This window comes from Budorcas taxicolor, chromosome 9 (assembly GCF_023091745.1).
Source record: "Budorcas taxicolor isolate Tak-1 chromosome 9, Takin1.1, whole genome shotgun sequence".
NCBI lineage: Eukaryota > Metazoa > Chordata > Mammalia > Artiodactyla > Bovidae > Budorcas > Budorcas taxicolor.
Window position 1 is genome coordinate 27,240,594 of NC_068918.1, and position 72,089 is coordinate 27,312,682.

Consider the following 72,089-nt stretch of genomic DNA (forward strand, 5'->3'; position numbering starts at 1 on the left):
CCCAATTATAAATGGTGATGAGAAAGATCATATGATACTCAGATGCTCAAAAAATATTTTTTGTTTGAATGATCAGTAGATACATGCCAAATGAAGCAGAACTGAGGTGTCAATAACTGAGATACCACATTTCTCTGTGGATTAAAAATCAAATTCAATTGCTTTTGCTAGAAACCCTTTAAAAGATTTTCAAGTTTTGTAAGGATCCCAAATAAGAGTATCAGATGAAGTTTTCAGATGAGGTTAAGGTCTGAAGGCTAAATAAGATTTAGCTACATAAAGTTAGAGGAGAAGGTATTTACAAGCATAGGAAAAGGTTGACCAGAGGGTTTGAAAAAGGGTCAAGAAACTCTTGATGCCACAGCAGTGTTTACCTCTTGGTGGAAGAGCTGCCCTGGTATTTTATTTTTATTGTTACTATTATTATTGTACGTGTTTCTTCGATTTTCATGTAAGATTTGTGAGTCAGACACAAGAAGAAACAATTTTTAAGGGTGGCATGACTTTCTATTTTGCTTTAAAGAAAAACTTAAACAAATACACAGAAGAACTTAGCTAAATCAACAATTTGCTATCCCTTACTACCAAAAAGGAACCACTTGAAAAACCAAATTAAAAAAAAAAAAAAAACCTTTATAGGCCTTCTGGTGATTGCCCATTACTCTAATATGATTTGATGCCTATTTTTGATCTACTAATTTATCTCTTGACTTCTGTCTACTCATACACCCTTAAAATCATATCACTGTTCTAATGTCTCTACTGATCTGTGCAGCCACAAATGATGGCGCTAAATCTTCATTAGGTGTCACATCAAGCACAGGCAGAATCTTTTGACCTCAGCTTTAAAAAAGGAGCCATTAACTTGCACAGTCCCCGTTTTCTTTTTCATATCCATCTCTAACCATTATCAGACAGATGAAAAAAGTGAAGATAGAAAAAGTATTATTAATATACTTAATGTTTTAGTGAAAGGTTTATATTATAATTCTTATTTCCTATAAAAAGCAAACATACTTTCTTTGCTAGTGCCCATTGACTGCCTTTTTTTAAAAATCGGTTTTCAGACAATAGATAAACATCAGTAAACACAAGAAAACTTAATTTTGCAGGCTATGTCATTTAACACATTAAATGTTTTAAAGCTAGAAGTTGACAATAAAACTTTATTTTTAATGCTTGAATGGCAAGGGAAAAAAATCATACTCTTCAAAACAATTCCACTGCCTATGAAGAAATTGAAATTGACATTTACAAAGATTAAGATGATATTTTTAAACACTACCATCAGTAGTGATGGCATATAGTGAAAGCAAATTTATAGTTTTTAAAATTTTACTTAATAGAGAAGAATAAAATGTAAATCAATTGAACATTCAACTTAAATTACAAAGAAAACAATAAAACAAAATATAATATCAGAAATAATTAGGAGATAAAATCAGAAATCAATAAATGAGACAACATTTTATCAATAATTAAACCTAAGACCAGGTTCTATAAAAATTACCAGCTGAGCCACAAGAGAAGCCCAAGAATACTGGAGTGGGTAGCCTATCCTTTCTTCAGCGGATATTACTGACCGAGGAATCAAACCAGGGTCTCCTGCATTCCAAGTAGATTCTTTATCAACTGAACTATGCAGAAAGCCCTGTATAAAAATTACAGATATATCAATTTTGGCAAATCTAGTTAAGAAAAATAGAGAGAAAATAAAATATATATATAAATGACTGCTTATGTATAGACGTGGCAGATATTTCCAAAAGTATGACAGTGCTTTTATAACTATGCTATGCTAGTGTTCATACAACTATGTTAATAACTTTGAAAAGTATGAAGTGGATAAATACCAGAGAAAATATTTTAAAAGTTCAAATTGACTCAAGAATTGATAGAAAACTTAAATAGCTTTAGAATAAGATCAGTTCAGTTCGTTCAGTCGCTCAGTCATGTCCAACTCTTTGCGACCCCATGAATCGCAGCACGCCAGGCCTCCCTGTTCATCAACAACTCCCGGAGTTCACTCAGACTCACGTCCATCGAGTCCGTGATGCCATCCAGCCATCTCATCCTGGGTCGTCCCCTTCTCCTCCTGCCCCCAACCCCTCCCAGCATCAGAGTCTTTTCCAATGAGTCCACTCTTCGCATGAGGTGGCCAAAGTACTGGAGCTTCAGCTTCAGCATCATTCCTTCCAAAGAAATCCCAGGGTTGATCTCCTTCCGAATGGACTGGTTGGATCTCCTTGCAGTCCAAGGGACTCTCAAGAGTCTTCTCCAACACCACACTTCAAAAACATCAATACTTCAGTGCTCAGCCTTCTTCACAGTCCAACTCTCACATCCATACATGACCACTGGAAAAACCATAGCCTTGACTAGACGGACCTTAGTCGGCAAAGTAATGTCTCTGCTTTGGAATATACTATCTAGGTTGCTCATAACATTTCTTCCAAAGAGTAAGCGTCTTTTAATTTCATGGCTGCAGTCACCATCTCCAGTGATTTTGGAGCCCCCAAAATAAAGTCTGACACTTTTTCCACTGTTTCCCCAACTATTTCCCATGAAGTGATGGGGCTGGATGCCATGATATTCGTTTTCTGAATGTTGAGCTTTAAGCCAACTTTTTCACTCTCCTCTTTCACTTTCATCAAGAGGCTTTTGAGCTCCTCTTCACTTTCTGCCATAAGGGTGGTGTCATCTGCATATCTGAGGTTATTGATATTTCTCATGGCAATCTTGATTCCAGCTTGTGTTTCTTCCATTCCAGCGTTTCTCATGATGTACTCTGCAGAGAAGTTAAATAAGTAGGGTGACAATATACAGCCTTGATGTACCCCTTTTCCTATTTGGAACCAGTCTGTTGTTCCATGTCCAGTTCTAACTGTTGCTTCCTGACCTGCATACAGATTTCTCAAGAGGCAGGTTAGGTGGTCAGCTAATCCCATCTCTTTCAGAATTTTCCACAGTTTATTGTGATCCACACAGTCAAAGGCTTTGGCATAGTCAATAAAGCAGAAATAGATGTTTTTCTGGAACTCTCCTGCTTTTTCCATGATACAGCAGATGTTGGCAATTTGATCTCTGGTTCCTCTGCCTTTTCTAAAACCAGCTTGAACATCAGGAAGTTCACGGTTCACGTATTGCTGAAGCCTGGCTTGGAGAATTTTGAGCATTACTTTACTAGCGTGTGAGATGAGTGCAATTGTGCGGTAGTTTGAGCATTCTTTGGCATTGCCTTTCTTTGGGATTGGAATGAAAACGGACCTTTTCCAGTCCTGTGGCCACTGCTGAGTTTTCCAAATTTGCTGGCCTATTGAGTGCAGCACTTTCACAGCATCATCTTTCAGGATTTGAAATAGCTCCACTGGAATTCCATCACCTCCACTAGCTTTGTTCATAGTGATGCTTTCTAAGGCCCACTTGACTTCACATTCCAAGATGTCTGGCTCTAGATTAGTGATCACATCATCATAATTATCTGGGTCGTGAAGATCTTTTTTGTACAGTTCTTCTGTGTATTCTTGCCACCTCGTCTTAATATCTTCTGCTACTGTTAGGTCCATACCATTTCTGTCCTTTATCAAGCCCATCTTTGCATGAAATGTTCCCTTGGTATCTCTAATTTTCTTGAAGCACACTCTAGTCTTTCCCATTCTGTTGTTTTCCTCTATTTCTTTGCATTGATCGCTGAAGAAGCCTTTCTTATCTCTTCTTTCTATTCTTTGGAACTCTGCATTCAGATGCTTATAGCTTTCCTTTTCTCCTTTGCTTTTTGCCTTTCTTCTTTTCACAGCTATTTGTAAGGCCTCCCCAGACAGCCATTTTGCTTTTTTGCATTTCTTTTCCATGGAGATGATCTTGATCCCTGTCTCCTGTACAATGTCACAAACCTCATTCCATAGTTCATCGGGCACTCTATCAGATCTAGTCCCTTAAATTTCTCACTTCCATTGTATAATCATAAGGGATTTGATTTAGGTCATACCTGAATGGTCTAGCGGTTATCCCTATTTTCTTCAATTTGAGTCTGAATTTGGCAATAAGGAGTTCATGATCTGAGCCACAGTCAGCTCCTGGTCTTGTTTTTGTTGACTGTATAGAGCTTCTCCATCTTTGGCTGCATAGAATATAATCAATCTGATTTCGGTGTTGACCATCTGGTGATATCCATGTGTAGAGTTTTCTCTTGTGTTTTTTTTTTCTGCACTAAGCACAGGCAGCAGGAGCTACCCCAGGTCCGAGGTCAGGGGCAGCGGCCTAGAGTGCCAGGCTGTGACTGTGCAGGAACGGCCGAGAGGACCTACCCTGCGTCTGAGGTCAGTGGCGGCCAGGAGGGGGTATCCCACATCCGAGGTCAGTGGCGGCCGGGAGGAGACACCCCGCGTCTGAAGTCAGGGCGGTGGCCGAGAGGAGCTACCCTGCATCCGAGGTCAGGGACGGCCGGGGGGAGACACCTGCGTCCAAGGTCAGGGGTGGCGGCCGGGAGGAGCTATCCTGTGTCCGAGGTCAGGGGCGGCCGGGGGGAGACACCCCATGTCTGAAGTCAGGGGTGGCTGGGAGAAGCCACCTCACACCCCAGGCTAGGGGCGGTGACCCTGAGGAGCCACCCCGAGCCTGAGGCCAGGGCCGGCGGCCAGGAGGAGCATCCAGAGGAGCGGTGGCTGCGCAGGCACAGGAGGGCCTAGAGGAGCTATCCCACTTTGAAGGTCAGGAACCGCGGCAGTAAGGAGATACCACTTGTGCAAGGTAATGAGCAGCGGCTGTGCCTTTGTTGGAGCTGTGAAGAGATACCCCACGCCCACCATAAGAGAAACCCAAGTAAGATGGTAGGTGTTGCAAGAGGGAATCAGAGGGCAGACACACTGAAACCATACTCACAGAAAACTAGTCAATCTAATCACACTAGGACCACAGCCTTGTCTAACTCAATGAAACCAAGCCATGCCAGCGGGGCAACCCAAGATGGGCGGGTCATGGTGGAGACGTCTGACAGAGCATGGTCCACTGGAGAAGGGAATGCCAAGCCACTTCAGTACTCTTGCCTTGAGAACCCCATGAACAGTATGAAAAGGCAAAATGATAGGATACTGAAAGAGGAACTCCCCAGGTCATTAGGTGCCCAATATGCTACTGGAGATCAGTGGAGAAATAACTCCAGAAAGAATGAAGGGATGGAGCCAAAGCAAAAACAGTACCCAGTTGTAGATGTGACTGGTGATAGAAGCAAGATCCGATGCTGTAAAGAGCACTATTGCATAGGAACCTGGAATGTCAGGTCCATGAATCAAGGCAAATTGGAAGTGGTCAAACAAGAGATGGCAGGGGTGAACGTCAACATTCTAGGAATCAGCCAACTAAAATGGACTGGAATGGGTGAATTTAACTCAGATGACCATTATATCTACTACTGCGGGCAGGAATCCCTCAGAAGAAATGGAGTAGCCATCGTGGTCAACAAAAGAGTCTGAAATGCAGTACTTGGATGCAATCTCAAAAATGACGGAATGGTCTCTGTTCATCTCCAAGGCAAACCATTCAATATCACAGTTATCCAAGTCTATGCCCCAACCAGTAACACTGAAGAAACTAAAGTTGAACGGTTTTATGAAGACCTACAAGACCTTTTGGAACTAACACCCAAAAAAGGTGTCCTTTTCATTATAGGGGACTGCAATGCAAAAGTAGGAAGTCAAGAAACACCTGGAGTAACAGGTAAATTTGGCCTTGGAATGCAGAATGAAGCAGGGCAAAGACTAATAGAGTTTGCCAAGAAAATGCACTGGTCATAGCAAACACCCTCTTCCAACAACACAAGAGAAGACTCTACACATGGACATCACCAGATGGTCAACAGCGAAATCAGATTGATTATATTCTCTGCAGCCAAAGATGGAGAAGCTCTATACAGTCAACAAAAACAAGACCAGGAGCTGACTGTGGCTCAGATCATGAACTCCTTAGAGTAAAGAACACATAAAATTTTAGAAAAATTTCTAAGGATCTACCTCCAAAAATAACACCTGGCCCAGACTTTTTTGCATAATCTCTAAGATGGTTATAAATAATTCCTTTCCTATTAATACTGTTTCAGATAATAAAAAATCCTTGTTTTCAAAACTAGCCAAACTCAGCTCAAAAGCTTGACAGATCTAATAAATGCAGAGATTAACTATAATACAATCTCAGTTATATCAGGCTAAACTGTATAAAACTGCTGATATGATAGCTATACTTTACCTACAATCATTACAAATTAATAAAGTTAAACATAATTAACTACCAATTCAAAAATCCTAACTAATTTACTAACAAATAAATCTAGCAGCATATACAAAGTATAATACATGGTATTCCTTTTTTCATAGAAATATATTCAAATTTAAATGATCTTAAGATACCTTGAATATACACAGAATTTATTTTGTTATGCCAACCAATTTCTTTTTCTTTTTTCAGGTTTTAAACTTTGTATTTTACATGGGAGCATAGCCAATTAACAATGTTGTGATAGTTTCAAGTGGACAGCTAAAGGACTCAGCCGAACTTATATCCATTCCCCCCTCAAACTCCCCTCCCATCCAGGTTGCCACATAACATTGAGCAGTTTCCTGTGCTATATAATCTTTTTATTTTTAGAAGTGAATTTAACATATTAGTTTACTAACACGACAGATATGTCTAGTTTTAATTTTATCACATTGTACATGATCTTTCAATTTATGGTCTGTATTTTCTTCATCTTGTTTTATTTTGTATTCCTTACAACAGTTTTACAGTGTTTCCTTTTTGTCCTAAAGCCTAATCTTATAAATACAATATTTTAAGATGCCCAGTTGTTTAATTATTAAGAGTATCTGTTTAATCCTTACAATTAACAATGATAAAATTTAAATATTTTCATTTCAAATCTCTCATAATTTATACTATTCAATATTTTTTGATTAGTATATTTGTATATTCTTATAGGTCTATATCATATTTTATATTTAAACTATATATTTCAAACTTCAGGAGTAAAAGCTAATCTCAGCATGTTTATATTTCTCCCACACTTTCCTCTTACCCCTAACTACAAATATATATATATATGTGTGTGTGTGTGTGTGTGTGTGTGTGTGTGTAATATATTCATAGTGTATTAGTATATAGCATATATTCATATTTCAGGTTATATACCGTAAAGTCTATTTCATAACCAAATTTATCAGATTTATTTTTATTTAGTAGTTAAAAGAGTTCATTGTCTACCACTAGTTTTTTGACCATAGTTTTTATCATAATCATCTCCTGCTGCTGCTGCTGCTAAGTCGAGTCAGTCGTGTCCGACTCTGTGCGACCCCATAGACGGCAGCCCACCAGGCTTCCCCATCCCTGGGATTCTCTAGGCAAGAATACTGGAGTGGGCTGCCATTTCCTTCTCCAATGCATGAAAATTAAAAGTCAAAGTGAAGTCACTCAGTCGTGTCCGACTCTTCGCGACCCCATGGACTGCAGCCTACCAGGCTCCTCCGTCCATGGGATTTTCCAGGCAAGAGTACTGGAGTGGGGTGCCATTGCCTCCTCCAGTCATCTCCTATTTAGTTATATTTAATTCCCTCATAGTTTTATGAAGGAGAAAAATAAAATGTTATTCAAATGTGTAAACTGCTTACATTCAAAGGGAAAAAATCAAATTCTATCTTCATGTGATACACTAAAATGAATTTTAGGCCATTTATACTGAAGAGATAACTATAAAAATAATTTATTTTAAATCATAAAAGAAAATATATCTCAATATTTATTAGATCCATAGATTTCACAGATTTCATAAAATCTATGACAATATCACAATGGTAAAACCTGAAAGATACCATTATATAAAATGTTATGAAATTTTCCATGTCAAGATATTCCTTAAACAACTTCAAAATAGAGAAAACTGAAATTAAAATATTTATAACAAATATAACATTTTAAAATAAATATCCAGAACCTTATAAATAATTAGTTCTTATGTTGAGATGTCATTTGTTGAGATCTTCAATTAAGAGGTCATTAATTCAAGATTTTAAATCTCTTAGCTAAAGAAATACATTTCAGGCATTAGATATAGAAGGTATAGTTTGAAAAAAGAAAATTACAGTTGGAATATTGGAAGAATTTGGAAGGAGATAAGAGACTATAAAAGACTGCCATTAAAAATGGTACAATTTAGATATAAATATGAATATACTAATTAGTTGATTAAAGAATCACTAGATAGTAAGGAGTTTGTTTTGACTTTCAAACCTTAGTTAATTCTTATTTATTTATCTAAATTTTATTTTTCCATATGCAAGGTCTGAATGTGTGCATCTGCAATGCTAAGTCACTTCAGTTGTGTCTGACTCTTCGCGACTCTATGGACTGTAACCTTGCAGGCTCCTTCCCCATAGGATTCTCCAGGCAAGAATACTGTCGTGGTTTGCCTGGCCCTGCTCCATAGGGTCTTCTTGACCCAAGGATGGAACTTGCATCTCTTAAGTCTTCTGCACTGGCAGGCAGGTTCTTTACCACTAGCACCAACAGGGAAGAACCAAGACTTGAATATTGCCTTGTAAATCTCCCTGATTCTCAAAACCAAGCTCATCTAGTTTCTTACAGACCTTCTCTTAGAAGCCATCCATAAAGCTGAATAATATCTTCATTTCAGCTCAGTTCAGTTGCTCAGTCGTGTCCAACTCTTTGCAACCCCATGGACTGTGGCACGCCAGGCTTCCCTGTCCATCACCAACTCCTGAAGCTTATTCAAACTCATGTCTATCATGTCAGAGATGCCATACAGTCATCTCATCCACTGTGATCCCCTTCTCCTCTTGCCTTCCATCTTTCCTACCATCAGGGTCTTTTCCAATGAGTCAGTTCTTCACATCAGGTGGCCAAAGTATTGGAATTACAGCTTCAGCATCAGTCCTTCCAATGAATATTCAGGACTGATTTCCTTTAGGATTGACAGGTTGGGTCTCCTTACTGTCCAAGGGACTCTCAAGAGTCTTCTCCAACACCACAATTCAAAAGCATCAATTTTTCAGTGCTCAGCTTTCTTTATAGTCCACTCTCACATCCATACATGACTACTGGAAAAAACACAGCTTTGACTAGATGGATCTTTATTGGCAAATATCCTCATTTACTAAACAGCTAAGCCTAAATTAAAAATACATGCTAGGATATTCTCCCTACAATCTTTTCACCTGTATAAGCACTGGAGGAGAGCTTTTTCCAAATAATTATCTTGATAAGATAAACAGTAGTGACATAGATTTTCATTCTATTAAAAAAGAGAATGATGCTCTTCAGGTTCAGAATCCATTGCCCCAATCATCAAAACACCAGGCAGTTTTCACACAAATGAAAGAAAAGTAAGAAAAGAAACAGAGCTTGAAATGTTTCATTACACAGATGCTGATCATTCGAGAATGCCCAGGGTCAACAGAACCTACTGGCCTGAAACAGCTGAAGACAGAGTGGTTTAATTTGTGGAAAACTATTACACTGTCCATATTGCAAAGGCAAAAGCGACTTCTAACAATAGAAAATTCTGCAGGCCATCACCCTAGCTACCGTTCAGAATACAGTCTGTCACCTAATCAGTGTATGACCTTGGGTCACCCATCCATCTTCCTAACCAGGCGAGTGGCCCCACTATGAAAAGTCAAATCCTAAAAAAAAAAAAAAAAAAAGGATGATGTATTTTATCTGTAGGCAGAAGCTGACACCAAATATCTAACTTTACAACTCTAACATCTATAGCTAACATCTAATATCTACCAAGTGCTTTCCACGTTGGCTTCCTTTGTTATAATAAAAGAACATTACCTCAAAACTGCAAAATCTTTCAAAGCTTATCCTCTTCTGGGAAGCAATCAGTCTAATTTCCTTACAATGAATTTAATGTTCATAATAAAGAATCTTTAATTATAGCAGAAGTAACCCATTTGAAATAGAAGTTTGATATCTACTTCTTTTTTTATGACAAGCTAGAGCTTTCTGAAGATGTATATATATATTTTTCCAGAAGATTCAAGCAATTTCTCAAATTAGCTTGAATCTTCAATTAGGAATAAGGCACTTGTGTAGGCTTGGAAAAAATGGCACTTATATAGTGGTTTCAATTTTGCTTTGTCAGATAATGATATAAGCCACAACACATCAGAGAGAATAATGAGCTTCTAGAGCTTTCACCAAAGCCTCATGAGCTGAAATCAGATCTCACTGTCTCTAACCCACAGCTGAACATTTCACTGGACGTGCAGAAAATTGCTTAATGACAAAGATATATGGTTCTGAGGCTTTAAAATCCTTATAATACAAACACATATCACACAGATTTTTGACAAGTCTCCCTGGATACCAAAAATAATCTGTCACTCCCACAGAAAACAAGCACCAATTATCAATTTCACCAGTAATGTATCTAGTTTATGAAAACATTAACCCAGTTCTGTGTACAGCAGTTGAATTTCCATCCCAGCCCCCTCCCAGGTGACTAAAAACTCTGAGAAATGGAAGTTTCTTGTGAAAAGCAAAGTAATACTTTTTAATAGCACATTATTTCAAAATTTCTAAGTTTTACTTTTGTGTGTGATCTCAATGACTCCTTTTTTCACTCATCTGTTCCCCTGATCAAAAAAAATTTAATCATATCAGCTTCCAAAACAAAGTTTTATAGTAAAATAAGCAACAGAAAACAAACCAGAAGTAAGTAAAACCAATCAAACACACACATTAGAAAATGGCAAGAGAGATCACTAACATGAAACCATCACTATTATACATTTTCAGGAACAAAATATAGATACTATCATTCTGACCAACCAGCTGAGAAAACACTAAGAGTGAGATATTTTGTTACTGTATAGTCCCCCTCCCCGCCATACTCTTTCAAAAGGAGAAATAAAAAGAGAACTAAGACACTTTTCAAATGTACTCTGATTTAAGAAAACTAAGGTAAATCAAAAGTCAGTTATTGACTTTTGCTTCAGGAGACAGCATTAGCAGCACTGAACTTCTAGGAATTAAAGCAGTATTGCATAGTAAAAAGAGGTGAAAAGTGAAAGTGAAAGTCACTCAGTCATGTCCAACTCTTTGCGACCCCATAGACTATACAGCTCATGGAATTCTCCAGGCCAGAATACTGGAGATGCTCAAAGACAGTTTCAAAGAACATAGCTCAGACTATCCAGGATCTCTTGGCTTCCCAGGTGGCACTAGTGGTAAAGAATCCATCTACCAATGCAGGAGACACAATAGCTGTGGGTTTGATCCCTGGGTCAGTTAGATTCCCTGGAGAAGAAAATGGCAACCAGTCCCAATATTCTTTCCTGGAAAATTCCATGGGCAGATGAGCCTGGCAAGTGACAGGCCATGGGGCTGTAAAGAGTTGGATGTGACTGAGCAACTGAGCACACACACACACATCTAGGATCTCTTGAGAAACCTGTATGTGGGTCAGGAGGCAACAGTTAGAACTGCACATGGAACAACAGACTGGTTCCAAACAGGAAAAGGAGGATGTCAAGGCTGTATATTGTCACCCAGCTTATTTAACTTCTATGCAGAGTACATCATGAGAAATGCTGGAATGGAAGAAGCACAAGCTGGAATCAAGATTGCCGGGAGAAATATCAATAACCTCAGATATGCAGATGACACCACCCTTATGGCAGAAAGTGAAGAGGAGCTCAAAAGCCTCTTGATGAAAGTGAAAGAGGAGAGTGAAAAAGTTGGCTTAAAGCTCAACATTCAGAAAACTAAGATCATGGTATCTTGTCCCATCACTTCAAGGCAAATACATGGGGAAACAGTGGAAATAGTGTCAGACTTTATCTTTTGGGGCTCCAAAATCACTGCAGATGGTGACTGTAGCCATGAAATTAAAAGACGCTTACTCCTTGGAAGGAAAGTTATGACCAACCTAGATAGCATATTCAAAAGCAGAGACATTACTTTGCCAACAAAGGTCTGTCTAGTCAAGGCTATGGTTTTTCCTGTGGTCATGTATGGATGTGAGAGCTGGACTGTGAAGAAAGCTGAGCACTGAAGAATTGATGCTTTTGAACTGTGGTGTTGGAGAAGACTCTTGAGGGTCCCTTGGACTGCAAGGAGATCCAACCAGTCCATTCTGAAGGAGATCAGCCCTGGGTGTTCATTGGAAGGAATGATGCTAAAGCTGAAACTCCAGTACTTTGGCCACCTCATGGGAAGAGCTGACTCATTGGAAAAGACTCTGATGCTGGGAGGGATTGGGGGCAGGAGGAGAAGGGGACGACCGAGGATGAGATGGCTGGATTGCATCACTGACTCGATGGACGTGGGTCTGAGTGAACTCCGGGAGTTGGTGATGGACAGGGAGGCCTGGCGTTCTGCGATTCATGGGGTCGCAAAGAGTCGGACATGACTGAGCAACTGAACTGAACTGACTGACTGAAGCAGCATCTTTACCATCTTAACTCTTTTTCAATATCTTGCCAGCTCCCATTGCTCTCCTCCCTACCTTCATCCCTGCCTTCCAGCCCTCCCAGAGACCCTCTCCATTTCTCAGTTTCAGCATCTCTTCCTCTTTCAGGAGCAAATTAGCTCCTGTTACCTGAAGAGGGGCAGGGGGCTGTTAAGGGGAGCAAGTACAACAAATTCAGCTAAACTTCTTCTGGTCCTGGTCCTGCCATTTTCCTAGAAAAGCTGACAGCTGACAAGGATGTACTCAGTATCATATATTTCACTCTGTCTATTCAATTCTGCATATTGAAAAGTAGAGACATTACTTTGCCAACAAAGGTCTGTTTAGTCAAGGCTATGGTTTTTCCAGTAGTCATGTATGGATGTGAGAGTTGGACTGTGAAGAAAGCTGAGCACCAAAGAATTGATGTGTCTGAACTGTGGTGTTGGAGAAGACTCTTGAGAGTCCCTTGGATGGCAAGGAGATCCAACCAGTCCCTTCTGAAGGAGATCAGCCCTGGGATTTCTTTGGAAGGAATGATGCTGAAGCTGAAACTCCAGTACTTTGGCCACCTCATGGGAAGAGTTGACTCATTGGAAAAGACTCTGATGCTGGGAGGGATTTGGGGCAGGAGGAGAAGGGGACGACAGAGGATGAGATGGCTGGATGGCATCACCGACTCGATGGATGTGACTTTGAGTGAACTCCAGGAGTTGGTGAAGGACAGGGAGGCCTGGTGTGCTGATTCATGAGGCCGCAAAGAGTCGGACAAGACTGAGCGACTGAACTGAACTGACCTGATTCTTTCTCCATGTCATGTGCATGCCAACTGCTTGGACTTCTCTCATTCATACAGATCCAATGTAGCTTCCTCTCTGAACCTTCTCTGGCCATTCCATTCCTCAATAAGCACAGGCTTCCTCAATTTCATTAACATATATTGTCTGTACAGTATATGAGGCATACTGTCTGGCACATAGCAATCAGTCAATTACCGTACTTATTTTAAAAATTTGCCTCACATGTTAAGAGGGTATTACATGTTCCAACAAATTTTTTTCATTTTTTCCAACCATATTATAACTCTGAAACCAGAAGCCATCTTCCTACAACTGAATGAAGAATGGATAAATTAATATATAATTAGTCACTGCTAGAACTCTATTTCCTTTATCTGTTTCCTTCTCAAATTGAAGCAGTTATTACCAAGAAGGTTTTAGTCTCTGTTTTATATTCTATACTGGTCCCTGAATCCAGCTCTTCCCATGTTCTCTAAGTTATTTCCCCCAAAGAAGAAATTGAGAGTACTGACATTTTCTCACTGCTTCCTGCCAAACTACTATCAACTTTCAGACTATGTTATATAGGCAAAATAACCATCCTACTGGGGGCTATTTCTCTAAGTTTAATTGTCTAAAGAGCACCTGACAGGCAGTGAATATTGTGGTTATTATTGTAACAAAGCATTAGTCACTCAGTTGTGTCCAAATCTTTGTGACCCCCATGGACTGTAGCCCACCAGGCTACTCTGTCCATAGGATTCTCCAGGCAAGAATACTGGTGTGGGTTGTCATGCCCTTCTCCAGGCGATCTCCCTTACCCAGGGATTGAGCCCAGGTCTCCTTCACTGCCGGCAGATTCTTTACCATCTAAGCCACCAGCGAAGTCCAAAACAGGTACAGTTCCTTATGCTCTTATCAGAAAATTAACATGTATAAAAATTATTTGTTTCCATCTAGAAGCCGACTGAGAATTTTTTGTCATAGGTATTCAGGTAAATCTGAATACTTCAGTGATTAATAAAAATACTTGATTTTGGTTAATGCATTTTCCCCTGTATCATAAGAAGATAAGTGCTTAGTAGAAACATGTCTAAAAAAGTATGCATAGGAAAAGTTTATGATCTAATGGTAATTATAAAAGAATTAAATATTGATGGAGATGTGATTTAAACTATATAAACATGGGAGAACAATTATTTCTGATTGAGGGACATGCCAGTGCGGTTTTCTTTTTCTGTTCTTTTATGCCTTTCTATATTTTCTGAAGTTTTATTCAATAATGATTTGTTTTGTTATCAGAAAAAAATAAGCATATATAACACATTTGAAAAATCATGACTAACAGAAGATGGAATGAGAATTTTCTTCTGGTCTCAAAAATAGTCTTAAGTACCCAAATCTAAGGACTGTAAATGCTAAGGACTCCTGTATAAGCAGATTACCAGGCACATTTTTAGGAATTGCTCAGAGTGAGCAAAACAGTTCTGCTAGTGAGCAAACATCACCACCACACAAATCACCACTACCTGTGCCCAGCTTAGGAAAGATGACTAGGGTAGTTGTTCAGTGTTTTGGATATGTCTGCTCAGGAGTTCAGCGCTGTGACTTCCTCCTACCCTTACCTAAATCAAGCAAAATAACAGCTCCCAGAGAACACAGGTGCTGACAAAGAAGAGGGGAATGGGAGCTCAATTTTCAGTCAGATATCTACTTACACATGGATTGCTACTTTCTTTTCTACGCATCTAAGAAAAAACAAGACGCAGGGATGGCAAGAAGAATGAAGAGAACAGCTGCTGATTTGCCTGAATTCCTACTCTTTGGCCAAACAAAATTAGGCAAGATCCCCACAGTTCAAAGGGATGCTGCAAAAAACCTTAAGCTGCTTGCCAGGTGACAACCCCAGTTACAAAACATGCTACAGGTGTACCCGGATTTCTCACTGAAACAAGTTGGGGTCACATCAGTACACAGTAGACATTCCCATGTGAAGATTTAGGAGGGACTTTTATGTTAACTATTCAAAAGAATTACCCACAGTAGCAGTTAATTAACCACAGCTCAGGTAAAGAATTTCCCATTTCCTCATCCATCTCCCGGCCCTAATTCTGTGACGGAAAAGTGGAGACCCAGAATGGTCTGTTAAATGCATCATCTTTAGATGTCTGTGCTCAGTGGCTCAGTCGTGTCCAACTCTTTGCAACCCTTTGGACTGTAGCCCACCAGGCTCCTCTCTCCATGGGATTTTTCAGGCAAGAATACTGGAGTGGGCTGCCATTTCCTCCTCTAGGGGATCTTCCTGATCCAGGGATTGAACCTGTGTCTCCTATGTCTTCTGCATTGCAAGCAGATTATTCACCCACTAAGTCATTGGGGAAACTGTTTAAATACATAAAAGCTGTGTACATATATACATTAGTGGTTATTACATGCAGAGAAACAGCATTCTACATAAACTTGGGGGTTTAAAAAGCAGCCATGGTGTCCTCTCTCACTTTTCTAAATTCTAAAATTCTATATTTTAAATTCTATATATAAAGGTCTATATTCTTAAATCCAAAATATCCTAAATTTCCAAATATATCTGGCTTCAAGAGTTGTTGATCAGAAATTATGGACCAGATTCAATGCAATCCCTAACAAACCACTATTGGTATTTTTAACTGAACTAGAAAAAATAATTTCACAGTCTATATGGAAACACAAAAGACCCCAAATTACCAAAGCAATCTTGAGAAAGAAGAATGGAGCTGGAGGACTTCAGACTAAACTTGTAATACAGTATGCTTGTAGTACAGTCTGTGTATAGCAGTATAGACTGTTGTACAGCTAGACATCAAGACAGTATGTCACAGGCACAAAATCGGAAATGTAGAACAATGGATCGAGATAGAAAACCCAGAGATAAGCCTACATACCTATGAGCAACTTCTTTGACAAAGGAGGCAGATATACAGTGGAGAAAAGATAGACTCTTCAAGAAGTGATGCTGGGAAAACTGGTCAGCTACATGTAAAAGAATGAAATTAGAACACTTCCTAACAACATAGACCAAAAAAAACTAAAACAAAGACAACAACAACAAAAAACTTGAAATGAATTAAAGACCTAAATGTAAGACTAGAAAATATAAAACTCTTAGAGGAAAATATAGGCAGAACACTCTTTAATATAAATCACAGCAAGATCCTCTATGACCTTACCTCCTAGACTAATGGAAATAAAAACAAAAATAAACAAATGGTGTCTAAGCTTTCGCACAGTGAAGGAAACTACAAGCAAGGTGAAAAGAAAACCCTCAGAATGGCAGAAAGTGCAAATGGAACAACTGACAAAGGATTAATCTCCAAAATATACAAGTAGTTCATGCAGCTCAATACCAGAAAAACAAATAACCCAAACAAAAGTGGGCAGAAGACCTAAACAGACATTTATCCAAAGAAGACATAAAGATAGCTAATAAACACATGAAAAGATGCTCAAAATCACTCTTATTGTGTGTACTTAGTCGTTCAGTCATATCCAACTCCTTGTGACCCCATGGATGGTAGCCCACCAGGTTCCTTTGTCCACGGGGATTTTCCAGGCAAGAATACTGGAGTGGGTTGCCATGCCCTCCTCCAGGGGTTCTTCCCAATCTAGGGACTGAACCCAGAACTGCCTCCTGCAGGCAGATTCTTTACCGTCTGAGCAACCAGGGAAGCCCCATTCATCATTAGAGAAATGCAAATCAAAACTACAATGAGGTAGCCTCTCACACTGACCAGAATGGCCATTATCAAAAAGTCTACAAACAATAAATGCTGAAGAGGGTGTGGAGAAAAGAGAACACTCTTGCACTGTTGGTGGGAATGCAATTTGATAAAGCCACTAGGGAGAACAGTATGGAGCGTCCTTAAAAAACTAAACTATATGACCTAGGAATCCACTACTGGGCATATACCCTGTGCGTGTATGTGCTAAGTTGCTTCAGTCATGTCCTACTCTTTGCAAGCCTATGAACTATAGCCCATTAGTCTCCTCTGTCCTTGGGACTCTCCAGGCAAGATTACTGGAGTGGGTTGCCTTGTCATGTCCTTCTCCAGGGGATCTCTTAAGTCTTCTCAATTGGTAGGAGGGTTCTTTAGCATTAGCACTACCTGAGAAGACCATATACCCTGAGGAAACCATTACTGAAAAAGACACATTAAGCACTATTTACAATAGTCAAGATATGGAAGCAACCTAGATATCCAAAGACAGATGAATGGATAAAAAAATTGTGATACATATACACAATGTAATATTCAGATTCAGTTTAGTCACTCAGTCGTGTCCGACTCTTTGTGACCCCATGAATCGCAGCACCCCAGGCCTCCCTGTCCATCACCAACACCTGGAGTTCACTCAGACTCACGTCCATCGAGTCCGTGATGCCATCCAGCCATCTCATCCTCGGTCGTCCCCTTCTCCTCCTGCCCCCAATCCCTCCCAGCATCAGAGTCTTTTCCAATGAGTCAACTCTTCGCATGAGGTGGCCAAAGTACTGGAGTTTCAGCTTTAGCATCATTCCTTCCAAAGAAATCCCAGGGCTGATCTCCTGCAGAATGGACTGGTTGGATCGCCTTGCAGTCCAAGAGACCCTCAAGAGTCTTCTCCAACACCACAGTTCAAAAGCATCAATTCTTCGGCGCTCAGCCTTCTTCACAGTCCAACTCTCACATCCATACATGACCACACCCTTGACTAGACGGATCTTAGTTGGCAAAGTAATGTCTCTGTTTTTGAATATGCTATCTAGGTTGGTCATAACTTTCCTTCCAAGGAGTAAGCATCTTTTAATTTCATGGTTGCAGTCACCATCTACAGTGATTTTGGAGCCCCCCAAAATAAAGTCTGACACTGTTTCCACTGTTTCCCCATGTATTTGCCATGAAGTGATGGGACCAGATGCCATGATCTTCGTTTTCTGAATGTTGAGCTTTAAGCCAACTTTTTCACTCTCCTCTTTCACTGTCATCAAGAGGCTTTTTAGCTCCTCTTCACTTTCTGCCATAAGGGTGGTGTCATCTGCATATCTGAGGTTATTGATATTGCTTCCTGCAATCTTGATTCCAGCTTGTGTTTCTTCCAGTCCAGCGTTTCTCATGATGTACTCTGCATAGAAGTTAAAAAAGCAGGGTGACAATACACAGCCTTGACGTACTCCTTTTCCTATTTGGAACCAGTCTGTTGTTCCATGTCCAGTTCTAACTGTTGCTTCCTGACCTGCTTACAGGTTTCTCAAGAGGCAGGTCAGGTGGTCTGGTATTCCCATCTCTCTCAGAATTTTCCACACTTTATTGTGATCCACACAGTCAAAGGCTTTGGCATAGCCAATAAAGCAGAAATAGATGTTTTTCTGGAATTCTCCTGCTTTTTCCATGATCCAGCGGATGTTGGCAATTTGATCTCTGGTTCCTCTGCCTTTTCTAAAACCAACTTGAACATCTGGAAGTTCATGGTTCATGTATTTCTGAAGCCTGGCTTGGAGAATTTTGAGCATTACTTTACTAGCGTGTGAGATGAGTGCAATTGTGTGGTAGTTTGAGCATTCTTTGGCATTGCCTTTCTTTGGGATTGGAATGAAAACTGACCTTTTCCAGCTCTGTGACCACTATTGAGTTTTCCAAATTTGCTGACATATTGAGTGCAGCACTTTCACAGCATCATCTTTCAGGATTTGAAATAGCTCCACTGGAATTCCATCACTTCCACTAGCTTTGTTCATAGTGACGCTTTCTAGGGCCCACTTGACTTCACATTCCAGGATGTCTGGCTCTAAATGAGTGATCACACCATTGTAATTATGTGGATCATGAAGATCTTTTTGGTACAGTTCTTCTGTGTATTCTTGCCACCTCTTCTTAATATCTTCTGCTTCTGTTAGGTCCATACCATTTCTGTCCTTTATCGAGCCCATCTTTGCATGAAATGTTCCCTTTGTATCTCTAATTTTCTTGAAGAGATCTCTAGTCTTTCCCATTCTGTTGTTTTCCTCTATTTCTTTGCATTGATCGCTGAAGAAGGCTTTCTTATCTCTTCTTGCATTGTAATATTACTCACCTTTAAACAGGACTGTATTTGAATCTGTTCTAAATGAGGTGGATGACCACTAGAGCCTCTGTTATATATACAGAGTGAAGTAAGTCAGAAGAAGAAATATCAATATTAATGTATATAAATGGAATCGAGAAAGCTGGTACCGATGATCCTATTCACAAGGCTGCAAAGGGAGATGCAGACATAAAGGAAGTTCTCTGGACACAGTAGGGAAAGGAGAGGGTGGGATGAATTGAGAGAGTAGCAGTGAAACAAATACGTTCAGTTCAGTTCAGTCGCTCAGTTGTGTCTTACTCTTTGCGACCCCAAGGACTGCAGCATGCCAAGCCTCCCTGTTCATCATCAACTCCTGGAGCTTACTCAAACTCATGTCCGTGTCGGTGATGCCATCCAACCATCTCACCCTCTGTCGTTCCTTTACCTCCTGCCTTCAGTCTTTCCCAGAATCAGAGTCTTTCCAAATGAGTTTCTTCTTTGCATCAGGTGGCCAAAGTATTGGAGTTTCAGCTTCAGCATCAGTCCTTCCAATGAACACCCAGATCTGATTGGATCTCCTTGCAGTCCAAGAAACTCTCAAGAGTCTTCTCCAACACCACAGTTCAAAAGCATCAATTCTTCAGTGCTCAGTTTTCTTTATAGTCCAACTTTCACATCCATACATGACTACTGGAAAAACCATAGATTTGACTAGACAGACCTTTGTTGACAAAGTAATGTCTCTGCTTTTTAATATTCTGTCTAGGTTGGTCATAACTTTCCTTCTAAAGACTAAGCATATTTAATTTCATGGCTGCAATCACCATCTGCAGTGATTTTGGAGCCCCCCAAAATAAAGTCTGTCACTGTTTCCATTGTTTCCCCATCTATTTGCCATGAAGTGATGGGGCCAGATGTCATGATCTTAGTTTTCTGAATGTTGAGTTTTAACCCAACTTTTTCACTCTCCTCTTTCACTTTCATCAAGAGGCTTTTTAGTTCCTCTTCACTTTCTGCCATAAGGGTGATGTCATCTGCATTCTTGAGGTTATTAATATTTCTCCCAGCAATCTTGATTCCAGCTTGTGCTTCATCCAGCCCAGCGTTTCTTGTGATGCACTCTGCATCTAAGTTAAATAAGCAGGGTGACAATATACAGCCTGATGTACTCCTTTCCCTATTTGGAACCAGTCTGTTGTTCCATGTCCAGTTCTGACCTGCATATAGGTTTCTCAAGAGGCAGGTCATGTGGTCTGGTATTTCCATCTCTTTCAGAATTTTTCAGTTTGTTGTGACCCACACAATATGTTAAGATAAGAACATTCCAGAGAAAAATCCTTCCTTTATCATTCTTTAGGCAGATGCTTTTCAATTAGTTTTTTTTGTAATTGATGTCTTTAAGCACACATTTTGGGCTTCCCTGGAGGCTCAGATGGTTAAAGAATCCACCTGCAATATGCGAGAACTGGGTTTGACCCCTGGGTTGGGAAGAGCCCCTGGAGGAGGGCATGGCAACCCACTCCAGCATTCTTGCCTGGAGAATCCCCATGGACAGAGGAGCCTGCTGGGCTACAGCCTATGGGGTCACAAAGAATCAGACACGACTGAGCAACTAAGCACAGCACAACACAAGCACCCATTTTATATGTTATCAGGCATAAAGACAATTAAGAAATATTCTGTTGTTGGTAACCTCACAGGTCAAGAGCTAAAAAACAAAGCCAGTAGACAAAATATGCCTCCTCAAAAAGCCCTGCATAAAAGAAGCATAGTTTTTTTTTTCAATCACAGCAGTCTTCGTTATGTGACTCTCTTATGATCTAACAAAATCATGAATATATTGGACATTTGTGGCCTTAGAGAATAAAAACTGTCTCTTTACACTGAAGGTAGAACAATATAAGATGAATCATCTGAGCTAGTAAAAAGTAAAATAATAGAGTGACCCAAAAAATTGAACAGTTATGGTTCAAGACTGACAAAATAGTGAGGGAAGAGTCAACCTTGGTTGTGCTAATTAAAATCCTTATTTTACTGGAGTATTTGTCATCTCTGCACATCAAAGAAAAAGTTATATCTCAAAGGAATTGTTCAACAGATATGGTCTAACTTGGCCAGAGGGAAGAGGATATTACTAGAGTTAATCTAGGCCAGCTTTAATTATGAATATATTTTGATTCTTGCAACACTTGTTGACATATCTTTAATCACTCTAAAAGAAGGATAAGATATGATAGATATGCATTTATCAACTATTTACATATAGGGTATGATTCTGCCTTTTTGCTTTGTCTGTCCCAAGGATTAATGGAATATCACCCAGTCTCTTACATTAAGACTAAACATACAAAACACATATTTTCAATCAAAGTGGTTTTTTATATAACTGAGTCCTACTAAATGAGACTGAACATACTGGGAAGGAAGGCCTTGCTGTGCTTATTTATTTATTTTTCTCTTAGTGATAATAATTTAGAGTCTCGGATTTTAAAAAGTATCAATATATTAAACATATAATTATCTTAGTAAAGTGGATATTTCAATTGGGGAAAATTAGAGAAAAGAAGAAATGAGGCATGCAGGAAAAGTGGCCAAATAGCAGGGATCTTTATGTATCAATGAAAGACAAGACAGGCTGAAAAAAGAGCAGTCATGACAGATTCTATCCAGAACAGATGGACCATGGACAGTCCACCTGCACCAGCAGCTTCAGTGGAAACTGATACTCCACTGGATTTTGAAGATAATGTGTTTTAAGCTTCCAATCTTATAAGCACTCAGCAGGAAAAAATTGCTGTCAATTCATTCCAATCGGTGTCACATTTTGCCATAGCTGAGAGCTGCCCAACATGCAGGTCCAAAATCTGTACATAAATGCTTTCAAGATTATACAGGGGTAATGGCTGGTGTGAGAAATAGGGATTTTTCAGAAATTCCTTGAACATTACATTAGGCTTGAAAAAGCTAAATGTCATAGGGAAGTATCCATGAACAGTATACATTTCCAATCCTGAAACAGATACTTCTTCCTTCCTGCTTTGGCTCCCATGTCCAAGAAAGAATGTGCATAAAGGTTCTTGGCAAAGTTTCTACTTTAATGAATGCAGAGTAGCTAGGCTTGAAAAGGACTTTCTGGATGTATTTCTGGAAGCTTAGTTTGTCCCTCTGATCACATGAGTGGCAGCCGGAAACTTTGGATTTATTCTCTCTTTTGACAAGAACTAGTCAATGTGCCTGATGTTTTGCCACCCTAACTTAATGTCTATCAGTGAAAATACTGTAGTAGACACTATTAACACAAAATTATCATATGCATAATAAATTCATGTCAGGATTTCCAAGTAACTAGGAACAACTACTTTTTAGATTGAAAATTTTCCTATCACATCTTGGGGACAAATTACAAATGCAAAGATATGACCTCTCTTGAAACTTTTGGCATATTACCCAGGGTATGCTTAGTCTTTCCTCCTTCAGCCTGCTATGGGAACCAAACTACAGTCAAGGCAACTCAAGTAAGTGGCACTTACTCACCCACCCAAACATGACTGTTTGACAAATGACAGAATCAGTGTTATTCCAACATAGGAAAAATGTGAAAAATGTTTAATATGATTGACAGGCAATTTATTCTCTCTCTGTTTTTCAGTAATCAATAATTTCCATATAATATAAACATCAATATTGGCTGCTCCTAAAGTGAATACATTATTTTATATTTCTTAAAACTGTACATCAAGAAAAAATGTTCTTTACGTAGTTTTCTTCTATTACATTCAAATAGTTCTATATTCTTAAATATTGGTATATTATCATAATCAATCACAAACATAATGCTCTAATAAAATGCTGCTGTATTATTATGTTATTTTAAAATACAGTTTATTTCAGATAATACAGAAAACCCATAACAATGGTTGTATTTCAGTGAGTTAAAACAATGTTCTCTATAGCAAATAAATACAAGATAAAAAAAGATACAATAAACCTTTTTATGTCATCAAGTGGAAATACGATAAAAATCACCTTTTTAGAATTTTCAAGAAGTAGACTACCAAAATTAACCCAGAGGCTTTTTTTTTTAAACATATATAGGATCTCTCTTCTCCACTTTTTTAAAATATTTATTTATTTGGCAGCACTAAGGTCCTAGCTGCATATGGGATCTCTTAGGTGCAGCATGCAGGATCTGGTTCCCTGATCAGGGGTCGAACACCGGCCCCCCACATTGGGAACATGGACCAGAGAAGTCCCTAACCCAAAGGTTTTAAGAAGGAAATTTCTGATTGCCTGGCTCTTGAGGGATATGGATGATCCCCAGGTGGACAATGTTTCCAGTGTACCATTAGCAACCTTTCAACAACCCTTCTTTTTGATATAGTAACCCTGAGAGTTGTATTTTATAACCATCACTGATACCAAATTGTTTAGACTAGACTAAGTGTTTCCCAGGTGGCAATAGTGGTAAAGAGCTCACCTGCCACTACAGGAGACATAAGAGACATAGGTTCAACTCCTGGGTCAGGAAGATCCCTTGAAGGAGGGCATGGCAACTCACTCCAGTATTCTTGCCAGGAGAATCCCATGGGCAGAGGAGCCTGGCAGGCAGCAGTCCATGGGTTCCCAGAGAGTCAGACACGACTGAAGAGACTTAGCATGCATACAGGACAAATGAAATGTTACCAAATATCCTTACCAATTCACCACCTAAAACAAGCAACACAGAAGACTCATATATTGCTAAAATTTTGGCCCCTGAATGGTGGAAAATACAAATAAGCATCTACTTACAAGAAGCAACGTTCATGAGGAATGGAGTTCAAATGGAAAGCTTTGTTTAAAGTATTTATAAATACCCTAATTCCATGTATGAATATTTGATTGATGAAATTTAGTATTTTTAGATTACAGATAAATAAGAGTATAAAAGAAGTATATGTTCATTTTCTATAAAAATCAGTAGGTATAAATCCGCCTTTCTTCATGTGAATGTTTCCAGGCTACATGAATTAGGGTCTATAATCTTTTCAAAATGTTTCACAGTCTATATACTTCTCTGAAAGTGAAATTCATCAAAAATATTGAGTGGACAAATTCTAGAGTCATTGAGCTTTGACACTCAAGTCCTAGCATTCGGTTTCATTCTGATTGCAAGCATCAGGGTCCTGGCAGAAAACATCTGACACACTTATATAGGTTAATTGTGAACAGTTTGAGGAGATTTTTATATCTGTGGGTAGGTTTCAGGCAAATGGACAGGCAGGGGTGTGCCATATCTGCTGCTGTAGAGGTCCCCACACTTAAGTCCCTTGTGTCTAGTGTAATGTTCTATTGCTGCCATCTTGAAATTCTTTAAAAAATTTTTTTTCACAAGGGCCCCGGCATTTTCATCTGCACTGGGGCCCAGGAATTACGTAGTCATTCCTGCCAATAGGAAATAGCGGGGGATCTAAAGGATTCTGTTGCAGGCTTCCTTCAGACTCAAAACAACAATACTAACTCCTCCCTGGGTCTCTTCCCTCTGACCTGTCTTGTGGGTTTTGGACTTGCCAGTTTTCACAATCATGTGAGAAATTCCTTTAATAAAAATTTAGGTAAATAGATGTAGGAATATATATGGATGAATAGACAGGTAGGTGTAGACAGAAAAAGATACATAGATTTATCTGGTAAAAACATCTCTATCATCTATCTATCTCCATGACAGTTTACTTTCTCTAGTTTCCTACTCCTTCTTCTTGTTCCTTTAGGTTTAGAAAAGAAACAGTTTCTTCTTTAGATAGTAAGAGAGAGAGAGACCAGGGAAATAAACACACCATGGCTAAATGTCCTCCACTCTGAAATTTCCCTCTTAGGGTCTCTCTTTGCCCTAAGCTGATTGAAAAATCAAAGGATAAGAGAATTTGTTTATGTGGCTCACAGACGTCAGCCTGTTGAAACACAAAGTAAGATGGAGAAAAAGTAGGAATGAATCTAGAGGGCAAAATAATAACACTCATCATCCTAATATAGCTATATGGTAAATCCAAATGTAGCTTCCAGTTGATGTCATACGTAGCTTCAGTACAATGGCTGACTTATCCTACTGACCTTCTCTTAACTTCATGAGATACAGTTGCATTCCCTCTTCACATATAAGAAAACAGAGACTTATAAAATATAAGTAATGTGTCCAAAATCAGACAGCTAGTAAATGACAGAGCTGGGATTCAAATATTAGTCTGTCTGATCCCAGAGACAGTGGTCTTGGTGACTTTCCAAACATGTGGGAATTTTTCTTTGATGAATTTCTGTCTTTAATACACTCCACACAAAATATTCAAATTATTCCCAATAACTCCCTTGTATCTTATGATCAGCAAATATCCTACCCTTATAATCTTATTTCCCTAGATTATTCTTTTAGGAAAAAATGATCTCTGCTAAGATGTTACCTAACAACATTCCCTGGAAAGCATGGGGATGTTTTCTCAAATACCAGACATCTATAGAATCTGCAGCTGACTGCGTGAAAGGTATATTTCATATTTGTGCTTTTGTGAATATTCAATTTGTTTACTCTACCATCTCTTTTGAGTATTCTTTAGAAGGGAAGAAGAATTAGGATTGTTTTCTCCTGTTTCTAACACCTTTCACACATCTCTCAGTTCAGTTCAGTTCAGTCACTCAGTCGTGTCCGACTCTTTGCGACCCCATGAATCGCAGCACGCCAGGCCTTCCTGTCCATCACCATCTCCCGGAGTTCACTCACACTCCCGTCCATCGAGTCAGTGATGCCATCCAACCATCTCATCCTCGGTCGTCCCCTTCTCCTCCTGCCCTCAATCCCTCCCAGCATCAGAGTCTCTTCCAGGGAGTCAACTCTTCCCATTAGGTGGCCAAAGTATTGGAGTTTCAGCTTTAGCATCATTCCTTCCAAAGAAATCCCAGGGTTGATCTCATTCAGAATGGACTGGTTGGGTCTCCTTGCAGTCCAAGGGACTCTCAAGAGTCTTCTCCAACACCACGGTTCAGACACATCAATTCTTCAGCACCCAGCCTTCCTCACAGTCCAACTCTCACATCCATACATGACCACAGGAAAAACCATAGCCTTGACTAGACAGACCTTAGTCGGCAAAGTAATGTCTCTGCTTTTGAATATGCTATCTAGGTTGCTCATAAATTTTCTTCCAAGGAGTAAGCATCTTTTAATTTCATGGCTGCAGTCACCATCTGCAGTGGTTTTGGAGCCCAGAAAAATAAAGTCTGACATTGTTTCCACTGTTTCCCCATGTATTTGCCATGAAGTGATGGGACCAGATGCCATGATCTTCGTTTTCTGAATGTTGAGCTTTAAGCCAACTTTTTCACTCTCCTCTTTCACTGTCATCAAGAGGCTTTTTAGCTCCTCTTCACCTTCTGCCATAAGGGTGGTGTCATCTGCATATCTGAGGTTATTGATATTGCTTCCTGCAATCTTGATTCCAGCTTGTGTTTCTTCCAGTCCAGCGTTTCTCATGATGTACTCTGCATAGAAGTTAAAAAAGCAGGGTGACAATATACAGCCTTGACGTACTCCTTTTCCTATTTGGAACCAGTCTGTTGTTCCATGTCCAGTTCTAACTGTTGCTTCCTGACCTGCTTACTGATTTCTCAAGAGGCAGGTCAGGTGGTCTGGTATTCCCATCTCTCTCAGAATTGTCCACAGTTTATTGTGATCCACACAGTCAAAGGCTTTGGCATAGCCAATAAAGCAGAAATAGATGTTTTTCTGGAACTCTCTTGCTTTTTCCATGATCCAGCAGATGTTGGCAATTTGATCTCTGGTTCCTCTGCCTTTTCTAAAACCAGCTTGAACGTCAGGAAGTTCACGGTTCACGTATTGCTGAAGCCTGGCTTGGAGAAAGAAATGCAAAAAAGCAAAATGGCTGTCTGGGGAGGCCTTACAAATAGCTGTGAAAAGAAGGGAAAGAAAAAGCAAAGGAGAAAAGGAAAGATATACCCATTTGAATGCAGAGTTCCAAAGAAGAGCAAGGAGAGATAAGAAACCATTCCTCAGCGATCAATGCAAAGAAATAGAGGAAAACAACAGAATGGGAAAGACTAGAGATCTCTTAAAGAAAATTAGAGATACCAAGGGAACATTTCATGCAAAGATTGGCTCAATAAAGGACAGAAATGGTATGGGCCTAACACAAGCAGAAGATATTAAGAAGAGATGGCAAGAATACACAGAACTGTACAAAAAAAATATGTTCATGACCCAGATAATCACAATGGTGTGATCACTCATCTAGAGCCAGACATCCTGGAATGTGAAGTCAAGTGGGCCTTAGAGAGCATCACTATGAACAAAGCTAGTGGAGGTGATGGAATTCCAGTTGAGCTATTTCAAATCCTGGAAGATGATGCTGTGAAAGTGCTGCATTCAATATGCCAGTAAATTTGGAAAACTCAGCAGTGGCCACAGGACTGGACAAGGTCAGTTTTCATTCCCATCCCACAGAAAGGCAATGTGAAAGAATGCTCAAACTACCGCACAATTGCACTCATCTCACATGCTAGTAAAGTAATGCTCAAAATTCTCCAAGCCACACATCTCTACTCTAACATAAACAGCTGATGATCAACATCTAGTGAATAAATAGTTTAAGAATGTAGGTAGTGTGTTTGATCATTCCCAGCAGGAGATCTGAGTACTGAGAGTCTTGACCAGGTGTTACCTACTCACCAGGGCAGGTAATAGAACCAGGCACTGACTCGGAAACAAACTCTGACAGGTTAAGTAGGACAGGCAAGCAGAGTCTATTCTTTGTTCTTGGTATATGCAAATCTCCAGCAAATGGGGCTTCAATAAAAGGAGATCCAATATAAAATGCAGAATGTGAAGGTTTTACATCACAGAGGTTACTGAAGGTACAGTCAGTATCAAAGGTGTGGTGTAATTACATCCAAAGGTGAGGATTCAGAGTCAGAATTCTTCAATCAAGAGGGAAAATGACAAGAGCAAGTCAGGGTCCATAAAGAGAAAGCACCCTGTATACTAAGCAGACTATTAAAGAGAAGTGTAATTGTAACAGCTAGGTCACAGGAGCAAGGAACTTGGTAGAGGCCAATTTATCCAACTTGAACCTCATACCAAATCCTCAAAGCTAGTGTTGACAGTAGACTCAGGACTGCCTGCCATTCTGGGGCCAGGCCTGACTCAAGAGGAGTCAGACTAGAGCAACTGATGGGGACAGAGACTGTGGATCAGACTGAGTTCCATTAATGCAGACAGCCTTCATTTCCAACTTTAGACTTTTTATAAACTTAGGTGCAAAGCACAATCCAATCTGAAGCAGGTGAATGCCCTAGGATATAAACTCAGTGACTCATCTGGAGCATATATTATTATCTGATTTTGAGCTCTAAAGCCCCAATGAATTAAAATCTTTGCAGTTAAACTAAAAAGAAGTTTGAGAGAAAACGGATGTTAATTTTGAAACTGGGAGATCCTATCAACTTTTTAAATTTCTCTGATTATTTATGAGCTTCATTTAATTACTATGGGGGTGGGAGGCTGTATATACATACAGTCATTCCCTCAGAAATGAATATCTCAGTTACTTTCTCAGACAAGTAATAATTTGATGATTGCTGTGCTATACTTATACAAAAGCATCTACATATCAAGACTTCCCAAGTTGTAATTGGCTAAGCTATTGCTCATTTATTTATGTGGGGCATTAGACTGCTAAAAGCTGACCTTAATGGAAGAGACTGAAGAAAAACATACAAATAAAAATAAAGGGGACCAGGAGAAGAATTGTGACCTCCAGACTTTCTCCAAGGATAAACTAAGGTTTTACTGTTGGAAATTAATGAATTTACCAAAAGAAAAGAGCAGACTAATAAAGAAAACCAAAAAGCAGCTATTTGCAGAGAAATTACATGCTAGGTAAATCATTATGTAACTCCTTAAAAAATAAAAATGAAAGCTCAACCTAAATATTCAAAAATGAGGATGTGGAAATAACCAAAAGCAAAGGGAATTAAAATAATTTGTTTATATGTATAAAAAACTTAAAAATCAGAGTAAAATTGCTTTTCTCTGTGAAAATATAAATATGCTCATTGCCTTAATAAAAATTATAATGAATTATTATTTCCAAACATACACCAGGCAATAGTATAGATTAAATCTTTCAAATGTATGTGGAAAGAAATAAGGATATCTCTGTTTTTTGTTTCACCTGTGAACTGCGTGCATTCAAAACCTATCTTCAACTAGTTTTTCTGGAGTTTCTTAACCTCTTTATGCTGCCATTTCATAATTTGCAAAATGAGGATGCTAATAGTATTTCCTTCATTCATCTATCATGAGGATATTCGTAAAGCATGTAGAACAGTACCTGGTAAATATATACTTGGTATATATAATTTTTTGTGAAATAAACTATCTAACAAATACAATGATTTTCTTAAAACCATTATCTATTAAAATTAATGTAAGCACCATGAATAAACATTAGCAAAATTATTTCATCAATGCAATAAATATACAATGAAAAACAGATTATATATCAGAAATGCAGTGATAATAGTCTAGTAATACAATTTACTAAATTTAATTATTAAACCATAATCATTTCCATGGATGTTGAAAAAGCATTTGTTAAAAGTTTATTTATCCCAGTTGAAAATTTCTAATAAATATGAAGAATAGACACAATTTTATATATGAATATATAAATAAATTTAACATCATTTTAAAGGGTCAAATAATAAAAGCAAAATTAGGAACAAAAGAAAGATATTGTCATATTGGATGTTATTCTAGAGATGTGAGCTGATGGAATTAGAATTGAGAAAAAAATCAATGTATGTAAAATCAATATGCAAAATGATAATTTAGAAATGATATAATGGTATAAAAATATCCAATAGAGTTAGTTGGAAAAATGTTACAAAAAAAAAGAAAATAGGCTGTGAACACAAGAAAAAGACGTAATTGTCTTAATTTTGCAAACTACTGATTAAAAGATAGCTAGGGCAAGGAACCTAGGTAACTGTAGCAAAGTGACTCCAACAATGTCTCTCCTATTTATTTCCAAAGCCATATTCTGCTGGAGAAGTTTTCGATATCTCCTAACAAAATCAAATAGGAAGCAAAAAATAACAGAGCAGGAAATCTAGACTCTCCTTCCAATTTTGCAAACCAGTTACTTGATCATAGAAAAGTTAGAAACTGAACCTCTCTAGGATTCAATATTCTTGTCTGCGGGTAGGGAAGTGAAGGCATGATACTATCAGTTTTCATATTCCATTTCATATAGACTAGGATAGAGAAATTTCATGTTTTTTTAGCATTCCAAAGCTCAGCAAAACGTTTGGGTCAACAATAGACGTCTATTGTGAGAATAATCATAATGTCTTCATTGAGTAGGGAAGGTATGAGGTCAAAAATAAGTTTAGCTAAATATTGAAAATGGTTGAAGCTGAGTATTAGGTAAATGGAGGTTTAGTGTATTTATCTTGTCATTTTCTTTTTATATTTGAAATGTTTCATTAGCTCTTATAATAAGGGTTCATATCACAAAGTAAGAATAATGATGATAACAATAATAAAAAAGAGGAGGAAACTTTTAGAAGTGATGGCTATGTTTATGGCACGGATTGTGGCGATGATTTCACAAATGCATACTTATCTCCAAACTCATGTAGTTGGAACACATTGAATATGTATGGCTTTTTCTATGTTAATCATGCCTCAAAAAGTGGCTTTAAACATGTTTTATTATTAAAAGTTTTTAAAAACCAAAATTATGTCAAAATAATATTCCTCTCTCTAATTACCATTCACATAGAGAGGAAAGATTTAAACAATTTTAAGAAGAACAAGATATAAAATGCAGCATTTAGTTGAATTTTCTTTTCTAGAAAAATAACACTACAGGCAGCTAATACTTTTCAAAATGTTCTCAAAAAGACTATAGAGAAATAGACATTTTTCACAGAACTCCCTTTGAACTAAGAAACAAATCTACATAGAATCAATGCTTTTTAAAAATCAAATTATCTACATTTTAATGTGCCCAGAGCAAACAGAAGTAATAATATATTCCTTATATTTCCTTTATACTAATAATCATATTTTTGATAAAAGTGAGATTGAAATGCTATTTTGGTACAATCATAATCAATATAAATTCTCATATTGTGAATTTAATGCTTGTAAATAGAATTTTTTGTTATCATGATATATTTTCCAATTTTAAATTAAGCCTGGAGTTATGAGATAACCTTTGGCTGGACATCATAAGTTCCTATATTAAGTAAAGGAAAAAAGAAAGAATACATATACAAAAAAAAAAAAGGTAGGTTTTTTTTTCTTTTATACTTGCTTTTATATTTTTAGGTATCTTTATATAAACTATATAAAAACACTCTTCAATCTCATATACAAGAGAAATATAAGAAATATATCTCACATATTTGTTGAGAAACTCCTATATTTCCCAAATTCTGTAAGGGTCTATGAGAACTAAAAAGGATGAAATATGGTTCTTTTCTCTGAGAAGTGTAAGAACTGGTTGGAGAAAAGAAAATCATAGCTGAAACAATTAGAGAAGAGTTGTGTGCTAGAATATGTAGAACTCACAGTAATAGTAGTATTGTCTCAGAAAAGTGGGGAGTGAGGTCAATGAGAGAATGGTAAGTGAAGTCTTAGGATACAGCACCTGAGCTAGGTCTGGAAAAGTAGGAGGCTTTGAGTGGATAAAAGAGGAAGAAGGGAGGGGAATAATGTTAAGATAGAAGGCAAAGAATCTGACTTTGGCAGCGTCCTATGGAAACTGTCCAGTCTGTAAGTCTAAAATGTTGGAATGTGAAATAAGATTTAATAACAAGATTCAGCTCATATTATGAGCTTTATAATTTAAAAGGAACTTATAGGCAACATTAGAAATCAGATAGTCAACTTGAGGAAGGCGCCTTCATCAGTGAAGTAATATGAAAAAAAATAATCTGGTTACTCCTTGCCAACTAGATTAAAAGTAAGAAAATCTTAAAGTCAGAGAGATCATCTGGGGTCTGTAGTACTCCCAGTATTAGAGAGCATGGTGGTTCTAACACACACCCACAGATTTTCTAATTAAATTCTATTCTAACCAATAGAAAACAGTAGAAGTGACGGCACATCACTTCTGAGACTGGATCATTGCTTATTAGTCCATCCTTTCTCTTTCAGAGTATTCAGCTGTCATGTCACGAGCAGCCCTTTGGAGGTGAGCTAGATAATAAAGGCTCTATTCAACAGCCATGTGGAAGATCCTTCTTGAAGTATATTTTCTAACCTTAATCAAATGCCTTCAGGTGACTACAGCTCCTGCCAATATTCTGACTACCACTCATGAGTGACTTGGAACCAGAATCAACCACCTAAGCCACACCCAGCTCCCTGGACACTTGGAAATCATATAAGATAATAAGTATTGATTATTTTTAAACAACTAAGTTTTGGGCTGATTTGCTATGCTATAATAGAAGCCAATAACAGAATGAGTTGACAGTAAATTTGTTGGCTTTGTGTCACTGTTTGGTTCGTTTTCTAATTTTTCTTAAGGGAGAAAGAAAATATGTATAGTATCTAACAGTTTGACCATTTCAAGGCAAAAGAAAAAAAATTCAAATGACTGCTGTAATATAGTAGATTTGGCAAAATTACAAGACAGCCTCATTTTGACCTAAAGCATCATATTGTTAAGATCATCACTTTCTGGCATATGGTCATTGTTTTGACATTTTAGTTCAAAGAGAGACCAGATCCTGAAAAAACAAATCAGGAGACCAATGTAAGATCCACAAAAAGAAAAGCAAAACTCAGCTACAATGGGAGAAACATTCTGAAGAAAGAATGTGAATCTGCCCTTGCTCTGGCGCTCAAGTACAAAATCCAAAAACATGCATGGGAAGTAAGTTAGCTATCAGATGCTAATTTGGCAAGGATGGAAGTAAGGCAGACATGTCTGACTGAAGTGGTAATAGAAACTGAAACTTTAAAATAGAGAAGCTGGCTGCTTTGTGTGACCTCAACTTTGTATTTGTTAGTTCAGTTCTCTTTGCTCTAGGCAGTACTGAATGAATACTTATAATCATGCATAAACGTCTTCACTGACATACTCAGTGGTATATAGCTTATTTATATTATCTTTCACGTTGGTTGCTTCTTGATGATATGTATGCCCTAATCTTATCGATAAGTAGTTTCGAAAACTAAAGGTAGGTAATTTCTCTCCGAAAACTAGAATCATGCCAGCGTGTGGTAGTTTTTATTCTGCTTCTATCAGAAGAAAACTAATGTTTTTTATGACTTTTGTATGTGTGTATTCTGCAAAATGGACTCAGCAGAATTAAAAAATATAGTCAAAGGACAGAGTTTGATTTTAAGGTCTATTCTTTCTGAGTTAGTGTCTACAGTAGCATAAAAGATTTATACCTTCAGGAAATAGAAGAATGGTGATATTACTGATAAATAATGTTGTTGATATTACAGCCAATTTTAAATAGAAGAAGAGTTGGGTAAAATTTGATTTCCCCAAAGAGTGTTTCTCAGTAGTCAGTTAATAGAAGTTGCTCATAGATTCTGAAGTCAAAATATTTGGGTTACAAAACCCTGGCAAACATATTTTGGTATGTGATATACATGATTTTTATGCTAATTTTCATTCCCTTGAAGCCTATGGAAAATTCAGTTTAAGTCATATAGATGGAAATAATAAGAGCACAATTTGAATCATGAATCTCTAATAAGTTTAAATAATACAACAGTGCTCTAAAAAGTTGTAATTATCTTTACTGCACTGATTTTAAAATGAATGAAAACCAAGACACTTTGTGAAATGGATCCATATGTTTCTTCCTACATTTCCCTAAAAAAAATTGAATCCCCAAATGAAAATGGCTGAAAGGCATTATCTTGTTATTAATCCAGTAATGTGCAAGCAGATTCCTTGTGCCTAGACAAACACAAGTTGTCTGGATGGTGATTTTTTTTAAATGATCCAATAAGTAGGATAAATTAGGGGATTAATAGAGTCAGTACAGAAATGTGAATCCTGCTATAACAGATATTTCCCAATATTCCCAAGATATAAAAGGAAAGACAATTTTCATATCTTCCATGGTAAATAATCCTACTAATTAGAAAAGCAATATCCATCACTGCATGCAATAAACTAAAAGGAAGATGAGACATTTGCAATTATAGCAAATGATTAGAAAAAGGCCTTGGGATAAGAAGTATGATCCAATGTGCCCTGGTGATGTATATAATGTGGCTATAAAATATTCCACTGACTAAATGTCCAAACATCTGTACTCTATTCAAAATAGGTTCAAAATAGTATACAAAAAACACTCTGAGAGACGTGAAGGTAGGGTTGAAGGAATGCTTTCTATCGTTGGGCCACATAAGAGTAAAGAATGGGTTTTATTTAAAACTTTTTTCGGTTCGCATGATAGTTTTGTGAGTTTCAGTCATGGTAGAAATAATCATTTAAAAATTCACAGTATGGTATGGTTCTCCCTTTGTGAAGTTGAAAGCTCTATAAACATCTAAAATTTCTACCTTTATCAAATAATTATAGTAAGAAAGACCTCTGCAAAGCACTTGGAGAGCAACAGTTCAGCATGTCCAGTCAGTTCAGTTCAGTCACTCAGGTGTGTCCGACTCTTTGCGACCCCATGAATCGCAGCACGCCAGGCCTCCCTGTCCATCACCATCTCCCGGAGTTCACTCACACTCACGTCCATCGAGTCCATGATGCCATCCAGCCATCTCATCCTCAGTCGTCCCCTTCTCCTCCTGCCCCCAATCCCTCCCAGCATCAGAGTCTTTCCCAATGAGTCAACTCTTCCCATTTGGTGGCCAAAATACTGGAGTTTCAGCTTTAGCATCATTCCTTCCAAAGAAATCCCAGGGTTGCTCTCCTTCCGAATGGACTGGTTGGATCTCCTTGCAGTCCAAGGGACTCTCAAGAGTCTTCTCCAACACCACAGTTCAAAAGCATCAATTCTTCGGCGCTCAGCCTTCTTCACAGTCTAACTCTCACATCCATACATGACCACTGGAAAAACGATAGCCTTGACTAGACGGACCTTTGTTGGCAAAGTAATGTCTCTGCTTTTGAATATGCTGTCTAGGTTGGTCACAACTTTTCTTCCAAGGAGTAAGTGTCTTTTAATTTCATGGCTGCAGTCACCATCTGCAGTGGTTTTGGAGCCCTAAAAATAAAGTCTGACACTGTTTCCACTGTTTCCCTATCTATTTCCCATGAAGTGATGGGACAAGATGCCATGATCTTCGTTTTCTGAATGTTGAGCTTTAAGCCAACTTTTTCACTCTCCTCTTTCACTGTCATCAAGAGGCTTTTTAGCCTCCTCTTCACTTTCTGCCATAAGGGTGGTGTCATCTGCATATCTGAGGTTATTCATACTTCTGGCAATCTTGATTCCAGCTTGTGATTCTTCCAGTCCAGCGTTTCTCATGATGTACTCTGCATAGAAGTTAAATAAGCAGGGTGACAATGTACATCCTTGACATACTTCTTTACCTATTTGGAACCAGTCTGTTGTTCCATGTCCAGTTCTAACTGTTGCTTCCTGGCCTGCATACAGATTTCTCAAGAGGCAGGTCAGGTGGTCTGGTATTCCCATCTCTCTCAGAATTGTCCACAGTTTATTGTAATCCACACAGTCAAAGGCTTTGGCATAGTCAATAAAGCAGAAATACATGTTTTTCTGGAACTCTCCTGCTTTTTCCATGATCCAGCGGATGTTGGCAATTTGATCTCTGGTTCCTCTGCCTTTTCTAAAACCAGCTTGAACATCAGGAAGTTCGCGGTTCACGTATTGCTGAAGGCTGGCTTGGAGAATTTTGAGCATTACTTTACTAGCGTGTGAGATGAGTGCAATTGTGCGGTAGTTTGAGCATTCTTTGGCATTGCCTTTCTTTGGGATTGGAATGAAAACTGACCTTTTCCAGTCCTGTGGCCACTGCTGAGTTTTCCAAATTTGCTGGCATATTGAGTGCAGCACTTTCATGCATCATCTTTCAGGATTTGAAGTAGCTCCACTGGAATTCCATCACCTCCACTAGCTTTGTTCATAGTGATGCTTTCTAAGGCCCACTTGACTTCACATTCCAGGACGTCTGGCTCTAAATGAGTGATCACACCATTGTGATTATCCAGGTCATGAAGATCTTTTTTGTACAGTTCTTTTGTGTATTCTTGCCATCTCTTCTTAATATCTTCTGCTTCTGTTAGGCCCATATCATTTCTGTCCTTTATCGAGCCCATCTTTGCATGAAATGTTCTCTTGGTATCTCTAATTTTCTTGAAGATATCTCTAGTCTTTCCCATTCTGTTATTTTCCTCTATTTCTTTGCATTGATCGCTGAAGAAGGCTTTCTTATCTCTTCTTGCTTTTCTTTGGAACTCTGCATTCAGATGCCTATGTCCCATACCAATACACAACTTTTTACAACTGGTTTTCAAGTTTATTTTTTATCCTTATATAAACAATTGGTAAGGTTTTGAGATAAAATATATGACTCTCAAATAAATTTGAACTTCAGGTAAACAGCAAATGCTTTTTTTTGTTATAAGTATTCCCCAATGTTGCATAGAACATACTTACATACAAAAGTATTTTTGTTTTCTTAAATTTGAATTTAACAGTATCATACATTTTTACTTGATAAATATGGTTGGGCTTCCCAGGTGGCACTAGTGGTAAAGAACCTGCCTGCCAATGCAAGAGACATAAGAAATCAAGGTTTGATCCTTGGTTTGGGAGAATACCCTGGAGGAAGGCATGGCACCCCACTCCAGTATTCTTGCCTGGAGAATCCCATGGACAGAGGAGCCTGGTGGACTACAGTCCCTGGGGTCACAATGAATCAGACAGGACTGAAGTGACTTAACACAAAAAAATGTATCTTGCATTTTCACTTGAAAAATATGGTAACACTGATAGCAGGCAATGACATTTACAAATTAATTGAAAGTTTAAGGGTAGCACAGATGGCAAAGCATCTGCCTGCAATGCGGGAGACCTGGATTCAATCCCCAGGTAGGTAAGATGCCTTGGAGAAGGAAATGGCAATCCACTCCAGTACTCTTGCCTGGAAAATTCTATGGATGGAGGGGCCTGGTAGGGTACAGTTCAAGGGATCGCAAAGAGTCGGACATGACTGAGCAACTTCACACAACTTCACTGACTAAGGAGTGTGAATAGAAATCATAACATTAAATTAAGTGAAGACATGAATAACAGTATAAAAAAAAAAAACAACTTTTCACTCAATTCTAATAGACAATAAAAAAAAGCTTTCCCCCCAAAATGGAATTTACTTGATTGTGAAGTAAACCTTAAAGTTTATTGTATAGTTGCCAATTGTTGTTTGCTGTTTTAGTTGCTAAGTCGTGCCCACCTCTTTTGCGACCCCATGGACTATAGCCCACCTGGTTCCTCTGTCCATGAGATTTCCCAGGCAAGATACTTGAGTGGGTTGCCATTTCCTTCTCCAGGGGATCTTCCCAACACAGGAATCAAACACGCGTGTCCTGCATTGCAGGCAGATTCTTTACCACTTAGTCACTTGATATATAAACTCATTTTCTATGTGGTACATATTTCAAATAGGCAGCTCAATTACTTTTTATAATTCCTTTATTGAGTATAATTAACAAACCATAAAATTCACCATATTAAGATGTGCAAATTAGTGGTTTTAGTGTATTTACAAAGTTGTGCATCCATTACAACAATAAATTTTAGCAAATCTTCACCATCCCTAAGATAAAAATGCTGCCTTCCAGCAGTCATTCTCCATTCTTTATACCTGCCCCCAAGCCAACTAACAATATTTCTATCTCTATAGATTTGCCTATTATGGAAAATGTATATTAATGGAATCATATGATATGTGGACCTCTGTGGCTTGATTCTTTTATTATCATATTTTCAAGGATCATCCATATTGTAGAATGCACCATTTTTTTTCTTTTGATTGTTGAACAGTATTTTACTGTATGGATATACCACGTTTTATTTACCCTTTCACGAGTTAATAAATATTTAGTTGCTTCAAGTTTTTAGCAATTGTTAATAATGCTGCCATAAAATTTGCATCCATGTCTTGCAAATTAATCTTGGTGGAAAAGCTCTAAGTTTATCATCATTAAGTACAATGTTAGTTATTTTTCATAGATATTCTTTCACTAAGTTGAGGAAATTACCCTGTTTTATTAGTTCATGGAGAGTTTCTAAAGTGAGTTGGTGTTAGATTTCATCAAAAGCTTTTTTGTATCTAGCAATATGATTATTTAATTTTTCTTTCCTAGCCTGTTGATGTGGTGGATGACATATATTCATTTCTCAATGTTACACCAGTCTTCCATGCCTGGGATAAATAAATCCCACGTTATGGTGGTGTATACAGCTTTCCTTGAACAGTACAAGATTTAATTTTACAGGGCCACTTATATGCAGATTTTTTCAATAGATAATAGGAAAAAAAATTGGGGGTGTGCAACAATAAAACTCACAGACAAACTATATAGCCTGAAAATATGGAAAAATCAAGAAAAATTTAAGTATGTCATGAATGTGTAAAATATATGTAGATACTAGTCATTATTTACTATCATAAAATAAACAAAAATCTAATATAAAAAGCTAAATTTCATCAAAATTTATTCACACACAGATCATACACGGAATCATCTGGAGTGGAGAGAAATGTAAATAAATGTAAAGATGCAGTGTTGAATCATAACTGCACGAAGATAACTCTAGTAATACTGTACTTCCATAACCGAATAATTTTGTAGCCACCTCCTATTACTATTGTGGTGAACTCAAATGCTATATCTGCTTAAATCACTTTGTAATGATAACCATCTTTTCAAGAGCAGTATGTTTCTCCAGTAAACTTCATATAACAGTAAAATAGCACAGTAAAATTGAGCACTGAAGAATTGTTGCTTTTGAACTGTGAAGACTCTTGAGAATCCCTTGGGTTGCAAGAAGATCAAACCAGTCAATCCTAAAGGAAATCAGTTCTGAATACTCATTGGAAGGACTGATGCTGAAGCTGAAACTCCAATACTTTGGTCACCTGATACAAAGAAGTGACTCATTGGAAAATACCCTGATGCTGGGAAAGATTGAAGGCAGGAGAAGAAGGGCACGACGGAGGATGAGATGGTTAGATGTCATTACTGACTCGATGGACATAAGTTTGAGCAAGCTCTGGGAGTTAGTGATGGACAGGGAATCCTGGCGTGCTGCAGTCCATGAGGTCGCAAAGAGTCAGACACCACTGAGCAACTGAACTAACTGAACTGTGGTTCTCATGTATTTTTCATTGTGTTTAATTCATTACCATAAACCTTCAGTAATTCCATGGGGCACATATGAAGTGCCACTAGTGATACTGGAAGGGTTCCCAAGAAGTAAAAAAATCATGTTATTATAAGAAAAAGTTAAATGGCTTGATGTGTATTATAGATTGAGGTCTACAGCTGTGGTTGCCCACCATTTCAAGATAAATGAATCCAAAAGGTAAGGACCTTTCCTTTTTTACAAAAACAGAAAAGGAAATTCATGAAACCATCTCTGCAGCTATGCCAGCAGGTACAAATAGCTTGCCTTTTCAGGAAATATCCTTTAATCTCATATTGAAAGTGCAGCTTTTATGTGGATACAGGGTTGCTATAAGAAATGTATCCCTATAAACTAGAATAGAGTTTGAGAAAAGTGAAGTCATTGCATAACAGCTTAAAGCATAAGGAAGGTAAAGGGTATAAAGCTAGAGAATTGAGTGCCAACAAAGAATGGTTTGATAATTTTAGAAAAAGGCATGCCTTTGAAAATGTCAACATAACAGGAAAAGGAGCTTCTGCCAACCAAGAGACAGCAGGTGAGTTCCAGGATTCCATTAAGAAAATTATTGAGCAGAAAGGATATCTGCCTGAATAGGTTTATAATGCACAAGAAAGCATTCTATTTTGGAAAAAAAAAATAGTGTGACAAAGGGCATTTATTAGTAAGGAAGAAAAGTGAGCAATAGGATTTGAGGCAGGAAGTGATAGGCTAACTCCACTGTTTTGTGCAAATGCCATCAAATTTATAATCAGGGCTACCTTTATAAGGTTGCTAACACTGGAGCCTGGAAGGAAAAGATAAACACCAGCTGCCAGACTTTTGGTTGTACAACAAGAAAGCCTAGACAACAAGAATGCTTTTTCTGGATTGGTTCCATTGATGCTTTATCCCTGAAGTCAGGAATATCTTGCCAGTAAGGGAAAGTCTTAAAGTTTTTTGACAATGAACAATAGCCCTGGCCACCCTAGAGCTGCATGAGCTCAACACTGAAGATATAGAAGTGGTCTACTTTCCCTAAAACACAAAGTCTCTAATTCAGTATCCACATCACAGGATCGTAAAGACCTTAAAGACTCATTACACAGAGTATTCTATGGAAAGGACTATCAACACTATGAAAGAGAACTCTGATGGAAAGAACATTAGGAAAGTCTGGAAGGATTATACCATTAAAGATGCTAATGTTGTAACAGAAAAAGCAGTTAAATCCATCAAGCCCAAAACAATAGATTCTGCTGCAGAGAATTGCAGCCAGACGTTCTGTAATGACTTCACAGGATTAATGACAGAACAAATCAAGGAAATCTTGAAAGAGATTGTGGACATTAAAAGAAAGAGTTGAGAGTGAAAAATTTTAAGATATGAATCTTGGAAAAATTAAAAAGCTAATAAACATCATGAAAGTGAAAGATGCTCAGTCGTGTCTGACTCTTCATGACCCCATGGAGTATACAGTCCATGGAATTCTCCAGGCCAGCATACTGGAGTGGGTAACCTTTCCCTTCTCCGGAGGATCTTCCCAACCCATAGATTGAACCCAGGTCTCCCAGATTGTGGGCAGAGTCTTTACCAGTTCAGCCACCAGGGAAGACCAAGAACACTGGAGAGGGTAGCCTATCCCCTCTCCAAAGAATCTTCCTGACCCAGAAATTGAACCAGGGTCTCCTGCATTGCAGGCAGATTCTTCACCAACTGAGCTATCAGGGAGGCCTAATAGACATCATATCAAAGGAATTAACAGAAGAAAACTTGATGAAGATGAGTGTTTCTGAACCACTACCAGACGGGAGGAAGAAGTAGAAGAAGCAGGGCCAAAACCAAAATGACATCGGACAATCTGACAAGAAGGGTTCCCATTATTCAAGACTGTTTTTGAGTTCTTTTACAAAATGGACACTTTTGTGATACAGGTATTAAAACTAAAGCAAATGGTGGAAAAAGGATTTGTACCAGGGAGTAGGTAGGGTGTGGAGAGATACATTAGGAGTTTGGGATTAACAAATCACACTACAATATAAAAAACAGATAACCAACAAGGACCTACTGTATAGAACAGGGAACTGTACTCAATATTTTGTAATAATCTATAAGGGAAAAAAATCTTTAAAAGAATATATATATACATGACTGAATCATTGTGTTGTACAAGTGAAACACAATACTGTAAATCAACTATACTTCAATTAAAAAATAAAGACAAAGAGAAAAAGTAAAAAAAGCGATTGGTACCATATAGAAACATTTTTAAAGAAATTAAAAAAGCAAACAGGTCACACAGAAATGATGATATATTTCCATTAAGTTACACCTAGTGTGTCTGCCTCTCCTTCCACCCCTTCAACGTCTTCCCCCTCTGTCACTCCTGAGACGGCAAGACTAACTACTTCCTCTTCCTCCTCCTCACTGTGAAGACTGTGAGGACCTTTATGATGACCCACTTCCACTTAACGAATAGTAAATGATCATGCCCCTCGGTTAGTAAACGTATCTGTTGTGTGTATGTTTGTCTGAGTGAAAATCTAATAGCTAATTGCAAGAGCTGTATGAGACATGTTTTGCGTCGTCATCACTATCACCTAAGTATTCATTGTGTCCAGCATCATGTGCAACCCCTGTGTTAAACGTGGATAGCATATCCTTACAGACGCATAAGGTGAGTGATATTTAATATAAAATTAATGATGTGTTAGCTTTCTTGCTGTTTTATAACTTTGCTTTCAAAACTTTCATTACTGAATAGTACATCTCTGTCTCTCCTGAAACTGGAGAAATTTCTATCAGCCATTCATTACAAGTGATTCTTTAAGTTAATGTTTCTAATACTGTATTATGAATATGACTACAATAATGCATAGCATAAAAATTTTATAATGATTTATTCATTAGTACACAGGATAGGCTGCCATGAAACAGTTATATTGTTATCAGTGCATGAATCATTATATCTGTAAATAAATGTGATTTTTTTCACATTTTCACATACTTTTATTTTTGATGTCTAGAGTTAGTAATACTTATAACATCTACAATGTTTTGTATCATATAAGGTAACATTTGTATAAGTACTGACAGACAATTCATCTTGTAAACAATGTAAACTTACAGTAATAAATACAGTAGTGAAAATGTATTTTCTCTATGATTTTTCTTGATAACATATTCTCTAGTGGACTTCACTTAAGAATGTGTATAAAACACAAATAATATGCCAAATAAGTGTTAATCAACTGTTACAGGTAAGACTTTGTGGTCAAAAGTGGGTTATTTGTAAAGTTTCTAGGAAGTCAAAAGTTATACATGAATTTTCACCTGCACATAGGGTTGGCATCCCTTCAGTTCAGTTCAGTTCAGTCACTCAGTCATGTCCAGCTCTTTGCGACCCCATGGACTGCAGCACGCCAGGCCTCCTTGTCCATCACCAACTCCCAGAGTTTTCTCAAATTCATGTCCATTGAGTCGGTGATGCCATCCAACCATCTCATCCTCTGTCGTCCCCTTTTTCTCCTGCCCTCAATCTTTCCCAGCACCAGGGTCTTTTCAAATGAGTCAGCTCTTCGCATCAGGTGGCCCAAGTATTGGAGTTTCAGCTTCAGCATCAGTCCTTCCAATGAATATTCAGGACTGATTTCCTTTAGGATGCTTTAGGCATCCCTAATCCCCTCATTTTTCAAGGGTCAACTGTAATTCTTTTAATATATTATGGGGTTTAATTTGCTAATATTTGTTGAGTTTTTTTCATCTATGTTCACAAGAGATATCATCTGGTAGTTTTTGTTTTGTAATATATTTGTCTGATTTTGGTATCAGAATACTACTCGTCTCATTGAAGGGTTCGAAACTATTCCCTGTGTTTCTATCTTCCTAAAGTGACTGTAAATAATTGGTATAAGTTCTCCCTAAAATGTTTGGTAGAGTTTACCATTGAATCCATTTAGGTGTAGTGCTTTCTGTTTTGAAGGTTATTGCTCGATTTCTCTATGCTTCTTCAATAGATACAGGTCTATTCAGATTATCCATTTCCTCTTGTGTAACGTTTGGCTATTGTGTCCTTCTAGAGACTGGTCTATTTCATCTAGGTTATCAAATTCGTGGGCATAGAATTATTAACAGCATTCCTTTTTTCTTTTTTATATTGTCAATGTTTATAGAATGTGTAGTTATGTCTCTTTTCACTTCTTATATTAGTAGTGTCCTCTTATTTTTTTAGTTAGGTTGGCTAGAGGCTTCTCAACGTTACTGACATTTTCAAAGAGGCAACTTTCTTTGATATTCTATTTTGATTTACTCTTTTCAATTTCACTGATTTTTCCTTTAATTATTTTTATAAATTGAGATACACCTGACATATAACATTATATTAGTTTCAGGTATGTAACATAATTACTTAATATATATAAATATTACAGAATGACTACCATAATAATCTCTTTAATATTCATCATTGCACATAGTTACAATTTCTTTTGATGAGAACTTTTAAGATCTACTTTCTCAGCAACTTTCAAATATACAAGCTAGTAGAATTAGCTATAGCTATTTATCATCCTGGGGCTTTAGTTTCCTGGGGCTTATCTATTTTATCGCTAGAAGTTTGCTTTAATTCTTATTATTTCTTTTCTTATTTTGGATTTAATTTGCTCTTCTTTTTTCTAGTTTCCTGAGGTGTAAATTTAGATTACTGATGTTAGATTTTCAATTACTTTTAAAATATTAAATAATAAATCCTTAAAAATGTTTTAATCCTTGTTTGCTTGATAGTTGAAACTGGCAAGTAATGTGGGTCTCATTTAAATTGTAAATAAATAAGAACAAAGACTTAACGATTTATGTGACATATCCCAGAGTTTTCAGTAGCCTGTAGAAAAATTATCTGTAAATATTTAAAAGTTCAGGTATTTATTTTTATTTTGGTGTCTTCAGAAGCTTTCATAGGATTTTGCAATGGTAGAATCTTAGAAATGGGATCTATGTTAGCAAGACTGAAAAAATTACAAAAATATTTTTGGAGAAAATCTCAGTTCACTATTTCAGAATTTCATTGCCCCCTTTATGACAACAAGCACATTCTGAATAGTTAGAAACTGACAACAATAATTTTATGTAGTACAATGACTAAATTTTCCATAAGAGAAGCGGTCATTTTTCCAAGTTTTCAGTAAACAGTTTCCAGCATCTTTTACTCTGTGGAAATTGAGGATATTCTATAGTATGTAACAGTTTTAAAGCTCATTTTACTCTTGATAATATGTTTGGTTCTGCTATAACTTGAGGTAGTACATTTTTAAACAGGTCAAACTGTGAAGAAATATATAAATATCACCATACACGTGTCACTGTATCTTTTTTAAATACCTGAAATTTATTAGTAGCAGTGAGCATAAGAATGTTCTCAGCTTGTAAACTATTGCTAAATAATGAAACAGATTTACTGAATGAAGAGAGAAAGCTGTAACTTCAGATGTGAACAATTGTCTTGGAGACATGCAGAAAATGGGGGATATTTGAGATATGCGTGTGTGTTTGGTATGTTCCCTCACAACTTCATTTAGTCGAGTGCACATTTTGTGTTTACCTAGTGTTTCTTGTGGGGAAATTGCAAATACTAATGTGGAATTTATGTTCTGCTCCATTTCCTAATATATCAATTGCTTTGGAACAAAATTGTGTTTCAAAACAAACATCATGGCAGAGCTCACTGTATCTGAAAATGTCTCCATTAAAAAAATAAGGTTGACTGCAGGTTCATGGTAGATACATTCTTGAGTAAGGAGATTGAGCATAGTAAGCCTGTCTTTCATAGTTGGCAATCCAGGGGCTGTTGGGAAGTCATTTGAACTGGCACAGACAAGGTGGGAAAGATATATGAGGGATCATTTGAAGAAACTGAAAATGTGCTGCATAAGAAAGCAGGTATAGCCCCTGTAAGCCTCAGAGAAAAACAACTTGCCCAGTCAGCTTTACAATACAGCCATTCCTGCACTCCACTAAAGTGAAGTGAAGTCGCTCAGTCGTGTCCGACTCTGCGACTCCATGGGGTGTAGCCTATCAGGCTCCTCAGTCCATGGGATTTTCCGGGCAAGAGTGCTGGAGTGGATTGCCATTTCCTTCCCCAGGGGATCTTCCCGACCGAGGAATCGAACCCAGGTCTCCCGCATTGCAGGCAGACGCTTTACCGATCTGAGCCACCAGAGAAGTCCCTCTGCTAAACCAGGTGTCATATATGTATGTATCTTAAACACTGATAAAGTCTTTTTCTCCTTGTGCTTTTTTAAAGCTTTCCTAGAGAATAATTTAAGGGAAGCTGATATCCTTTCATGCCACCAGCCTGTCACACTAGCTAATGTCTTCTGTACATAAGTTACACAAAAATAGAACCAAAAGGTATCTGACTTCAGAATGTCCATGTCTTCATCAGCGTAATTTCATATTTTTGAATGTTTTATTTACAGAAGTAAACATGAAACAGGCCATAAGACTGATATGAGGAGATTACATGTTTAAAATTTCCCCTTTTTCTTAAATATTTATCTGTAAGTCTATATCATAACATCATTCATATATTTATTTCTGTCCTACCTTACATACAGTTTTGTGTTTTATTCAGTAAGTCATACCTTACCTCAGTATTTTTAAAATCTTTTTGGTAGTGGTATTTAAATAAAAGTATAAGGTATTTATTGCTTTCAATTATTCCTATGGTTTTTTGATTAAATGTTTGTAAGTTGCATTCCAGTCTAAGTACTTGAATATTTGATACATTTAAATATGAGACTTAAACAGGGTATTATATTTTCTATATTTAATTTATATTTTTGTATTTATTATATATGTTATTTATACATTATAAATATATGACAGGTCTATACTTTTATATTTCCTTATTTATACATTTCATATGTGTGTGTGTGTATATATATATATCTAAAATTTGGAAGAGGTGAACCACAGATATTTTTCAAGGATTTTTACAGTGCCTTCTTTATGATTAAATACATTAAAAAGCAGAACTCCAGAGATTATAAAATGTGCCTATTACCTAAACCAATAGGAAAAAAAATAGTTTTTAAAACTTTGTATTAATGTTAATGTTTTCTATATGGAGAATTATGCTGTTTCCCTCTTGGTTCCTTGAAATTTGGAGTGAAAGAAGCAATTTCATGGTGCTAGGTGTTAGAGGCTGCCAGATGTACCTGCCATTTGGGTTTTTTTTCCTTGGCTAAATTCCTGGCAAAAAGACTTATCCAAATTCTATGCCCTAATCATTATTGGGGAATTTTCAGCCCACATACGAGGCTTATAAGTAAACCTGCAGTGTAGGCATTCTTTGCGTGTTTTGTTCCTTCTGTTAGCCCATGATTATAGCTGGCATTGGACTTCACTCTCCATTAGAGTAGGTTAAATTATGCTATCAAATAGCCTGACAATGAACTCATGGCCCTAGTATAATAGCACTATAGTTCCTCACATGTCCTAAATATAAACTGGATTTCCAACAGAAGTTTTCTTCTTAGCAACAAAATTTTACCAGCCTTGTTAAGTTTTAATTCATATCTCATCTACTGATTTTAGGATTTCAGTTCAAATTGTTACTTCTTATACCATCCCCATATCCTACTTTGATAATACTCAAATATTTTTGCCTAAATAATTTCAAGGGTATATTTTGTCCCTAATTTTAGAATTTTTTTATAAATTAAAACTCCAAATTTTGCAATATTAATCCTCTTGGCTTATAGTAGTTCATTTTATATTGTCTAAATTATTATTTACAGACAATTAACTCAAGGACTAAAACAGAGGTATGCTTATCATCTTAGGCTGAAGGCAAAGATCTCAGTTTAAAAGGACTCAGATTCTCTAATTCTGTATTAAGACTTACATTTATATAACAAACTCAGGGAATATGCAAAACCAAGCTCAAGTACCTTACCAAACAAATTAATTTTATCATTATACAGTACTTATTAATCTGGCTAAATTTTTCCATTAAAAAATAATTAAACAATAAAATCAAGTATGACACTGCTGCTGCTGCTGCTGCTAAGTCGCTTCAGTCATGTCCGACTCTCTGCGTCACCATAGACAGCAGCCCACCAGGCTCCCCCATCCCTGGGATTCTCCAGGCAAGAACACTGGAGTGGGTTGCCATTTCCTTCTCCAATGCATGAAAGTGAAGAGTGAAAGTGAAGTCACTCAGTCATGTTCGACTCTTCGCGACCCCATGGACTGCAGCCCACCAGGCTCCTCCATCCATCGATCTAAAATTCCAGCACTGACAATATAGAAGTATTCCATGACTCTTTCACTATCTTAGCAAATTTTGGCAGTCTCACAGTAACAGAAATTTTAACTGAAACTAGTTACTAAATTCAAAGCAAAACATTGAATTTTTATTAGAAACTGCATACTCACAGTTACTAGAAATTTTTCTGAAATAAAGTTTAATATTTTTAAGTCTGATTTAAATTTATTCTAGTATTTTGACAAAAAATAAAACAAATTTTTCAGACATTAGTCATGCAGTTTATTTTATAAAATTAAATAAAATTAAGATTTTATTGTTTTATATTTATTACTATGATTTTATTATTTTCCTAAAGCATTATTTGTATTATTTCATATTTCTTTATATTAAATATGTGTGATGCTTCTTACACAAAAGTGTCAATAAAACTTGGTTCCTCCAGCATTACCTTCCTTCCTAAAACAGTTTTGCATTTCTTTAGTTCTAGGTTATTGCCTATCCTATTCAGTCATTCATTCATTTACTAAGCCATGTTTTTAAACAAGTATTTAACATCTACCAGGTATGAGGTAAATATTATAGGTGTAAAAAGATCAGGAAAATTGAGTCACTAATTTCAGTTTGCTCAGAAGAGAAAGGGAAAAAAGACAAGTAAAAAGAAGATAAAAATACATACTATACATGTTAAAATAAGCCTGCTGCTGCTGCTGCTCCTGCTAAGTCGCTTCAGTCGTGTCCAACTCTATGAGACCTCACAGACAGCAGCCCACCAGGCTCCGCCGTCCCTGGGATTCTCCAGGCAAGAGCACTGGAGTGGGTTGCCATTTTCTTCTCCAAATGCATGAAAGTGAAAAGTGAAAGTGAAGTCTACACATAAGAAATTCTGGACTGCCTGGAATAAATCACACTGAGCAGAGTCCTGTTGTATTCATAGGAACTGGCCATGTGGAAAGGAAAGGAGGTGGTGATAGAAAGTACCAGAAATTAAAAGATAATCATGAGCAAAGGTTTTGAAGTGCACAACACATTACAAGCAGGTGAAAGATGAGTGGAAAATGTGGCACAGGAAGATGAGATAAAGGAAGTGATGAGCAAGGAGGCTGGAAAGACACAGAGGTAAGATCGAAAAGCATGTGTCCCAAGTTCAATGAGTCACCAAGATTTTCAAGAAATGTCTCCATTAAATTTTTAGCTTAGAAAATTATAAAAGTAAATGTGTGGAAGATAACTTGAAATATAACACTAGCAAATTTTGGATATAATTAGGAGACTGTTTCAATCATCCAGAACTATATTATGAAAAACAACTAACAGAATGAAATGGGAATAGGAAAAACAGACTTTAGCAGTATCATGAAGGTGATTTGTATTTAATTTGTAGCTCATTTAGAGGCAAGCAGTGAAGAAGAGAGTCATGGTTGGCTTTCAAGATTCTACTTTTAGCATTAGAAGCAAATGAGGCATAAGTGAAAGGGAGCAAAATTAGCCAGGAAGAAAATCAGTGCAGTTTCTATGTACAGTTCTGGGTACCTGTCTTACATACATACAGAGGTGTTCTTCACAGAATCGGACATGTTGTTTTGTAGCTGATAGAACTATGTTAATAATACAGATTTGGAAGTAATTAGCACAAAAATGGTAGTTTCAGACTTTGGAAAGAGGACCAGAAAAGTCAAGATTCAAAAGTTACCAGGTAGATTTTCTGAGCCAATAGGGTGTTTATTGATGCCTGCATCTGGCATTCTTTATGAGGCAAGCCCCTCTAATTTATCCCAGTTCTCACCAGCCCATATCAAGGTGAACATAGCACAGCCTGCTCTGTACCTTTCTGTTACCAGCCTGGCTCCTAAAGGTGATTGGCTGCAAAACCCAAAAGGAGATAGAGAACAAATGATGGACCTCTGAAAAATATCAACGTTTTTGGGACAGAGGAAGACAATCATGTGAATATCGAGAAGGGATCTACAGAGCAAGAAAAGGAGATTTAGAATAACCCACTTGTATTGAGGTTCTTTAATTCCCTTACCAATTGCTGTGTTTATTCTCATTTATATTTAATTTACTAAATCCGGATTGAGAAAAACATACAGACAAGAATAAAAAAAAAAAAGAAAAAAAAAAAAAAAAAGAAAACACCTCTTATTTTTCTTAATAGTAGGGGTATGAAAGTGAAAGAAAGTGAAAGTGAAGTCACTCAGTCGTGTCCGACTCTTTGCGACCCCATGGACTATAGCCCACCAGGCTCCTCCGTCCATGGGATTCTCCAGGCAAGAATACTGGAGTGGGTTGCCATTTCCTTCTGCGGTGGATCTTCCCGACACGGGGATCGAACCCAGGTCTCCCACATTGCGGGCAAACGCTTTAACCTCTGAGCCACCAGGGAAGCCCCAAACCCCCATTTTTTTTTAATGACAAGTAATTCCAGTTACTTACAAAAATCATAGAATAAGATTTGAGATCCCAAGAGTTTAGTGTAGTTCTCTGTCATTTTGTTCCCCTCTTTTTTCTTTTTTAGTCTGGAAGTATATATTGTTAAGTTGCCTGCCATGTAGAAGTTTCTAAAAACATTTTGCTCTTTTCTTCATATAGCATAATTTCCTTTCGCACAAAGCTGGGAATACAAATGTGTTTAATGACACCTTCTACCTCATTAACAGCAAGTTTTCGTTTAAAAAAAAGAAGGAAAATGAAAAGGAAGAAAGATTGGAATCGAGAGATTATCATTTGTTTATTCTTGAAAGGCAGTTTGAATAGAATGCTGTTTACTAGAAAGGAAAAATTTGTAGAAAAATAGTATTGAGGAAGAATTTGTCCTATTTAATATTAAAATGTATCATGAAATATGAGAAACCACTTGAGCAGAAGAGAGAACACATAAATTAGCAGAACAAAATTAAAAGCCCAGACAGAAATAAATCCATATATATGTATACACACACACACACACACACACACACATACAGCTAACATACAAATATGACATTTAAGGACAGAACAGTTGCAAAGGTTTCAGAAACCCAATAAAGTTTTCAGTTTTGAACTAAAATTCTTGCTATTATTAGATGATATTATAAATTTCTTATTATTTATCTCTATATATCCCTAACTAATATACAAACAAAGACTGAAAAATTATATATAAATATTTTAAACTGGAAAATCAAAGGCACCATTTACATAGTAAAAATGTGAATAAAGTACTGGGGAGAGAATTTTTGATATTAGTTTTCAGAAAAACATAGGATTAGTTAAGCACATTTAATAGTTTATATGAATGACAAAAGAATATATAATCCAAAAGAATACAGGCAAGAAAAATAAATAGGCAATCATAGAATAAGAAAAATATTAAAAGTTTGGTTAATCTCACATTAAAAGAACTACAGATTTAAATAATTATATTCTTCTGTAAATAAATAATTATATTCTTCTGTCCAAAAGGGAAAAAATTGACTGTATTTTGAATTATTTATCATAGGGAAATACTATTCTTATACTCTATAAGAGGATATATTAGAAGAGGTTAAATTGGTTCAACTTTTTGGAAATCATTTCAATAGTATTTATTACAAACTTAATTTTTCAAACAACTAGATTCAATTTCCATTTCTATGTAACTATCCTAAAGAAATACTTGCACATGTACACAGAGGCATGTATAAAAAATGTAACTGAAACACTGTAATACAGGGAAACCAATCTCCATCAATATAGATATAGTTAAAGATATAGATATACTCCTCTAGGAGTTATAGATATATACTATGAAATACTACTCATCAATTAAAAAACTGATATTACACATTTCAATGCCATTCTCCCAAATCATCCCAAATCATACATTGAAACATGTATAATATCATATATGAAATGAATTGGCAGTCCAGATTCGATGCATGATACTGGATACTTGAGGCTGGTGCACTGGGATGACCCAGAGGGATGGTACGGGGAGGGAGGAGGGAGGGGGGTTCATGATGGGGAACATGTGCATACCTGTGGCAGATTCATGTTGATGCATGGCAAAACCAATACAATATTATAAAATAATTAACCTCCAATTAAAATAAATAAATTTATATTTAAAAAATTTAAAAACTGACACTGGAATTCTTCAGGACATGTGAAGAAGGAGAAGCAGTGAGGTTGAGCTGATCATTGGGGTAGATTTTGGGTTTGGGGTATTATTATTAAGATCAGTGTTTCTCATTGAAAGTCCACAAACAAACCAGATAGAATTACATGGGATCTAGGGTAGGATCCAGGAATCTGCATTTTGACATTTTACTCATTTTTAAAATAATTTTATTAAGCATATTTTCTATTTTACACATCATATGATCCATTCATTTCTTTTTTTGTGTTTTTTCTTTTTTGGCTGTGGTTGATTTTTTTTTTTAATTTTTATTTTTACTTTATTTTACTTTACAATACTGTATTGGTTTTCCCATACATTGACATGAATCAGTCACGGGTGTACATGAGTTCCCAATCCTGAACCCCCCTCCCACCTCCCACCACATATCATCTCTCTGGATCATCACAGTGCACCAGCCCCAAGCATCCTGTATCCTGTATCGAACATAGACTGGCGATTTGTTTCTTACATGATAGTATACATGTTTCAATGCCATTCTCCCAAATCATCCCACCCTCTCCCTCTCCCACAGAGTCTAAAAGTCCGTTCTATACATCTGTGTCTCTTTTGCTGTCTCGCATACAGGATCATCATTACCATCTTTCTAAATTCCATATATATGTGTTAGTATACTGTATTGGTGTTTTTCGACTTATTTCACTCTGTATAATCGGCTCCAGTTTCATCCACCTCATTAGAACTGATTCAAATGTATTCTTTTTAATGGCTGAGTAATATTCCATTGTGTATATGTACCACAGCCTTCTTGTCCATTCATCTGCTGATGGACATCTAGGTTGTTTCCATGTCCTGGCTATTATAAACAGTGCTGCGATGAACATTGGGGTACACATGTCTCTTTCAATCCTGGTTTCGTCGGTGTGTATGCCCAGCAGTGGGATTGCTGGGTCATAAGGCAGTTCTATTTGCAGTATTTTAAGGAATCTCCACACTGTTCTCCATAGTGGTTGTACTAGTTTGCATTCCCACCAACAGTGTAAGAGGGTTCCCTTTTCTCCACATCCTCTCCAGCATTTATTGCTTGTAGACTTTTGGATTGCAGGCATTCTGACTGGTGTGAAATGGTACCTCATTGTGGTTTTGATTTGCATTTCTCTGATAACGAGTGATGTTGAGCATCTTTTCACGTATTTGTTAGCCATCCATATGTCTTCTTTGTAGAAATGTCTATTTGGTTCTTTGGCCCATTTTTTGATTGGGTCATTTATTTTTCTGGATTTGAGCTGCATAAGTTGCTTGTCTATTTTTGAGATTAGTTGTTTGTCAGTTGCTTCATTTGCTATTATTTTCTCCCATTCAGAAGGCTGTCTTTTCACGTTGCTTATAGTTTCCTTTGTTGTGCAGAAGCTTTTAATTTTAATTAGATCCCATTTGTTTATTTTTGCTTTTATTTCCAGAATTCTGGGAGGTGGATCGGAGAGGATCCTGCTGTGATTTATGTCAGAGAGTGTTTTGCCTATGTTCTCCTCTAGGAGTTTTATAGTTTCTGGTCTTACATTTAGACCTTTAATCCATTTTGAGTCTATTTTTGTTTAAAAATTTTATCAACTTGTGACACCATCACCATAAATCATTTTTACAGCATTTTCATCACCCCAGAAAGATCCCTTGCATCTTTTTACTGTTAATATCCATGCCCACCCTGCCTCAGACAACCATTAATCTACTGTCTCTATCGATTTGCCTTTTCCGGACATTTCATTTAAATGGAATCACAGAGCATGTCTCAAACTTTAACATGCATAGAAATCACCTGGGAATCTTGCTAAAATTCAGATTGAGCAGGTCTAGAGTAAAGCCTTAAAATCTGCAGTTCTAACAAGTTCTCAAATGGTGCTGTTGCTGCTGGTCCATGAAGCACAATACCTAGAGCAGGATCCTAGGATGCTTCTGGTTCTTACACACAGCAAATTTTGAGGACCACTGTTACATATCTGTCTGAAATTTGTTAAAAACAAATATTTGTTCTAGTCTTACATCTATCTTAAGAAGAAATTGAGAAAATAAGATGCTTATAGCACTATCTAATAATAGCAAGAATTTTATTCCAATAACTATAACTAAAAATTTTACTAGATTCCTACACCTTTGCAATGGCTCTGTCCTTAAATGTCATATTTGTATTATCTTTTATTTTTCTGAGATAAATTAGTCAAAAGTATGTGGATTATTTTGATCAACAGAAAAATGGAAATCCAGCATCATGGGGAAATCATCATCCAGTCTCAGGATATAAAGAAGAAAAATATTTAAAAGGAAAAGAACACCAAATAAATTCCTATGGGAAAAAATGCACAGATGGGCAACCAAGAAAGGATGGAGAGAGGACTCAGGCTGTTCCCAACTCTTGTGTGTGTGTTTCTGTCACTCAGTCATGCCCTACTCTTTACGACTCCATGGACTGTAACCCATCAGGCTCCCCTGTCCATGGAATTCCCCAGCAAGAATACTGGAGTGGGTAGTCATTTCTGTCTCCAGGGGATCTTCCCCACTCAGGGATCAAACCCAGACCTTCAGCATTGTGGGCAGATCCTTTACTGTATGAGCCACCAGGGCAGCTCCTGTCAACTCTTAATACTGCAAATAAATAACAAAAGGTATTTTACTTATTTGCATTCTCTTGACAAGCTTATTTTTAATGCTTGCCCTTAAATTGTTTCTCCAAGACTATTAGTGGTTGGACCAATTTATTTCTATTTTCATATTTTCTATGTGTTATATAATATGAACTTCTAATATTTTTCTAATATTGCTGCCGCTAACTCTCTTCAGTCATGTCCGACTCTGTGCGACCCCATAGGTGGCAGCCCACCAGGCTCTGCCATCCCTGGGATTCTCCAGGAAAGAACACTGGAGTGGGTTGCCATTTCTTTCTCCAATGCATGAAAGTGAAAAGGGAAAGTGAACTTGCTCAGTCGCATCCGACTCTTAGCGACCCCATGGACTGCAACCTATCAGGCTCCTCTGTCCATGGGATTTTCCAGGCAAGAGTACTGGAGTAGGGTGCCATTGCCTTCTCTCTCTTCTAATATTATGTACATCTTTTTGTGGCCTGGAGGATGCATCACTAGTTGTATTAGCATTTACTCTCTCCCTGGACAATATCCTGTTGTGAATACAGACAAAGAAAGAATAATAACAGATGCCCAGAACACTGTTATCTTTATTGTGAATTTCTGGTTGAGTAAATATAAAATATATCTTTTACATTCAAGCCAATCAATTTTATTCAACTTACACCTACCATGGAGAAGGCAATGGCAACCCGCTCCAGTACTCTTGCCTCAAAAATCCCATGGACAGAGGAGCCTGGTAGGCTGCAGTCCATGGGGTCGCAAAGAGTCAAGACACGACTGAGCGACTTCACTTTTACTTTTCACTTTCATGCATTGGAGAAGGAAATGGCAACCCACTCCAGCGTTCTTGCCTGAAGAATCCCAGGGACAGCAGAGCCTGGTGGGGTGCTGTGTATGGGGTCGCACAGAGTCGGACACGGCTGATGCAACTTAGCAGCAGCAGCAGCAGCAGCAGCATACCTACCATACTCCATTGTCCATCTCCTACTTATTTTCAATATTATCAACTATTAAGTTTTTCTACGAAGAAAAGCTGTGATTTGGGTAATCCAAAGTAACAGTTAAAACTAAATTTATATTTAAATAAAATAAAATAAAAAACTAAATATTTGGTTTTGAAATATTTTATAAAATTCTATGGTTTTTGTTTGCTTGAGTTCCCAAACACCAGAAGTTAGGTACAGGGACTGCTGGGACTATAAGTGATATCTGAGTAAAATCAGAAAGAAAGGAATATAATATATATTTCAATTTTCCAGTTTTTTGTACTCCTGCATGCACATCTTTTCTCATGCTAAACATTATTCATTTTATGCAATAAAATATCTTTAACCTGAAACTTTATAACAAATATATCCTTTCTCTCTCTAATGACCTAAAGGTAAATTGAAGATTTTTCTTAAAAAAAATTGTTTGACCTTGTATTATCATTTGGACAAATATATCTAAGAAAGTATACTGAAAGTAGAAAAATCTTTACATTTGAAGATGCTCATTATATTATTATTTATAAAAGAAAATACTGAAAATAAACTAAATGTTGGTTAATATGCAAATAATTACATAATTATGGAATATTTGCCTGATTAAATAAGCCAAAACTTAAAAATAATTTTTATGGTGAATTTCAATATACATTGTCTTACAATAACTATATTCATTAATTTATTCATATATTTTAGCAAGTGTCTTTAGCATGTGCTAGACATTGAATAATAAAGTACTTATATGATCGTAAATTTTTTAAAGCAGCATGTAATATGCAATAAGAAATTGTATATTATTGAAACTTTCTAATATCACAACTAAAACTATGAATATAAAAATATCATAGGGAAAGTTAGTAACTGTGAAACATTAATGTTTAGCTCCCAATTTTCTGTATATTTATTATGCATACACTGACTTTTACAAAGAAAACTAAAAATTTAAGAAATAAGTAGAGCTTGAAAACCCTGACTTATATAAATTAGTGACAAAAGAATTAAAATACACTCTGTAGGCTTTTATGTATATAAAAAATGCACTGTCTTATTCAGTTCTCTCTTCTCTTTATGCATAACAGAGCTTGTCTACTTTAGTTATTTTCTATTTCAATATCAATGATAACCAGGCCAGAGGGCTCCCAGTCTTTGAAAATGTACTATATAACAGATTAGTTTTAGGGTATCAGTAAATTGGATCTAAACTCAAGGCATTTCTCACAGCGCATCTCAGTGTTGTTTTTCAGATTCTTGCTTGTAACTTCAGTAACAGCACAAGTGGAAAGCTAGCTTAGCCTACAGGAAAAAAAACAAAAAAACCTTTTTGACTGATATTAATTTTTATGTCCAAAGTTAAAAATTTCAGAGGTTGACTCAGCGGCTGGCTGCATTAATACCAAACCAAGGAAGTTTCTACATAGTTGCATACATAAGTTTCTCTCAGCAGGACTCCTAAATCTTTTGCAGAATGTATCTGAATTTTCTGGCCACAGGACAATGATAGGAGAAAGAGTGCAGTATGGAATAATTAATGTAATCAAAATTACATTAATTTTGTGTTTCCTTCTATTTTAGAAACTGTGAAGGTTGATTTTACATGTCAATTTGATTAGGCTGCAGTGCCAAATGTGTGGTCAAGCAGCACTCTACACATTGCGGTGAAAGTATTTCTGGGGTGGAGTAACACTTCATCAGTAACTTTGAGTATGGCATTTCCCTCCATTATGTGAGTGTAACTCAGGCAATCAGTTGAAGGACTTGAGAAAATGACTTATCACCCTCCACAGAGAGCTCTGCCAGCAGACTACATTTGGCTTTGTTATGCAACGCTTCCTGGCTTCTCTAGCCTGCTGACCTACTCTGCGTGTTTTGGACTTGCTGGTATCCACAATCATGTGAGATAATTCCTTAAAATAAATCTCTCTCTTTTTCTCTCTCTTGAAATAAATTTCTCTCTCTTTCTCTTACATACACATACCCCACACATACACGCACACATGCTATTAGTTCTATTTCTCTGAAGAACCTTCACCAATATTAACATATTATCTTATGTGTCTTCTTCATCATATTGACTAATATCAATATCCAGTGGACTGACCTCTTTCTGAAGCGTCATCATTACAGCAAGTTGCTTATGGAATATAAAATAATCGGACAATTACACATTCATAGAAAATTTTCTTGTAATTAAGCTAGTGAATCAGGTCCTAAGTCAGGTGTCTCCCTCATCAACCCCTTTTAGATACACTAAGAAGAAGACACTTTGGATACTAAAGATACAGAAGATCATCATATCATTAAAACCACAAATAATCTAGGTTTTACAAACAAGGCAGTGCCTCTGGAAGCTTAATTATAATCTATCTGTATCATAGAAATGGATGTTTAGAGCTCAACATTCAAAAAACTAAAATCATGGCAACCAGTCTCATCACTTCATGGCAAATAGATAGGGAAAAAGTAGAACCAGTGACAGATTTTATTTTATTGGGCTACAAAATCACTGTGGATGGTGACAGCAGCCAAAAAATTAAAAGATGCTTGCTCCTTGGAAGAAAAGCTGTAACAAAGCTAGACAGCATATTAAAAATCATTTTGCTGACAGATATCCATATAGCCAAAGCTGTGGTTTTTCCAGTAGTCATGTACAGATGTGAGAGCTGGACCATAAAAAAGCCTGAGTGCTGAAGAATTGACGCTTTTGTATTGTGGTGCTGGAGAAGACTCTTGAGAGTCCCTTAGACAGCAAGGAGATCCAACCAGTCAATCCTAAAGGCAATCAACACTGAATATTCTTTAGAAGGACTGATGCTGAAGCTGAAGCTCCAGCTCCAATACTTTGGCCATGTGATGCAAAGAGCCAATTCATTGGAAGAGACACTAATGCTGGGAAATTTGAGGGCAGGAGGAGAAGGGGCCGACAGAAGATGAGATAGCTGGATGGCATCACTGACTCAATGAACATGAAATTGAGCAAACTCTAGGAGATGGTAAAGGATAGGGAAGTATGGCATGGTGCAGTCCATGGGGTTACAAAGAATCAGACAAGACTTAGTGACTGAACAATGAGGTGAAAGAAGCAACTTTAAATATGCTAGGTTAGAGTAAATAGGTAAATCCTAATGGTTTCATAGAACTTTACATCAGATTCAACGTTACATAGATTTGTTACAAGCTTTGCATTTGCTGTGAACTCATTTTTAAGATTCCCAGTCTATCAGGACAAAAGGCTTCCTATCTAGAAAATCTTGTGATTAAGCCTGGCACAACCTTTTTTTTTCCCTACAGTGTTTTGCCTGACACCAAAGATGACATCTGAAGTAATTTTACATTTAAAGAAAAGAAAAAGATAACCTGTAAGAGGAAAATTTCTCCAATCTAAAAAGAAAATACTTTTCTACCAAGAGTTTTTATATAGAGCTAAAAGCTATATATAGCACATAAAATAATCAGAACAAAAGATAATATTTCAAAATGAAAAACCAAATCACATCAATATGTCCAACTGACACTAAAATGAGCTCAAAATTAAATTCCAGATTTAAGAATTTCAATGATTGGATAGGATACTGGATATACCCACTATTGACTTGAAGGAAATCTTGTATCAGTAATGATGTTTCCCAGGTTTTTTTTTAGTATTTTTTTCTTTTTTTTTTTTTTAAAAACCTATTACTTGCTGCCACAGTTCACCATGATGAAGCTTTACAGACACAAACAGTAAACACATCATGTTTTGGGTTGTTGGTTTTGTAGTATAGTAACTATATCATAGAGTTTATTCAGAAATACGTGGTGACTGAATTATCTGCACAGTTCTCTCATGGACTTCATATCTCAAGGGGGTACAACAGGCTTCCTTAAGCTACTGGGAAAAATAAAGACACAGAAAACTTTGGGTAATATGTTTACACCCTGAGCTGCAAGAGATTCAGATAGCTAAATAAAGAGGATAAGTATGTGTAAGAGTTAAACGGATAGACACATATCCTAACTTCATATGAAAGAGTGTGGCACAGCTCAGCAGGGCGACATCCACTGTAATAAACAATGTTCTTGTGTGTAACAAGAAAATCATTCAGTGTCTTCCAATATAATGCCATGATACTGTATAGAACTACCCTGTGGAAAGTTGGAAAAATTATCCAGACTTAAGTGTACTGTAATAGCAAAATGAACAGAAGTCAAGAATCTGCTAATAACTAGAGTTGCAAATAAAATGAGAACAGAAATATGGTTTAGACAACAGGAAGAAACGTCAGCCATGTGAGAATATGAACCACCTAGCAGTAATGAAAAAAGAAGCTACTGGCAGCTTCCATTCAGAGGAAAGCTGAACAGAACTGAAAGCTACTCAGTTCTGAAGGGACTATGGAACCCATGGGCATATAGGTACATGTATTTAATTCACCTTATTTTCTAAGTAACTAGATGATGTGTAATACCAGAATATTGCCTCAAATACTTTTACAGTCTACAGGTTGACAATTCATCAATAAAGAGGGCTTCACTGGTGGCTCAGAGAGTAAAGAATCTGTTTGCAATGCCATAGACCCAGGTTCGATCCCTGGTAGGGAAGACCCCCAGAGAAGGGAATGGCTACCCACTCCAGTATTCTTGCCTGGAGAATTCCATGGACAGAGGGGCCTGGCAGGCTACAGTCCATGGGGTCACAAAGAAGATAAAGAAGACTAGTAAAATTCTTATTTCTCTGAGAATACAGTCAACAATAAACTTTATTTGAAAGAATAATTCTAAATATAGTCCTAGTATTCAATAACTGTCAATCCCTCTTAAATGTAGTTATCTCCTTAAAAACAAAATATTCTAACACATGTGACAAAAATTAAACATCTGAATAACCTTTCCTCTGACTTTCATATATGCACAGATCTAGATTTCTCCTTTTCTTGATAACACTTCCTCAACTTCTATGGTAAGCTTCTCAGTTAGTCAGACTATTCAACTAATCAGGTTTCTCAGTGTTATATAATTGACACTTCTAACTCTACACTTTATCTGTATATTATTTGTCAATTCTTATGTCTTCAATTTTGTTACCATCTGATGGCCAATGACTCTCATATTTGCACTCCAATCATGTTGCTTATTTAATGCATATATATAGAGAGACGCTAGAATATATGAGTAATTTGGCATCTTGGATAATTTGGATTCACAGGAATTTCAAACTTTTGAATATTCAAATATTTGAAAACATGAATTATTAATCTCTTTCTGCAAAACTTTCTTCACAGTCTTCGTCACATTATTAAAGGGTATTTCCCAGCCTAGTCTTTTCCCTCTTTATCATTCTCTGTGCTCAGCTCACTATCAAATCTGGATTCTACTTCCAAAAGTAGATATGTGTTTCTCTTCATTTTCATTGTCACCATCTTAATTCCATCCATCATGTTTCTTACCTGGATCACCACAAAGGACTTCTAACTGGTCTTCCTGCTTCTTCATTATTTTCACACTAATTCTTTCCCATGCATATACTAATGTGACTTTCCCCGGACCTCACCTGGACCATGTCACGCTTCAGTACAAAATCCTTCCAGACTCCACTGTATTCTGATCAATATCTAAAATCCTCAACACAATTTAGAAAGTCTTTTCAGATTCATCTGATGCCACAGTTCTTCCATCTTCACCACTGACCTGCATTTCCATCTGTTTCTCAACTCTGATTCATTCAGTGCCTCTCAGTTCCTCAAGTATTCAGTTTCCTCTAACCAAATTATTCTTATTTCCTGTTTATGATTCTAATAACTCTTAGTGTCTACCATGTCATATATTCCTCTGAGAATAGTTCTCTGAGTACCTAACCAAAATTAGGATCCCTAGTATACTTTCCCATTGCATATAGTGCTTTCTTAGAATACTTTTATGCTACATAATCATATATTGGAGTAATTATGTTTTTCTTTCCCTTACATCCAGGAGAATGGGGTCAAAAAGTTTTTTTTTAATATTATATATTCAGTATGCAGTCAATAAATAGCTCACATTAAATAAAATCTAGGCTTTATTCTGCTCTATTCCAATATGAAATATTCATAATAACACTGATACAAGTTGTTTCCCTCAAAATGCTTTCTGTTAAATTTATACAGTCACCATGACTTATAAATTTGTACACAACTGCTAAAAAATATTTGATGAATAATCTTTCTTGTTCCATGAAGGACTTCTTGAAAAATCCCAGTCATAGGAATCAAGAGTACCGGCTCACATATTGCTTGGAAGTCACTTTATACACACATACACACACACACACACACACACACACACACACATACACATATATATATGTTGTTTTCCCTTAATTTGAATGTAAAATCTTTGAGGACTTTTCTCTCTATATGTAAATTATACTGCTTATTTTTAAGCAGGTAGACTCTCTGTACTGCCAGATTTATTTTTGTATTTATAGTTATATGGGCCTGGTATGTGATATGTCATTAAATTGGTAGAATCATTTGTATTTTCCAAAGTTTTCTTAGCAAATAGATCATTAGGGTTGCAGAAGATGTGATACCCTAGAAAAATATTTACAAAGAAAAAAAAAAAAAACCAACTATGCATTATCAGCGGCTTCCCAGGTGGCTCAGTGGGTAAAGAGTCCACCTAGCAAAGCAGGAGACGCAAGCTTGATCCCTGGGCTGGGAAGATCTCCTGGAGGAGGGCATGGCAACCCACTCTAGTACTCTTGCCTGGAGACTCCCATGGACAGAGGAGCCTCACAAGCTACAGTCCATAGGGTAGAAAGGAGTGAGATAAGACTGAAGCGACTGAGTACACGCGTGCATACAGTATTGCCATAGCCTCTTGTTTCAGAAACTAAAGTAAAACAAGTTGATTATAATAAGATATTATTCTAGAGAGTTAGAAGATTTTGTAATTTTGAGTCATGTTTTGCTTTTATTCCCACTGATTCTGGTGCAATTTTGCCCTCTCAAGTTAGGTTTTCTATTAAAAGACTGGAACTGTACCTCACCTCCTTTGACCAGTAACTTGCTCCCCCTGGTGGTCTTGTTAAGTTTAAACTGTTAACAAAAGAGCAATATTAAGTTTATAATTTTTCTTTCCTTAATGTTTTGGTAGGCTGACATCTCAGCACCCATTTCTAGGGGAGTAGGAGATGTCCCTAACCTTATTGGTAAGAAATGCTATTCAGTGGTTTTGAGGGATCATTCCAATATATTTATTTCAAAAAATTTCTCATTATAGTCCCCAAACCAAACAATTTTTAGAAGAGTTAACATTAAGAACCATGGTGACAAGATAATAATTATAAGCTTATTTAAAGATCTATCAAGATGGACCAATATCTAGGAATGCTGAAGCGGGTGGGGGAACAAGGTAGGCAAAGATTTCTTGCCTGGGAAAAACCTTTCATCTGACACTACAACATTATTTCCTATTTCACTGAATATCATTATGAGTTAAGAAGTTTCTTTTGAAATCACTGAATATTTCTGACATAAAAGAGATACAGGTGGAAAAGGAATTCGATTAAGGAAAGTAGCACTTCCTCGAATCCAGTCTTCCAAAATAAGGTAGAGCATTAAAAATAAATGGCCACATTTCTAAAGATCATTAAAAATAAATGGTCTTTTTTAATTTGACATCACATAAATACTTCAAATGTTTAATGGTAGCAGTGTACAAGCTAAATTCTGAGTCAAACGCTGAAACAGTATATTTGTGTCAAAATGTCATATTTGCTTCCAGTTTAAGAAGCCTTCAGTGAAATGCTCTCAGAGCAAAGGGGAGGGGAGCTGTCTTCAGCTGAATATATACATGCTCCCAAGCTGTACTTGAAATGTTTTACTCTGAGCTCTTCATGCTGAAGAAGGCATTCAGAGGGAAATCTACAATATTTTTTCCTCAGATGTCTTATCGTGAAGACTTCGCATTTTTTAAGCCTCCCTATCTGTCAGAGCCCAATAAAAAGATGGATTCACTCCAGTACGTTTTGAAAAAGCTACTGGCTATTAAGAATAATGAATGAAAAGAGAAAACAGAAAGAGCGCTGAGAACTAGGTGGGGTTGTGAGTTGAGAATTTACATCTGAAGCATAAAGACTTTTAGAAATTTTCTGGCTTAACAATATTGTTTACATAACAAATACTTAAGATTTAGAACTCCTTGAAATCATAAGGATTTAGGAGATTTTAGGAATTTTTCATTCAACCACTATTCAGTCCAGATTTATAGTAATGCTACTGGATTTATCCCATCAGTATTAGCTGCTTATGGATGAGTAGGTACTGTAACTGTGCAGAAATAATAACTAGTAACTGCAGCATATTTAGAACCCCCTGGAGAAATCATCTGTGACACTCTTTTGTAAGATCAGGGCATCTATGAAGCTTTTCTGTATTGATTTTGAGATACTGGAGAATCTGAAAGAGGGTTAAACCTTTTCCATTTATGGTAGTCCTAATCTTAACAGAGGGCCAGCTGGTCCCCTATAAAGCCCTCTGATACATTTGCTATGAGGCTTTATTGTACATAGGTCTCTTAAGCCAATTAAAACTTGACATTCTTTACACCCTGCAATTAAAATGCAGATGAAAGGATGAGTTTTATTTTCAAAAATAGATTATATAGGTTAATTAAAATGAAAACTTAACTAGACCCTAGGTTTACAAATAAATATTGTTTTCAAAGAACCTACTAACATGGCAGAATATGAGTTCTGAGCCTATGCTCTACATACTAGAGCATATCAAAGCAAGGGAAGGAGATTCCGGAGACTGAAAACTGTAATTATTAGATAAACTCTTTAAAGTAATGGTATAGAGAAAGCAGTTCACCAGTTTCTATTGGAAATCAACTTTTCTATGGTTTTATTTTGTTTCAGACTTGGAAAATGCTAGCTTTAAAAAGCACATAGCCTTCAGATGGTATGGATAATGAAAATCATCACAATGGATGCATTTATGAAAACCATAAACTTTTGTGCACTTATTCAATTTTCATCTGCCCACCTGAGTAATTAAAGGAGAGCTTCTGGACACACAAGAGACATTAGGGTCACAATTTAAACACATAACCTCCTTCTCTCAGAGGAAAGGTGAACAAAGCTAAGAAAAGCAAACACTTTAGAAATGACCTTGCATTATTCTTGGTGCTATTGCAAGAAGATGCAATTCTAAGGGCGATGATGGAAAGGAATAAAATGCAACATTCATTTTCCACACTGAAAAGCCAAATAATGCTTGTTATTGGTTTTTCTAAGGAAGTACTTTCTAGTGCTTGCCACTTAATCATAGTTGAACTCCTTGCACATACAAAACACAGTGCCATATTTATTTTTTAGCCATTAGAGAGAGAAATACCATGTAGACCTTAAAAAGCAGCAAAGATAAAGAAGCAATTATATAATATTTGTGGCAGGAGAAATAAAATATTCTGAGATACCATAGATCAAACAATAATTATCTTAAAAACTTACAAGACACCAAATGGAAAATTTGGGGCATAGAATTATCATGGGGCTAGAAAAGGGTCATTTTAGCTACCTTGAAACTTAAACTATTGCCATAATATAAATTAGGCCTTTAGAAACTGAATGTGGGAGTTGAACCAGCATCCACAGCATGATATAGCACCCTGGAACATCTCATTAAATACTTCAAATTGATGAAGTGCTTTAACATCTTTATGTTTTTATTTACTGATTTAAATTCAGTCCTACAAAACAGAAAATGAGACAGAGTAGAGCTAAGGGCCTAAAAGAGAGCTTGAAGGGAGGAGACATTTTACCAGAGTCTTTAGAATATATCTGTTTCTTATGCAAGTCATTTCAGCAGGCTTCCGGGGCACGGCTTTTCTCAAAAGAAAATGAAGACTCTAAATTTTCCTCTCATTTAGACATTTATCCCTTCATTTCTTATGCCTTTTTAAGAACCAAATACCTAATTTCTCTTACCTTTATTCTACAATTTGGATATAGCAAGATACTAAAGTCCCAAGCTAATACAATCTGTGTTCCTTTTTTGCTTATAAAAAATAACGTGAATTTTTCAAAGATAATTGCTTATCATTTTCTTTATATTCTCAGTGCGTCAGTCATTCTTTAGTGTTTAAGTTATTTTGTTCACACATACACACACTCATATTTTTTAAAATCTTTTACTTTTGGGAGGTTTCTCCCAAGCCTTATAAACATTTATAAGCATCCCAAGAGTCTTTACTCTCAAGTATGTGGTTATTGGCTCTCTTTCTAAGACTCAAATCATTTCTTTGAATCTTTAATTCACTCTCTTTTCCTCCTCCTAATTTTAATCATGTGGTTCCAGAATCATGTGGTTCTTTTGCTATGGGGCATCAGATCTGGCCAGCTGTGGGGTCTCTGTATAGCAAGCTAATAGACCCTAGTTATTTAGGAAATTCAGCCCTTTCATCAACTCTGAGGACATAACGGGATCTCAAAGGCCCAGTTCAGAGCATTCTTAAACTGCAGAAAGTCAATGATTGTGCCCATGGAGCTAGATCACACCCTTGCACTCCCTAGCTGCTAGTCAAGTCCTTTAAAGACACAGATGGGCAGCAACACAGAGTGTTACCAGGGCATATTCTACCAGCCGTGGAAACAAGCAAGCCACCCCTTTGGGATAACCAGAGACTGTTGCCACTGAGCCAGTTTGGCTTCCCCTCATTTACTTTCTCTCCTTTTGGATTGCATAGCCTGTTCTCAGAAACAGTTTGTTGCTCTTTCAAACACTGTTTCAGTCCGCCCCAGGGAAGATTCCCTATTTATATCTTGCTCCAGCCTTATATTTTCCATGGTTACCAGCTACCATTTCAATAGGGAATCAGGAATCGATACCACAGATTATTACTCTAAAAACTAGCTTAGTTCCCTGGCTTCTTCTGAAGGAGTACACGTTTATCCATCCACCAAACACTGACACAATTACGAAGAAGGGATATGTCCCAAGAACTAAATTGTCTTTCCTCTCTAACCTTAGTCTAGAATTTTCCAGGAGCACTGTATTGAAGTCTCCCTACCAATCTGCTGGAACTCTGAAGAACAGCCCATTTTGCCTATATCATGGATTATATGACTCTACCCTGGTGGTTCTGATGGTAAAGAGTCTGCCTGCAATGCAAGAGACCCAGATTCGATTCCTGGGTTGGGAAGATACCCTGGAGAAGGGAATCACTACCCATTCCAGTATTCCTGCTTGGAAAATTTCATGGACAAAGGAGCTTGGTGGGCTACAGTCCATGGGATTGCAAAGAGTCTGACACAGCTGAGTCACTTTCACGCTTTTACCTGGAACTTGGCCCTATAGAAATGCTGAAATAACTTAACAACAGATACATGGCACTTTAAGATACAGCAAAACACCATTCTTAGCATCTGGTCACCCCTGATCAGAAACCAGAGTGCTCTGTTTACTCTTGTTTCCATACAGTTTCATGCTTTACTGTTCTACTTAGACATCACTGATCTTCTCCTAAAACTTAAAAATCCCTGTTCCAAGGTAAGCAAAACAAAGCAAAGCAAAAAAAAAGCCCTTCATCAAACTGCCCCCTAAGTTCCTCCCTTTTCCTGAAAATAGTCTTCCTTCTTTCCCCTAAGCTTGCTGCTGCTGCTGCTAAGTCACTTCAGTCATGTCCGACTCTATGCAACCTCATAGACGGCAGCCCATCAGGCTCCCCCATCCCTGGGATTCTCCAGGAAAGAACACTGGAGTGGGTTGCCATTTCCTTCTCCAATGCATGAAAGTGAAAAGGGAAAGTGAAGTCATTCAGTCATCAGACTCTTCGCGATCCCATGGACTGCAGCCCACCAGGCTCCTCCGCCCATGGGATTTTCCAGGCAAGAGTACTGGAGTGGGGTGCCATTGCCTTCTCCTACCCACTAAGCCTAGGTCTCTGAAATGAAGACAATGAAGTCACAGGGTCAGGGAATTCATGAATCAGAAAAGATGTCAGCATTCTGCTAGTCCTCAGCTCCACCCCATCCAAAGCCTGACACCAGAACTATTTCTCTTTCACCCTCATGGAGACAGCCTGCCTCCTTTGATATCATGCCACTCAATTCTGTGATCCAGAATCATGCACCAGCCTCTGGGTCACTTTTCCACGTTTATCAAAAGATTCAGCACCATGCTTGTGGCCTTCCCCTTCACTCAAATTCTTGTCAAAATTCTCCCATGCAGGTGACTAGTTCAAGTGCTTGCTTCAAAGTTTCTAGAGTTTTTTGACTCTGATGAACTTTACATTCACCTTGTCTCAAGCCCTCAAACCCAAAAGTACACATGTGCTGTGTGCTTAGTCACTCAGTAATGTCTGATTCCTTCCGACCCCACGTACTGCAGCCTACCAGGCTCCTCTGTCCATGAGGATTCTCCAGGCAAGAATACTGGAGTGAGTTGCCATGCCCTCTTCCAGGGGATCTTCCCAACTCAGGGATCAAACTCAGGTCTCCCACCTTGCAGACGGATTCTCTACTGACTGAGCCACCAGGGAACCCCAAGAATCCTGGAGTGGGTAGCATATCCCTTCTTGAGGCAAATTCCTGACCCAGGAATCAAACCCAGGTCTCCTGCATTGCAGGCATATTCTTTACCAGCTGAGCTACCAGGGAAGCCCAAAACTACACCTGGGAACTATTCCATCTCTGAAGTTTTCAACTGTAAATTCTCATTTGTTCTAATACCTATCCTTCCATGTTCTCGCATATTTCTTCCTACTACAACTATAACTGAAGCCCACAGACCTGTAGTTGCTTGTCTCCCTACCTTTCCTCTATAAGTGGACAAACTCCATATTCCTTCGTATCCAGTCTAGAGACACCAACTTGAATGCATCTCTTGTTGACATCAGCTTTCTTTCTCTTTAACCTCCTGCCAGCCCCGCTCTGAAATAAAGGTCCAAACTGGATCTGGAACATCATACTTCCTCTACTCTCACACCCAAGCTGCTAAAATCAGATCAGAGACTATCACAGAGCTGTGCACATCAGGCCACAACAAAGTCCAAGTCTCCAACCTCAGCTGGGTACCTTACATTGCCTGGCAGTCTTTCCAATTAGTACCACGTTACAAGCACCAGCTATTATAAGAATTCTCAGTCCTTGTATCCTGACACATCCCCATGCATTTTTAAATTAATTTTTATGAAAACATAAAATGATATAACAAAAAATGCACATAAGTTTACATCTTGAAGGATTTTCAAAAATTTCATACACCTGTATAAGCTGGCAGCCTAACCAGAGAACCAAATATCATCAGTAACCTGGAAGCCTTGCTAGGCTCCTTAGTGCTCCAGTTGCCTGACTTCAAACAATACAGGTTATTTTGCTTTAAAAAAATTTCCCTTTTCCCTTGTTCCTTTGTTGTCTTCTTTTTTAACTGAATATACCATAGTATGTTTATCTATTATAGTACAGGCAGACATTTGGTATGATTCTATTTTGGAGATATTAAAAATAATGTTGCTATAAACATTCTAGTACATTTTTGGGGTGAACACTTGTGTACTTCTGATGGATAGATACAGAGGGGTAGAATTATTAGATTATATGGCCTATTTTCAGCTCTATTGAAAGTGCCAAACAACTTTTCAAATTGAGTGCACCATTCTATACTTGTATGGAGACCTTGATCTCATGAACTATATTTTAGTAAGAGAACACAAGGAAAAGCATGTGCTAGGCAAAAAGAAAAGAAAAATCACTCCAGATGGTGACTGCAGCCATGAAACTGAAAGACACTTGCTCCTTGGAAGAAAAGCTATGACCAACCTAGACAACATATTAAAAAGAAAAGACATTACTTTTCCAACGAAGTCCATCCAGTCAAAGCTACGGTTTTTCCAGTAGTCATGTATGGATGTGAGAGCTGGACTATAAAGAATGCTGAGGGCCGAAAAATTGATGTTTTTGACCTGTAGTGCTGGAGAAGACTTTTGAGAGTCCCTTGGACTGCAAGGAGATTCAATCAGTCAATCCTAAAGGAAATCAGTCCTGAATATTCATTGGAAGGACTGATGCTGAAGCTGAAACTCCAATACTTTGGCCACCTGATGCAAAGAACTGACTCATTTGAAAAGACCCAGATTCTGGGAAAGACTGAAGGCAGGAGGATAAAGGGATGACAGAGGATGAGATTCTTGGATGGCAACACTGACTCAATGGAAAGGAGTTTGAGTAAGTTCCAGGAGTTGGTGATGGACAGGGAAGCCTGGCGTGCTGCAGTCGCAAAGAGTCGGACATGACTGAGTGACTGAACTGAACTGAAGAGAACACAAATTACAAAAAAGTAAAGAAATAAATGAAATAATTACCGGTTGTGGTAAGTGCTATGAAGGACATAAACAAGTAGTGAGATTTATAGTGCTTGGAAGATTAAAAGTAAGCTACTTGTGTGGTTAGGAAAGAGCATTCTCATGCAATCACATTTGAGTTTAGACTTATCAGGAAGAACCATAAGTTCCTAGGACCATAGGGACAGCCAGGAAAAGCATATGCTAGGCAAAAAGAAAAGAAAATATAAAAGCCCTCAGGCAAGAAAGTTGTGTATGTTCATGGTACACAGAAAAGACAAGAGACTCATTTGACTGAGAGATAATAAAAGAAGAAGAAGAAAGGGAGAACATACATTCTGAGGTGAGTTAGGAAAGATGAACAAAATCAACTCATGGATGGTCTTCTAGGCCATTGGCTAGAGTTTGCTTTTAACTTTACATTCAGTGGAACTCTCCAGGAAGTTTGAAGCTGGGCATGAGTTTGTGTTTAGTGGGTAGGGGGAGGTGGCAAGTGGAGTGGGGAGAAATGACACAATCTGATAACTCTTCATTCTGGCAGCCACATGAAAGAATAAACTTTACTGACAAGAGTGGGAACTGGAACATCCATTAATAAGGCGATTTTGTGTCTTTAATGGAGTCAAATTTTTTGTCTAATCCTTCACCTAAGCATGGGCTTCCCGGGTGGCTCAGGGCTAAAGAATCTGCTTGCCAATGGAAGAGACAGAGGTTCAGTCCCTAGGTGAAGAAGATGCCCTGCAGGAAGAAATGTCAACGAGCTCTGGTATTCTTGCCTGGAAAGTCCCATGGACTGAATAGCCTGGCAGGCTACAGTCCATAGGGTCACAAAGAGTCAGACATGACTGAGTGACTGAGCACCAATGAGGTGTGAATAGCATCTTTTATCAATATCAAAAATGCTTTGTTTAAGTTAGGAAGCTAAGCATACGGTCACTCTAACCATTAAGGAACTACTCATGTATAAAATAAGTATATATAACATAATAAGCAGGAGTATAAAAGACAGAGGGGCTTCTCTGGTGGCTTGGTCATAAAGAACCTGCCTGTCGATGTAGGAGATGTGGGTTCAAACCCTGGGTGGAGAAGATCTCCTGCACGAGGAAATGGCAACCCTCTCCAGTAGTCTTGCCTGGAAAATCCCAGGGGCAGAGGAGCCTGGCGGGCTACAGTCCATGGTGTCACACAGAGTCGGACATTCCTTAGCAACTAAACAATAACATGGAAGATACATACTGTTGGCCTAAATTGGGAAAGTAAGGAGTGATTCAATTCAAGACCTATTTTGAAGGTAGTATTAAAGGATGTATTTATGGATTGCACGTGGGAGGTAAGGGAAAGGCACAGATCGAGGGCAAATTCCAGATATTTGTCTGAAATTAGTGAGGGTACCATTTCTTAGATAGGGACATCTGAAGTAAAAATAGGCTCTTGGTAAAGAAAGACGAATCTACTCAACTGACTGAGGAATAAGAACAGGAGAGATGGAAGAAAAAAACTGAAGGTAAAATCGCCAAAATAGATATTTACTCATTTTCTTCCTCCATTAGTAGAACTGTCTTTAACCTGAAGTATAATCCTTCCACTTATTCTCTAAATCTTCTCTCTCAATTTTTTAAAAAAACCTTTCATTTTGCATTGGGGTAAAGCCAACTAACAAACAATATTGGGATAGTTTCAGGTTGAAGAGACTCAACCATACACATACATGTATCCATTCTCCTCCAAACTTCTCTCCCATCCAGGCTGCCACATAACGTCGAGCAGAGTTCCATGTGCTATATATGCACTAGGTCCTTATTCTTTTTCTTCTTAATTTGCCTCACACTCTCAGTTATCCCCACTTAAATGTAATCTTCAGCATCTTATTTACTTTCTGAAAAATCTATAGATGTGAACAACTATCAACAATCTGAAAAAATAAATACTGAGTAAGCAAACCCCCAACACTCCATGAATCCCATATCCTTTCCTCACTACCACACTTCCTGGAACTTTCAGAGCCAAGTTTCCTAAAGTGGTAATCTACAGTCAAGATCACTCTTTATTTGCTTCTCATTTTCATGAAATCACCGGTACTATGATTTCCATTCTCATCACTTTTA